Consider the following 72,089-nt stretch of genomic DNA (forward strand, 5'->3'; position numbering starts at 1 on the left):
ATCTGGAACAAGGAAGAATTGCCACAAGAGTGGAAAGAATCAATCATTGTTCCAATTCACAAGAAAGGCGACAAAACTGACTGTAATAATTATCGAGGCATTTCTCTTCTGTCAACATCCTATAAAATCCTTTCAAATATTCTGTTAGCAAGATTGACCCCATACGCTGATGAAATTATTGGAGATTATCAGTGCGGATTTAGACGAAATCGATCAACTATCGACCAAATATTTACCATTCGCCAAATACTCGAAAAGAAGTGGGAATACAATACCCCGGTACATCAACTATTTATTGATTTTAGAAAGGCTTACGACTCGGTTAGGAGAGAAACATTATACAACGTTCTTACAGAACTTGGAATACCGAGAAAGCTAATTAGATTAATTAAGATATGTTTAAGTGAATCCCAAAGTAAAGTCCGGGTAGGAAAATTTTTGTCCACGAGCTTCCACGTCGAAAATGGCCTGAAACAAGGAGATGCGTTGTCGCCATTATTATTTAACTTTGTGCTGGAATACGCCATAAGGAAAATCAAAGATAGCAACCATGGCCTAGAGTTGAACGGCATTCACCAGGTTATGGCATATGGTGATGATGTAAATTTAATAGGGGATGATAGGAGAACAGTAGAAATAAATGCAGAGATCTTATTAAACGCTTGCAGGGACATGGGTTTAGAAGTAAATGCAGAGAAAACTAAATACATGGAAGTGCGTCGGGACCGTAATACGGCAAATTGTGGAGGCGTTAAAATATTAAATAATGCTTTTGATAAAGTGGATACTTTCAAATATTTAGGATCAATATTAACAGACGAAAATCATATTCACGAAGAAATTAAATGTCGATTAAAAGCAGGGAATTCGTGTTACTATTCGGTTCAAAATCTCTTGTCGTCGCGAATTCTATCGAGGAATTTGAAGCTTAAAATATATAAAACGATAATCATGCCTGTTGTTCTGTATGGTTGTGAAACATGGTCGCTTACTCTGAGGGAAGAACATAGACTGAAAGTATTTGAGAACAGGATCCTGAGAAGAATATTCGGACCCAAGAGGAACGAGAATGGGGAATGGCGGAAGCTTCATAACGAGGAACTACATAGTTTATACGGTTTACCCAACATTGTTAGGGTCGTCAAGTCTAGGAGGCTTAGGTGGGCAGGTCATGTAGCTAGAATGGAAGAAAGTAGAAACGCTTTCAAAGTCTTGACTGGTAGACCCATAGGAAAACGACCATTAGGAAGACCTAGGCGCAGATGGGAGGACAATATTAAGAGGGATCTCGCAGAGATAGGAATACAAAGTAGAAACTGGATGCAATTAGCTAAGGATAGAAGTCAGTGGAGAGCTTTTGTGAACGCGGCACTGAACCTCCGGGTTCCATAGGCCATAGAGTTAGTTAGTTAGTTAAAATGTGAAAACCAATGTAATACATGTTGTACTGTAGTGTAAGTCAAGCATCATAAAACTATCATTTTTGTATGCAAAAATAGTTGTTCCTCCAAAATTCTCTGCCCGTCCTTTGCCCCCCTAAGAAATTAAACCTGGTGTCGTCGCTGAGGAGAAATTATTCTAAGTTGTTTGCAAAATAAGCCACAATGTGTTTAAACCCTATCCCCTAAAAGTATTATGAATGTGTTAATCGTAAACGGCGCACTCACTAGGTCAACGTTTAGAGTACTTGCACTTTTTCCTATATGCCTAGCAGCGTCCCAAATTCATTGTCTAATGCAACTTCTACCACTGAATGCGGTTCGCTTCATGATTTGTGCAATTCTGTCAGAATAATGATGTAGGACACTGTGAATACGTAGACCATGTTATGGTACAATTTTAGCAGTTCTGTATTTTTGTTTATATACCATTTACGTATTAGGCCGCCTTTATAAATAAGTCTCTTACACATTAATCTCCCTTTGTAATAGAAAGATTTAATCTTCAAAATGTTAATATCATGGTGCCTTTTCCGTTGTTTCAATGAAATGTTAAGTGTTATAACTTTATAAAGAGCTACGCCTACATATTTAAATCATATCAACTTGATAAGTGCTAATATCAAACTGCCTTTTTTCTTGTTCTTATAAAAATGCTAACTTTATAAAACGTTACATGTTTTATATCATATTAACTCATATCAACTCATCAAATCATAACTTTGATAACTAGACAATATGCATCATTATTCAATTTAATCAATCACGTGTTGTCTTAAGATGAATACACTGAAATAGGAAGTGCAATTTTATCGTCACATCACCTGATCAGCCAAGCAGTGTTTTCAGATGGCGGAAAACTTCCCGCAAAACTGGAAATTCCTAGCATTGAAGGGAATGTGGGAAATTCTGTTTCAAAATGGGAAATTTTGTCAACTTTTCTTCCTTTTCACGTCGTCTCTTTCTCACTCATTATCTTCATTTCTTTGTACATGGAATAATACATGGATTGGAATCTTCTTGAAGGTCGACAGAACCAGAACAACAAGAGAGGTTTGTAAGCTGAACCAAATAGAACTGATTGTTAATCGCGCTAATATTCATATTCTGGGAGAAGATAGAAGGGAGGGAGGGTTTATTTGGAGGGAGGCCCCTTGCTTACTATAGTTATGGCCAGTCATTCACTGAATGTTAGCGTTAAGTGAGGGGAAAGATGGAGAAATATAATACTTGGAAGTAGCACACAAATATGTATATTTATACCAAATAAATATAGATAAAAATAGAAGGAAGGCCCTATAATAGATTTCTCCTCCCGCAGGAAAGGATGCACTTCTGATTGATTGTTCAGAGTTATTTCATTTTAATTTGATGTTATAGATATAATGATTAATTAATTAATCATTAATGATTGCTTAATTAAGTGATGATTGATATTCTTTCTTGGTGGGAAATTTTGCAACAGACCGGGAAATTTCAGGTCATTGAGCGGGAAGTCTGTTACACTGAATCTGACAACACTGCAGCCAAGGAGAATTATAGGCTGGGGAAGGAAAACAAAATAAGCTTCAGGGATGTGTTTTTTGTGAATGTTTTAGGTACATTCGGAGCTAACAAGCTTAGCAACATTTAGCCAGTATGTGTTGGCGACAGTAGTTTGGCATGTTTTTGGAACTCCAGAGGGGAGGCCAAATATTTTGCTTAAATTTCGTGCTTTCTTACTATATTTTTCATAGCAAGCATTTTTCTTCCTTAACACGTACTTAATAAGTATTTTTCATTTCTACACCTAAGAAGTGTTTTTATTCCTAATATGAAATTGTGCCTTGCGGAGTGATACAACAGAAAATACTAAAAGATGTTGTTGCTTATTGAACCCAAAATGTGTAAATATGAGTATCTGTTTAAATTAATTGTTACAGAAATGGGTAAACTTTACACGGTGCAGTTCTACTATATGGATCCACAGATTTTAAAATGTACAGAAATGTTTGTGCAAACGTTTAACTTGCCAATTTTGTGTCTAAAACAGAATCCAACCAAACCTGCGGGGCTTCAAACCCGTTCCTATTACTACTGCCATTTGTAGGCTACTATGGATCCGAATAGCAAGCTTTACGAGACCCGTTCCAGTTGGTGTCCTTTCGGAAACACGAATAATTATATTCAAATATTTTTTATAAAATGGTGCAAAGTTTCTCAAAAGTAAGGTATCCCGACGTTGCTCTATCTGCTTATTTGTTTCTTTAATCTACTCTACCCTACTCCACTATAAAGCGGTCCTATTTATCAATATGCACCTGGAGCCTATCGCCTATTGCAAAGTTTGCCCAAGAACTTTGTCTTCCTTTAAGATTTATATTCAATTTTGTGTTGCTGTAATAAATGCTATTTCTTGTAAAGCAAACTACCTGTTCTCTTTGAAAATAGAAATCTTGCACTCCAAGTTTAGGCACACAAATCGAAATAATTGTTGAAAAAATTATAATTCTTTTGCTAATTTCCCCCTAACGATTTGAGCTGGGCGACATGACAATACCCTACTTAGCATGGATGAAATTTATGTAAACCACTGTTGAAAAATTATAATTTTGTCATGGTTTGCGTATGAATACAGCATCCGAATTGTGCTCTAAACATTAAAGTATAAGAGACAAACAAACCTGTGGTAGGTTGGTAATATAAAAGGAAAATGTATCCCGCGAGTCAGGGTAGTGCGAAGGTTGTGGGTGTGCTCAATAGCGCAGATTTGCACTCCAAGTGAGCTGGTGGGCCAGCGATGGTGGGTAAGCATGTAGCCAAAATCTCACTGATCACAGATTTTCACAATGATTCGAGTTTCTACAGCACTTGTAATGGTTTCTCGCTAGTAATGACATTGTTGTAAACATAAACTACAGCTTTTGTAACTGTGCAAAAATATTCCACCGTCGGAAAGCAATACAGTAATTCATACGCATTTCTTTATTTTAACCATTGAGAACTACGTGTAATGATTTTATTTTAATAAGCTTTAACTTGCACACATAAAATATAGTTGTATTCTTCACTGAATTCTTCTGCTTGCAGAAACTTAATCCCTTTAAGTAAGTCTCTGTGTGTAGAGTGATGTATTTTGCAAAATGTAGTACGCCAAAACGCGACCAACAAAGTAAAACTTACAACCAAACATTATGAATTGAAGCAGACTAACATTAGATAAGTAAAAATGGTTTTATTTCTGTGTTAAGAATTATCATTACTTTTATAATATGACGTACAGGTCAAGTTTAGGCATATTACTCAAAATAATTGTTGGAAAATTATAAGTATTACACTAACTTCCTTCTTGTGGTGTTCCAATATATTTGCAATGGGAGGTAAAACCATATGGAACTTAGCGTTGGTAGTAGGTAATTGCAACAGGACATGACCAATTAAAAACTCTATTACCGATTTTAACATTTCAAAATGGTTTTTCGTGGTAAATTGGAAGCTATCTGCGAAACAGGCTAGTCCGTCAATATAGTAAAAATATTAGTATGTAGTTTTGGTTGTAAAACCTTTTGTTACATATCGCCTTTTAATCTCATTGGCAAAGAAGGTAAAATATCTGATGTCAACTGATTCTACCAACTCGGAGTCAGTTCTTTTAAAGTTTTAAACTCCGATAATGGAACATCGTGTAGATAGTTATGTATCTTAACCCTTGTACATCCCTCGATTTTTGCAAGTTCCTCTGGGTCAAAATGGACCCATTCATTTTTTTATGTTTCAATTTGTAGTTTACACAACATTTGTATATGCAATAGTGTTGTGAATGGTTTGTGTCAAATATAACAAAAGATGGGTCAAATCTACTCTAGACAAGCGTCACTGGTGATGGTGATGTTCTCGGCTCCCTCAAATATTTTAGAAATAATTGTTCAGTTGTTTTATTATTCACCGAAATTTAACATGCCATTGATGCCCTTGCATCTAGAACACTAAAACATCTCTCTCTCACACACACACACACTATATATATACAGTGAAACCTCTCTAAAGCGGACAGCCGTGGGGAATCAAAAATTGTCCGCTATAGAGAGGTGTCCGCCTTAGAGAGGTTTCAATATTTTCTTACGTAAATTAATAAACAAGGTAATATGCAATTAGAAAAAAATATTTTTGCATGAATCACGTACTTATGAATATCACCAAAATGTTACTGTACCTGCATTATCTTGCGTCATCCAATTCCCTATGTTCGAGACAACATGGGAATAAGATGTTATAGTTCTCTGCACTTTACATTTATCGCTACTTACTACGTTTTCGGTGTGTTGCTTTAATTCGTGAGTTAATTGCAGTCCAGTAATGACTTTTTCAAAAGTATGTGTACTCGTGGTCAAAAATACCAAACTTGTCTTCTGCTTGGTTAGAGATTCCACCCACCAGGACAGTAGAATGATGTGTCATCCCAAACAGTGTGCAACTGTCAATCACTTTTGTTTCTGAAACAGGTAGGTGGAAGTAGAATTAAAGCAAAGGACATAAGGGTGTTGTGGAACAGAGACCCTTCCTCATGGTTGCTGAAGAGACGGTTGAGGAGGCAAAATGTTGTCACATCCTCATGTTCTGTGTATTTTTACTGTAATTTTCAATTTGTTTCTAGATAAAGTGTCCGTAAAAGGAGGTAAATAATACTTATAATAGACAAGAAAGACTGTCCGTGTCCGTACTAGAGAGTGTCCGCTTTAGAGAGGTTCGCCAATGTTTTTTTCCTATTACAGTGTTTGGGGATTACAAAATATGTCCGTTATGGGAGGTGTCCGCTTTATAGAGGTGTCCGTTAGTAGAGGTTTCACTGTATATATATATATGTTTTCACTTACAATGTTCTGCTACAAGCAGGTTTTATTTAGGTTACTTTCTGGGTAGGTTAGGTCATGCATTCCTGTTAACTTTTATCGAAAACCCCTGAGAACGAAATCCACGTAAGTGGTTGTTTTCTTTTATGCTACTTGAAACATGTGAACATCCATTTTACTGCTTTTGACATTGCTCACAAATCTGATTGAAATGTCTCTTACAGATAAATTTGTTTCACAAACTGTATTTGATCGTACTTTTGTGGTCTGTTCCCTTTCACATGTGGCAATACCTCTTTTCCTCGGAACATCAGAGCTACTCGTCGCTTGATGAACACACTCCCCCTGTGTCTCTCTACGGAGCGATCGTATGATTTCTTAGGCTGCATTTGTTCTTAGCACATTTTTGTTTGTTTGATGTAGTTTTCAGTTGAGTTGATTTTAGTTTAGCGTCCCTTTCAACAGCGAGGCTATAGAAGACGTGGACCTACTTATTAGCGTGAAATCTGAACCACATGAGCTCCCGCCAGGAATAGAACCCGGGTATCCCACGCCAAAGGCGCGTACGCTAACCGCTTAGCCACGAGAGAAGTCTTGATGTAGTTTTCAATCAGAGCTTTCCGAAGAATTTTCATCAGACAGGGAAGAGGAAGAAAAAGGATCCTGCACTGATAATTGATCCTCCGTTTCATATGTCACTTCTTCATCGTCAGAAAAAGTAAGAAAGTTTTGAATTCTTCTAGTGTCAAAACAGTCATTTTAGACACCAAAATAGACTGTAATTACTGTACAACGAGAAAACAAACAATACTACGAATAAAAACTAATCCAAAATGAACCTAAACAATGTTACCAGTACAAGATATCTGAAAAAAACTAAACAATTTTTCCAGTACAGTATACTGGAAGAAACTAAATTATTTTCGGACAGAGCAATAATAATAATAATAATAATTTTTGCATTATTTTTTGGAGGTACTATCATCAGAAATCCATTCAATAATCAGTTTTTAGTCACTTAAATATTCATTGAACTAATGGGTCTAAATGGACCCGAGGAACTTATGTGTTAGTTTTTCTACTGTGACGTAACAGGATGGAGTTTTGAATCAAACTTTTTACAAAACACATATTTGGTAAAATAACTAAAAGTCACGAAGTATGATAATCACAGCTCACGTAGTGTCCCAGATAATCAAGTTGAAAAATCGCTTTGGGTCAAAATGGACCCGAGGGACGTAAGAAGGTTAAGATCAATGCTCATAAACTCTACATGCAGTTAACCTAGGTAAATTGAAATGAAATGAAATCTGTAAGTTTTACGCCCCACGGTTATGCCGGTTAGGGTAAAGGAGACGGTGATGGTGAATAATGAATGAAATGGTGGAATGAAGAAAGTGGGAGGAAACGGGAGAACCCCGAGAAAACCCACGCACACGGTGTTTATCCACCACAAAGTTCACTTGGCGGGGGCTGGGATCGAACCCGGGACCCCAAGCACCAGAGGTGAACGCTCTACCACTGAGCCACCGCGGCCCCCCTAGGTAAATTGTTCACTTCAATGGCAACGGATTATATCAAAGCTTCATCAATTTCTTGAAAATTAATAAAATTATATTTACGTTCATTGAACTATACTAAGGTTAGACTATGCAATAAATGATGTTTTATTGTACATAACGCTTTATACGAAAGTTTCGGGATTCGTTCGATATTTTTCACTTTTCATACATAACAAGTAGTAAATGTGTCATTAGCTGAACTTGAATATATAGGTAGGCTTTGTAAATCTCTGAGATGTATTTCATCCCTTAATCAAAATCTTCTGGCATTTCTGCTATCCAATTTCGCGCACTTATCATGATTAAATTTATGTGCATAAGACGACTTAGTTTTATTTTACTTATGGTTATTCATGTATCCACTGTCATCAAAATAACTTGAATCTTGATCATAAAAGGCCATAATGAGTGCAAGTAAAGTACTATAATTCTGAGTACATGGGGAAATGATGTCTTTGAAATAACTAACTAACTAACTCTATGGCCTATGGAACCCGGAGGTTCAGTGCCGCGTTCACAAAAGCTCTCCACTGACTTCTATCTTTAGCTAATTGTATCCAGTTTCTACTTTGTATTCCTATTTCTGCGAGATCCATCTTAATATTATCCTCCCATCTGCGCCTAGGTCTTCCTAATGGTCGTTTTCCTATGGGTCTACCAGTCAAGACTTTGAAAGCAATTCTACTTTCTTCCATTCTAGCTACATGACCTGCCCACCTAAGCCTCCTAGACTTGACGACTCTAACAATGTTGGGTAAACCGTATAAACTATGTAGTTCCTCGTTATGAAGCTTCCGCCATTCCCCATTCTCGTTCCTCTTGGGTCCGAATATTCTTCTCAGGATCCTGTTCTCAAATACTTTCAGTCTATGTTCTTCCCTCAGAGTAAGCGACCATGTTTCACAACCATACAGAACAACAGGCATGATTATCGTTTTATATATTTTAAGCTTCAAATTCCTCGACAGAATTCGCGACGACAAGAGATTTTGAACCGAGTAGTAACATGAATTCCCTGCTTTTAGTCGACATTTAATTTCTTCGTGAATATGATTTTCGTCTGTTAATATTGATCCTAAATATTTGAAAGTATCCACTTTATCAAAAGCGTTATTTAATATTTTAACGCCTCCACAATTTGCCGTATTATGATCCCGACGCACTTCCACGTATTTAGTTTTCTCTGCATTTACTTCTAAACCCATGTCCCTGCAAGCGTTTAATAAGATCTCTGCATTTATTTCTACTGTTCTCCTATCCTCCCCTATTAAATTTACATCATCAGCATATGCCATAACCTGGTGAATGCCGTTCAACTCTAGGCCCTGGTTGCTATCTTTGATTTTCCTTATGGCGTATTCCAGCACAAAGTTAAATAATAATGGCGACAACGCATCTCCTTGTTTCAGGCCATTTTCGACGTGGAAGCTCGTGGACAAAAATTTTTCTACCCGGACTTTACTTTGGGATTCATTTAAACATATCTTAATTAATCTAATTAGCTTTCTCGGTATTCCAAGTTCTGTAAGAACGTTGTATAATGTTTCTCTCCTAACCGAGTCGTAAGCCTTTCTAAAATCAATAAATAGTTGATGTACCGGGGTATTGTATTCCCACTTCTTTTCGAGTACTTGGCGAATGGTAAATATTTGGTCGATAGTTGATCGATTTCGTCTAAATCCGCACTGATAATCTCCAATAATTTCATCAGCGTATGGGGTCAATCTTGCTAACAGAATATTTGAAAGGATTTTATAGGATGTTGACAGAAGAGAAATGCCTCGATAATTATTACAGTCAGTTTTGTCGCCTTTCTTGTGAATTGGAACAATGATTGATTCTGTCCACTCTTGTGGCAATTCTTCCTTGTTCCAGATAAGGAGGATGAGTTTGTGTATCTTGTTCCACAATTTTTCGCCTCCAGCTAAAATTAACTCAGCCGGAATTTCATCTACACCCGGAGATTTGTGTTTCTTTAATTTCTTTATAGCGGCTTCCACTTCTATTCGATTGGGTTCTGGAACATACGGTTCTGCGGTGTGTATCTCCTTTTCTCCACGCACATTAGTTTTTGGCTGCGTGTTCAGCAAATCGTCAAAGAAATCTTTCCATCTATTTAAGATGCTATCCGTATCAGTGAGAACTGTTCCGTCAGATTTCTTTAATATATAAGCACGAGGTTGATAGCCTTTCTTAAATTCGCTGATCCCCTTATACATGTCCCGAATATTTTTATTTTTTACTATTATCTTCAAGTTCCTTAATTTTAGCTATGTCTTTGAAATAATAATTTTAAAAATATCCTTTAGAACATTATTTCTTGTTTGGCATTAATTAACTTATCATTAACTCATTATGTTGACTTTCCTCATCTATTACTTGATTATTAGATGCATTTTATCTGTTTGGGTATAACAATGTAGAACTAAATTTTTATTAAGATTTACCTGCTCTCTCAGCTGTTCTATTTCCTCATCCAACTGTTCTTTATGCTGTCGTACTTTAACTTGTATTTCCCTATTTAGTGCGAGTCCTCGTCTTCCACTAGCTTCACATTAAGTGAAAATAGCTTCAATTTGATCGTGCGTTTGTAATACCTTTCACTAATTCCTGAATGTTTTCTTTCTTTTGCAGAATAAAATACGCGCTAACCTGCCGAGTTTCATCACACGTAAATTATTGATTAGGAGGTGAGGTATGACCATTATTTACTTTTCCCTTCGAATGAGAAATTTTCTGTAATTTCTTCATTACTTTTAACATATTCGTTTTGCACGGTTTGTACATTTCCTTCTTAATTTGTCTGCTTTCTCTTTTATCCTTAAACTCGGCCCGTACCTTCGCGAAATTTTCTTTGCATTCACGAAATTTGTTAGCTATAGCCTATTCTAAACCTGTATCTTTTTATTAACTTAATCAAAATTATTCTTATTTTCTTTCCTTCCTTGTTTCTTTTCTTCTCTTGCTTGTTTGTTTTCCTACTTGTTTAGCTGACACTATGTATTTTGAAGCGTTACACTACACAGATAACATGAAGTTGATTATTGTTTGAAAATAGCTAGACCACTATCTAAGCATGGCTGTATTAGAAATATAGTTATTTTAAGTACAGAACAACCATGGTATTCACAGAAAATCTTAACACCTTATCACATTTCCATTTTATTATGACTCACGTATAATAATTCACTATTTACTTCTCAAACTTTTCCTTACTATTTTCCGAAGGACGAAAAGGACAACAACCCGTACACAATTACTGTTTTTCTGGCGACGCTTTAAAAGTTGTCAATGAATGGGCTGTAGATAAGAATTTTGGCACAGTGCATAATATTCTTTGAGATTCTTTTTACTTCCGAGTTCACAGTATATAATAATTGAATAACCATTATCCTGTAATCCAATTCTATGATTAGATTTACGGCGCGCACATAATAATGTTCTGTAGGAAAGAAATAGATGGTTTCTTATTATATATATACATGCACTCGAAGCCAAGAAATTGATAGTGGCTGATCTGTTGTTCTTCCAACGGGTGAAGTCCAGAAAGGTTGGGAGTAAATTATTTAAATACTGTGTAAATATATTTTCGTATATACAGGCTATGTGAACTCTGCTTCAAGTAAATTATTTGGTTCTATCTACATTAATTTACTTATCGGGAAACTGCGATTCGTGAGACGACCGTTAGCCATGTTTTGTAAAACACGTTAAAAATTGCAAACTTATGATACAAAGTGTTCAATAGACCACTGAACAACATAAACAATTGTCATGTAAAAATATTTTAATTCAAATAAATTTCCATCAGCAAAATTGTTGTCTAGCGTCTATACATTTTTGCTCCATGTGGTGCAATAACTAGAATTTCAATGAAATGATGCATTGTTAGTGGCTATGACAACCAAATTGGATTTAGCTTCTCATCAATGTTCACGAAAACTTTTTTTTTTTTTGCTATCTATCTCTTTTTTGAGCATAGAAAATATTTAAGATAAATTTTCCTTTTAGTTGCCTTGTATATCCGGAACAGATGTAGATATGAAATCAAGAAGCGGCTACAAAATACTGTCATCATCCAAAATCATCAAAGGTATCTAGTACTAGGAGTACGTAATAAAGACTAACACTTAACAGTGTACACGGCCAGGACCAAAGCAAAAGAGGTTCATGCTCCATAACAACTATACCATGATATACCTAAAACAGAGAGAGTATCTTGAAATAAATGCACCTTTGTCAAAACTAGAAAACGGATTCATCAAAAATAGATATGTTGTTCTATGATAGACTCTTCTGATTTTTTTTTTTATAGATACCTTTAATTCTCAATGCTCGATTCTCACGGAGTTCGAGAATTTGCTATTGGATCCTTGTCAGATTTATTTTTCATATTAGATAGAACTCGAAAGTGGACTCATATACACCATTCACCAATCGACTGTTGTATCTTTGTCAAATTTTCAAGATATAAGCTTTCCCTATCTTCGAGGGAGTGTGTATCAGCTCTGTTTTGAGAATTTCACAACCAAAGACCTGGTGAAGACGCACCACCTACCAATTTTTGAAAATTTGGACTAAATCTTCCAATGTTTTTGGAGAGTGAGGCTATATCTCTTTCAGAATTGACAAATCTCGAAATTAGGAATGTCTAGTTTTGTTCCATGGCACTCCTTCACAAGTTTCAGCCAAGTGTTGCATTACTACTGCCGCTCAATATTACGACTCACCACTACACAAAGTAAAACTGTAGAATCGTTTATGCAGCTGTTCTTCCTTACAGATAATTATGTAAAATTATATGAAAAACTTGTTCCTCCTTGAGACAAGTAGTCATGAACCTCAAGAATATATGATTCTTTCAATGGAAACGATCAGTAATTACTTCTTATTGAAAGTTGAAAATTTTGTTTACATTCTAAACTTCCTACGTTGTTATAATTTTAAATAAAGCAGTTACTCTTAATACATTTCAAGTATCCATCAAACGTAAAGATAATTTTAAGTGTGGGCACTCGTAGATTCATCAGCCTTGTAAGCTTTTTTCTTTTTAACGTTTAATTAGCGGGGTCAAGTTTAACGCAAACATCTTACTATAATTGCAATTTTAAGGAAATATGCAATACAGTTACTTTCAAATGGCCGTAGGTCAGGCGTAATTGCGCGAGACGCGAAAAAGAAGCATTTTTATACCAGGAATAGACTAGACAGTTATATGGTGTGTGTACATCACTCACTTGTATTGTTCAAAACATAAACTATGAAATTTCAAATGCTTAAGTGTCGGGGTAACTGAAAATTCCGTCGTCAATTCGCTTTACCTGAAAGGTTGAAGTTCTGTCGTCAACTGATTGTTAATGCACTTGGTTATCAAGACAGTAGTAGTAATTCTATCTGTAGCACTTTCAAATGCAGTCCTTTGGTTGTGTTTATTGAAAGATGTTTAATCTCACATGTCAATCATATCAAAACGAATAAGTCAGATGTGTGTGAAAGAGTGCGACAAAGAAAACTTTCTTATTACCACTTGATATACATGAATTCCTTTTAAGATTAAAGAAATATTACTAATAAAGTGATATAGGTTTCGATCGTCCGTTGTACCGAAATTCGTAACTTATAATTGGGATAAAATAAACTTCTAAATTTATGAGAATAATGCCATAACTCCACTCAAAAAACGAAAAAGAAAAAAAAATGTGAGATATACATATTAACTTCATTTAGTTTTTATTATTGCGTCCCTTACAATGTTTCAAAAAATAACGCAGAAAGCACTATGTGGCAGTAATGGGCTTTAAACCGTATGTATATAAATGCTATGTTTCTCTTATGCTGGGAATAAAAATGTAAGCTTAAAAAGATGCTCGTATAGCCAAAAAAGAGAATGATAATATCAGGGTTTGCCCAAGTGGGCCCAGCCCGAAAAAACCCGGTGTTTTTTTTCGGATTGGACCCACCTAAAAAAAAACACTTTAAAACCCACCTGGGTTTTTGACCTATTTGTTACAACTAAGGTGATCACATTGTAAGTGATTTTTATCATAATTTAGACTTTCCTTGGACGAATTAGAGGCTTTCACGTTAAGATATACAACAACATTCAACATGAGACCTTTATAAAGCTCTGAATGCGCTAAATGAGGTAAAAAAAAAAAAAAAAAAAAAACTTGAGATTGTTATAGAACTAATTAATGTATGGATTATGCTTATAGCCTTTTGAAGTAAAAGAAGCAATTTTGTACTTTAGAAAATATTTTCCGTGAAGTGTGATCGTCGACTCAGCGACACCGAGGGACGTTATCACTCATACGTTTGACGGGTTTAAGGTCATAGGTGCCGGTACTAATAATACATATGTAAATACATTACTAAAACTACTAGTATCATTTCTTACTTTTGATATAAAACACAAGTTTTTTCAACTAAAATTTCGTTGAACCATAACAGTTCAGTCATTTGTTGCTAATCTTCAAATAAGCATTCTGTAGAATCAACACCAGCAATAGCATAAAAATTCTTGTCAAATTTAAGAAGGTTACTGCTCGGGGTTACAAAGACTATGTAACGCTTACTATTTCAAGTGCTGAGTTCAAATTTCCGTACTAGTGGAAGTTTTGATGTACACCCCGTAAAAGAAGTGCTCGAGAAATTCCCGAATTAAACGCAGAAGGATCGGAAATGAATACTTCAATAATAAAAATATTTATTTTACGCTTAAGCCTGGCATACGTCCCGTAAAAAACGGAACAGTCCCGTTTTTGGGCCCGAGTGTCCCGCGTCCCCGTAAATTTAGTCGGGAAAGAGAAATGTCCCGTATTTTAAGTCTGTTCCATTTCTGCTATCAATATCAGCTTATTCGAAAAGTAAAAAACAAAAAATTCTGACATTGGCTGGGAATCCTGTAATTGGTGAATGTACAGTACGCTGTTGCATGTAACAGTTTCGAGGAAGTTATTACACCACCCTGTTCGACTTGATAGCGAGCGACATTTGGAATGCTATTTTTTCCATTGAACTTGATAGAAACTCGGATACTCTCCGGATTTAAATAAATAAATAAATAAATAAAATGGGTTTGAGTGTTTCTACATTTACAAACACGGGGGAAGATGGCTGACTTTTTCTCCAGCAACACATTAGGTAAGTTAACAAGAATTATAATCTTTTTCAGGGGCTAGAGGCTCAGAATGGTGCTTTGGTCCAGGTCTTAGAAAAATGTAAATCTGGTCCTGACAATTTCACACGACACAGGGAGAAAAATCAGCTTTTCATCAGATTAAACTGACAATCGTAATTTTGGCAAATAAATCCATGTAAATAAATATTGCTAAACGCGCGAAAAATATTGAAGGTAGATTGTATCACTGATTTAAATAATTTGCATATTGTTTTCCTGTAAAACATTTTTGTAGCACATCTTAAGTTCTTAGACATCTTCAGTCTGTACAATTAATTGCAGGGTACGAAGAGAGAAAAACAGCTGCTGCTTAGTGAACTTTCGCCTATTATATTCTTGAAAAAAAATAAATAAAAATGAAATCTTTTACTTTTAGTCTCACGGTTATGTCTGCTATGCTCAAGGTGAGGGTGAGGATGAGAAATGAATGAAATGACGGAATGAAGAAAGTGGAAGGAAATGTGAGAATCCCGAGAAAACCCACGCACACAATGTTTGTCCACCACAAAGCTCACTTGGCGCGAGCTGGGATCGAACTAAGGACCCCATGCACCAGAGGTGAACGCTCTACCACTAAGCCACCGCGGCCTATTATACTTTTGTTCATAACCAGACTATAGTTCAATTCATTGTGTTGGAAAGTTGGGGGGGGGGATCTGATGTGTCCCGTGTTCTCATGGAGAAAATATGACAGGTTTATTTACGCTGGAAGATGTTAATTTCATATAAGATATTTTGAAACATTTATTTGTTTCATACAACATGAATTGTATCTTTGTTTTAAATTAATAGACCCCTTTTGTATTCATATTTGGCGAATGTCAGTCTCATCTTTCTTGGCGAGTTTCTTATATTTTGTATTCATATCTGGATGACTTGATCTACATTTGTTCGTTTGTTTGCCGAGCTCCTTCATGGCTAAGCGGTTAGTGTACGCGTCTTCGGCGTGGGTGACCCGGGTTTGCTTCCCGGAAGAAGATCGTGGTTCGGATTCCACTTTAATCAGTAGGTCACGTGTAATATAGCCTCGCTGCTAAAAGGGACGTTAAACACAAAATCAATTCGTTTGCCTCTACCACACACACTACAGGGTACAACTTTCGGCCTTTTAAGTTAAAATTTTTACAGTACAAGAAGAGACAATCTAAATTTCCTGTATAGATTTTGGCGCCATACCAACGAAAAATATCAAAATGGCGGCCATTTTTTCAAAACAGCGAGTATCTACGCTACGAAGCGCAATTTTCAGTCTTTTAAGTTGAAATTTTGACGGTGGAAGCACAAGATATTCTAAATTTGCTGTATAGATTTTCTCGGCGATCGAATGTAAAATTTCAAAATGGCGGCCATTTTTTCAAAACAGCAGTAAGTAGAAAATTATTGCAAGTTGTGACAATAACAATCTTGAAACATAAATCACCAATATAAATAACATTTTAACACTTTTACCCCAAAGACATTGAAATATTTCGAAAAAACCCGATTAAATGCAAAAAAATCCAATTAAACCCGAAAATACTCGAAAAAACCCATATGGGCCCAGGTGGGTTGGGCTTTTTCAAAAAAGCCCGGGTTTTTTCAAACCCTGGATAACATATAAATACATTAATTTATATTGTTAAAATATATTTTTTAAACAATTGTGGTAGTAACACTGCAAGAATTATAATGTTCATTTTTTGTCCTTACAAAATCCAGTAAAGGTGCTATGTTTCAATATTGACTAGATAAAATTAATTTATTAATCACTCAACATTAATGACGTGAACTATATTCTGTTTGTTTTAAGTTTGTTTTATATAGATAACCAAGAAAGTTCTGTCGCTTTTTTGTGGAAGTCTTGTTCAATTTGACCTCACACCGTGAGTTGAATGCGAATGGAGACAAGGCAAAGGACAGCTGTTGATGTAGGTATATCCAACATACTACTTGGTCGTGGCAGTTCAGTTACAGCATGAACTTGCGTAACGACAGATTGAACATGGACCTCCACAGAGCGTCATAAAAGCGTGTGTGCTGCGCGAGTTCAAACTGCGGTCAAACGCAACTGCAGCGGGGCAAAATATATGCGAGGTCTTTGGTGCAGGTGTCGTGACTACGTGAACAGTGCGGCGGTGATTTAATAAGCTTAAGGACGGTGATAAAACACTCGAAGACGCACGACGTGCTGGGGGATCAACACATGTGCAAAATGAATGTTTTCAGGCAGCAATTATGGCGAACAGTAACTAGACATGTGAGGAACTGTGACTACAATTCAGTGTGAGTGGAGAAACCATTCGACAGCACCTCTATTAATTTGGAAAGCACCACAAGTTGGGTCGATGGAACCCACATAATTTGTCTCTGGGCCAGAAGGGAGAGCGAACAGACACCTTTGTTACTTTGCTGTCTTGTCTCAGGAAGGAGCCATTTCTGGACAGAGTGTTGACATGTGATGAGAAGTTGGTCCTGTAGGAAGCTCCACTGTGCTGTCATCGGTTAGCATCCCATGAACTGGTTCCAAAACAGCCGAAACCAGCACTGCACCAGACGAAGGACATCTTGTGTGTTTTGTAGACTTCTTACGACATCGTGCATCGAAAAATGCTACCAGCAGGTCAGAGCATCAATCCAACTATGTACTGTTACTAGTTGAGTCTTGTTCAAAAAAACTCTGAACTCTGGAGTGAGCACTTGTGAATATTAAAGAATTCCTTCTGTTACAGGACAACGCTAAGCCCCACGTGACTATTACGACCCCAGACACCATTCGACGCCTTGGAAGGGAACACTTTTGCAGTTTCCTTACTCCCCGGACATTGCACCATCCGATTACACTAGTTAACAAATTTAAACTTTTTGTTTGTTACATGAGAAAAATCACCTGATCTTAAAGGAACTTTCTGCGCTGAATTCGAATATGCACTCGGTTTCTTTCCATCACGTACAGTTTTCCCGTAACAGAGGGATTTTCCTGAAATTCCCTCAAAAATGCCCCTTTTTCAGATATTTTATTCCCCTAGCTCCTGTCCCCTTACATATAGTAACATAGAAATTATACCTAAGTATACCTTGATTTATATTTAATAAACCGTAAAAGTTTCGTAAAAATCGCTTTGTTCTTTCTAGAGAAATAAATATATTTGTATGTATTCTGTGTGCACTGTTTATTGCACCTGATAGTAATGCTTTCAGATCTCCTGAGTTGGGGTAAAAACGATTTGCTTTATTACTACAAACACGGACATAAAAATGAATATTTACAATAGTCAACAACTCACTTGTATTGCTCTCTGTAAATTAGAAACGTGTATAAAAATAGAATGTACTTCCAACGTATATTTTTTTAAACGTACAGTATATGTATATTCCGCAATTAGACCTATTCCGCACGGGGATGAACTTCCACTTCCCGAGCCCCCTACCAACTGGGAAGAGATATGGCCAAAAGACTCTAATGATGATCATGACGTTGATGAACCATCGACATCAACATGTACATCCAAGGATCCAACGTTCATCCCTGACTGTGTTCGCGAGCCACATTTCATCCGGCAATGTGAACTTAATGACCTAGTCCGTGATTTGCACCTGACAAAACAAGAGGCGGAACTTCTGGGATCAAGGCTCCAGCAGTGGAACTTATTGGATGCAGAAACGAACATATCAGTGTACAGGAAAAGGCATGTTCAATTTTCAAGCTATTTCTCAATGCAAGATAATGTGTGCGTATGTACGGATATAAATGGGTTGATGGCGGAGCTAGGAATTCCTTACGTTCCAGAAGAATGGAGGTTATTTATCGACGCGTCAAAGGTCAGCCTTAAAGCTGTCCTTTTACATAATGGAAATAAAAAAACTATACCACTTGCGCACTCAGTGAAGATTAAGGAATCCTATGACACCATGTCAACTTTGCTAAATCTTATAAATTACAAGGACCATTGTTGGCAAATATGTTGTGATCTCAAGGTAGTTGGTATTTTATTAGGACTGCAGTGCGGTTACACGAAGTACCAATGTTTTTTTATGTTTATGGGATAGCCGAGCTGATGACAAACATTATGAAGTGAAGGAATGGGAACCTAGAGTGAATTACGTACCTGGAGAATGCAACGTCAAATACGCTCCTTTGGTAGATCCTAATAAGATATTACTACCGCCACTTCATATCAAGCTAGGACTTATGAAAAACTTTGTCAAAGCCATGGACACATCTGGTGAAGATTTCAAGTATTTGCGAGATAAGTTCCCTAACCTGAGTGATGCTAAGATTTCAGCGGGAGTGTTTATTGGTCCCCAAATTAGGAAATTAATGCTTGATGATAGCTTTGACAGCAAGTTAAACAGTGCTGAGCTAGCTGCCTGGACAGCATTTAAGTGTGTTGTGCGCAACTTTCTGGGCAATAACAAAGCTGAGAGTTACACAGAAATCGTACAGGACATGATACAGAAATACAAAGAGTTGGGTTGTAGGATGTCTTTAAAAATCCAATTTTTGCACTCCCACCTCAGTTCTTTCCTGCTAACCTAGGTGCTCTCAGCGACGAACAGGGGGAAAGATTCCACCAACGAATAATGGCAATGGAGAAAAGGTACCAGGGACGATGGGATCCTTCAATGATGGGGGACTATTGTTGGGGTCTAGTTAGAGAATGCAACATTTCTTACAAAAGAAGGAAGTAGTGTACGTTTTTGTAACCCAATGGAAGTTTCATATATTGTGATAGTTTTGATTGTCTTTTCATGACCTTTTGGTACATTTGTATTATTGTTTATTGTAAATTGTCACACTTGTAAATTATATTGTATTATATTTTATATATGTGTTTGTGGTAATAAAGCGAAACGTTTTACTTCAACTTAAGAGATCTGAAAGCATTACTATAAGGTGCAATAAACAGTACACACAGTATACATACAAACATACTTATTTCTCTAGAAAGAATAAAGCGATTATTACGAAAGTTGGAGGGTTTGTTAAATATGAATCAAAGTATACTTAGGTATTTCTATGTTAGTATATGCAAGGGGACAAGATCTTGGGGTGTAAAATAAACGAAAAGGGAAATTTTTTAGGGATTTTCCCGAAAATCCCTCTGTTACGGGAAAATCGTACGTGATGGAGAAAAACCGAGTGCATATTCGAATTCAGCGCAAAACGTTCCTTTAAGAACAGGTATTTCCTTTTATGTAACAAAACCTTTGTTAACTAGTGTTATCACCTGTTCCATTTCTTGGACAATCGCTTTAGAGGACGGCAGTTCAGATTTCTAGTAGAGGTGGAAAATGAACTTGATACTTCTTTTGCTTCACGGCCCACCAATTTGTACTGCGATGGAATCCACGGCCTTTCAGGACAGAAATTCGTCAATGCTGATGGGGACTACTTTTGATCAAGGTCCGTGTTAGGTCAAATATATATGTTCGAAAGTGGTGGGTGAAAAAGTGACGGAACTTGGTTGGTTACATTTCTAGTTGTTTGCTTGCACACAATATTTAGAAATTTATTGTGTATCATAAGATTAAAAATTAATGGTGCAGCTGAACAATTTACATTTAATGAATATATAGTGTGTTTTCCGTAATGAAAAATCTACTAACATCTTGAAAATTCTTTCTGTTGCTGTCTTCATTTGTACTAGATATGCTTGCACGAATTAATTTATGTCATTACAGACAGACCCTAATCTTAACAGCCAAGAGCCAATAATAGTACGATATCTTGTTTACAAAAAATAAGGTAGCACAAATATCGCTACTTGTAGTGCTTGTTTTACAGATTATTGCTTATATTTTGTATGTTACGTGTACGTAATTAACTTTAGTTAGGAACATTTCACCTATATGAATAAGCTTTCTATGCATTACTTTATTTTGTAATGTGAGAGCATATATTGTAAATTGCTTAAATTTTGGCCATAATGGTAATAAACCGCGTAGACTTCTATAGTATGTCTCCTAATTGTAAATAACACTAGAGATTTTTCTACAATACGATATTGAAGAATGAAGATCACGTGTCTACCTACAACGAGTTTAAAGCAGTATATAAGGCAGCTTATATTACCTTTTAATGAATTATTTATTATCAGCTCCAAGCGTATTACTTTGCTGTTAGATATAGATGATAGAAAATATTGAAAGCTCTTTGCACTTAGCTTTGAAAGCAAACAGGTTTTCAATTTAAGTTTCTTTTAATTTTGTTCTCGATCTCTTTTTTATTCGAGCCTCAGATATCAGAGTGCTAAATATTTTGAGATAATGCATATATAGCATACGTATTGTTTAAATTGTCTACTTGTTCGTTGGAGATATATATTGAATTTTACGAGTAGAGGCACATTACTGTTCTGCCTCGGATTAAGGAGTACTTTCAACTGAAAATTGCTATCTAATTTACATGTGTATCAAAAAGAAAGAATATATGTGCAAACGTGTGCTAGTGTGTATTGTATTATCAGACGTAGTAAATAAAGATAACTTATTTTTATACAGATCGAGAACAAAATTAAACTTAAATTGAAAACTTGTTTGTTCTCAAAGCGAAGTGCAAAGGGCTTTCAATATTTTCTATCATCTGTGTCTAATAGCAAAGTAATACGCTTGCAGCTGATAATAAATGATTCATTAAAAAGTAATATAAGCTGCGTAATATACTGCTTTAAACTCGTTGTAGGTAGACACGTGATCTTCATTCTTCAATATCGTATAATATATTTTTTATTCTCTAGTAGTTCGTTTCGAGGAGTAATAATTTACTCCACTAATCCATTCCACCCCAATTCGACCTTTGTTACAATTAAAATTTACTAAATTAGCATTTGTCAGTGTGATTCAAAATTTTGTCATAGATTTGAAAATATAGTAGCAGTAAGTTAATGACGTTTATTATAAATTAAATCACTCCTATTTTGTTGCTCACAATACAACTTCTTTAAGTTTTCTCAAAAATATAAAACAGTTTTAACCATATTTTCGAGTAAAGTAGAAGTTTGGCATACTTTAAATTTGGTTAGCTGATTATTATATTTTATAGTTATTCTCCATTATATCAGCTTTGCCTGATATATACTACAATTAAATAATTTTTAACAGTAACTGTCTCGTAGTATGTCTGCTGTCAATTCTCACGTAAGTCAAAGCGTCTGAAGACCCATGTGTTTAGTTGATGAAACTCAGGATATTAATTTTATAATAAAATTGATTCACTTTGCTCAGCAATTAGTTTTTTATTTATATAATTATGAATATTTTTTGTTGTTTCAGATTTGATCTTTGTTCTCTCTGAAGTCTCCTTCCTACATAGTCGTTACAATGGCTTCCAGTTTTCTCAACATTGTTTCGATTAAAACTGAAATGAAAACAGAAAAGGAATCTACTAAAAATTGCAGTTACAAGCTACATAATAATAGCGCTAATGAGTTGGAATATAAGGAACCTTTTTCGTCGTTATGTACATCTAATTTTGAAAATAAGGAACAAAAAACAGGTGACACAGAGAGAAATAAGAACTTTAAACAGTGTACGTTAACAGAAACTTTGGTGCCTAAATTGAAGGTTACTCCAATAGGTAATGAGAATGGTGGAACACCAGACTGCAAACTAGTTTCAAAGGAATTATTATTCATGAAGGGCTTATCAAAGTGTGATTTACCTGCAAGTGCAAAGCTTACTGATGCTAACGAGGGATGTCCCATTCCAATATTCAGGGAAACAGAAAAGGACTCTACTAAGGACTGCAGTTACGAGCTATATAATAATAGCACTAATGAGTTGGAATATAAGAAACCCTTTTCATCATCATGTACACCTAATTTTGAAAGTAAGGAACAAGAAACAAATGAAACAGAGAGAAATAAGAACTTTAAACAGTGTACCTTAAAAGACACTTTGGTGCCTAAGTTGAAGGTTACTTTAAAAGGTAATGAGGATGTTGGAACACCAGATTGCAAATTTATTTCAAAGGAATTATGTTACGTGAAGAGCTTATCACAGTGTGATTTATCTGCAGGTGCAAAGCTTTCTGATGCTAATGAGAGATCTCCCATTCCAAAATTCAGGGAAACAGAAAAGGACTCTAATAAGGACTGCAGTTATGAGCTATATAGTGATAGCACTAATGAGTTGGAATATAAGAAACCCTTTTCATCATCATGTACACCTAATTTTGAAAGTAAGGAACAAGAAACAAGTGAAACAGAGAGAAATAAGAACTTTAAACAGTGTACCTTAAAGGACACTTTGGTGCCTAAGTTGAAGGTTACTTTAAAAGGTAATGAGGATGTTGGAACACCAGATTGCAAATTTATTTCAAAAGAATTATGTTATGTGAAGGGCTTATCAAAGTGTGATTTATCTGCAAGTGCAAAGCTTTCTGATACCAACGAGAGATGTCCTAATCCAGACTTCAGTGATTTCACACGCCCTGCGGAGGAGTCAGATAGTTGCACGTCTAGTGTTATTGGGGATCAGAGCGAGCACAATGTTCAACTAAGTGATTTTCAAGAAATTGATAACCATGCTCGGGAACTCAGGTACGTACAAATGCTTATTTCTTCAGAGCTATATTTTAAATGCATATCTGCTTTTAGTGACTTCAATACTTTGTTAACTAGCCTCTCGTTGTTTACTTTAAGCTACGCTAATGTAATCGCATATAGTTAAGTAAATAAAGGTAGGACAACGGATTATTAAACTTTGTAGGAGGCGGAACAATTTGACACTGAAGTAAGGATTAATGTGTTGCTGGTAAGTTTATAGGAACCTTTCCTTATATCAAATCTCAAATGTTAGCAGTCGCTACCAATCACAGATACATAACTCTTCTTCTAAACAGGTGCTCGCAAGTTAAGCAATCACCTGCAAACACCATAATCAAGGTATAAGAAAAACACTATTAAATCACAAGCATATTTAATAGGGTGCTCTGAAGCACTAAGGCAAGAGAAAGAACATTTATTTATATTGAAAAAAATACGTGAATATATTTAATATTACAGAGGAATACTCATTGATTGCCTCATATATATACATCTGCCTCTTTAACACTTTAAATATAAAATAATCTATTTCTCTATTCATTTTCTTAGGCGCGGTAAACCCGTAATTTTATATTATATAACGACAAGAGAATGAGGAAATCTGATATGTATATTTGCTGCAATTTTACAGGTTGGCAAACTAAAGTATTTTAAATTAAATTGAAAATATTTTCAGTTTATTCGTAACAACGAACTGAGACGGACTTTTTTATGTGATACTACCGTGTAGCTTCTAAACTGATAAATAAAAACGCTGATTTGTTACACAATGTTATCGACAGGGTTAATGGTTTGACATATTCCGCAATATTATCAACTTCTGTTCTCAAGTTCATATATGTTTTTTTTAAATGAACCTGCATCAAGTTGTTATATATATTTTGAATCTATATGTTGAACGAGACCATTTAATAATCAGTTTTGCAAATTAATAATAATTTTTTTTAAGTGTGTAGTATTAAAACATTCCAAATTTGAAAGCCCCTAACAGAGTGACAACACAACTGAGACGAACGGGCGATATATATCTAAATTCCTTGCTGTTGACTGATAATGATATGACTTTCCAATAAGTAGGAACAAAGTTTCAGGGTTTCAAAAATTTTATTTTTTTCGAAGTCTTTTATTTCGGGACAGTTGTTAGATAAGTGTCACATCTAGTACTTATATGGTTTTCAATAGACAAGAGTATCATTTTGCCGTTCGCAGCAACTTGATGTTTCAAACCGTTCCAGAGTTTGCAATACTGCTTAAAAAGGCATATTTGTTGATAATGTTTAAGATGTGTGTTGATTTCTTTTTCCTATATAACATTACAGCAATAGATTTTCGTAACTGTAATGACATGATGCTCTCGCAATTATAGAATCTTAATAGAGTTGAAGAATTCGGATATCGTTGCTGATGCCAAAGTACTTGGTTAGTTAACAAATGTCGAGGTACTATTGTCCGGTGCTAGTTCTTCGAATTAGCCGTAAGTAATTCACCAAAGTAACTTCACTATCATACACAAATAAATCATATCCGGAAGAATTGTTGATGGTGGGTAAGGAAGGGTAGAATGAACCCCGGCCAACAGCTTGAAAGCTTTCTGTTGACGTGTCATTATTGATAGTTTGTCACTTTTGTATAGTTTGATAACTGTCCAAGTACAGATGGAACGTACAGCGCAACTTTCTATTTCAAGAGAATATACGATTACATTTACCACTCGTCGAGGTTACAGCTACTTTCCATAAATGTGTGGAACATAAGACGAATATTTATTTCATGTTACATATATGCGCTCACAATTTCCTTTATTGCAAAGCATCATTTTCATTGGTTGAGTATAGCTACTACAGCATGCTAACCACATTTAAAAAAAGAAAAAAGCTAAATTACCTAGAAACTTGTTTTGTTCCTTTTTTCTGTAAAGTAGCAAAAATATGTAATACCGTTGATACTTATGCACAACGCATGTTCAGAGGTCTAGAATAATAAAATCCTGTAGGGTAAACTAATAGTTTGGTACTAGATACTACGTGGAGAGATTTGCTACAGTTATGTTATAGATAGTTTATAGGTATCTTGAATATTTGCATTTTAATTCCGTATATAAATATATGTACATAAAGGGAAACTTGTCTATACTGTCCATCAGTATTTCCACTGAAAACTGGACAAGTTACACAGTGGCCAATTTATATATATATATATATATATATATATATATATATATATATAAAGTGCTTTTAAGGCAAGAACTACACTAAATCGTATTATTCACATTTCTAACGCAATAACTGTTCATAACCTGTGTACCAATTGGTATATTATAAGTAATATGTATATCAGAGTTTGCCTGAAACAAGGAGATTCGTTGTCGCCATTATTATTCAACTTTGTTCTCGTATGCGCTATAAGGAATATCAAAGATAGTAACCAGGGCCTTTAGCTTAATGGTTTTCAGCAGGTAATGGCTTACGTTGATGATGTAAATTCAATAGAGGATGATACGACAACAATAGAAAGAAATACAGAAGCTTTGTTAAACGTTTGCAGTAGACATTGATTTATAAGTAAATGCATAGAAAACTAAATACATGGAAGTTTACCGAGATTGTAATACTGCAAATTATGAGTGTATCAATATATCAAATAATACTTTCGACAAGATGGATACTTTCAAATATCTAGGATCCATATTAACAGATCAGAATAGTATTCACCAAAAACCTAAATATCAACTAAAAGCAAGGAATTCGTGTTATTGTTCAGTTCAAAATATTTTGTCGTCGCAAATTCCGTCGAGAAATGTTAAGCTTAAACTAAATAAAACGATAGCCATGTCTGTTGTCCTGTACGGTTGTGAAACATGTTCGCTTATTTTGAGTAAAGAACGCAGATTGAAGGTATTTGAGAGAAAAAGCCTGAAATGAATATTCGGACCCAAGAGGAACGGAAATAGGGGAAGTTGGATACTTCATAATGAGGAACTCCATAACTTATGCGGTTTCCTAAACATTGTTAAGGTCATCAAGTCGAGGAGGTTCAGCAGGGCAATTCACGTAGCAAGAATGGAGAAAAGTAGGAACGCTCAACATTTTGACTGGAAATCCTATCGGGAAACGTCCATTACGAAGACATAGGCACAGATAGGAAGAGAATAGTAAGATACATCTCGGTGAAACAGGAATACATAGAAGAAACTGGATCCAGTTGGCTAAGCGCACAAGTTAGTGGAGGGCTTTTGTGAACGCAGCATTGACCATACGGGTTCCATAAGTCAGAGTTATTTAATTGATTAATATCAGAGTTCTCTTTTGAATAGCTTGCACTGGCGCGAGAGTCTCAGTGTTGAATCTGTGTGAGAGTTCCTGTTTTTTAGATTCCACGTCAAGGTGTACAGAAAACGGTAAAAAAATATGGAAACACCTGGTATAAAATAGGTAGTGATTTCAAACACGTTTTGGGGGCCGCGGTGGCTCAGTGGTAGAGCGTTCAACTCTGGTGCTTGGGGTCCCGGGTTCGATCCCAGCCCCCGCCAAGTGAACTTTGTGGTGGACAAACACCGTGTGCGTGGGTTTTCTCGGGGTTCTCCCGTTTCCTTCCACTTTCTTCATTCCACCATTTCATTCATCCCTCATCATCACCGTCTCCTTTAGCCTAACCGGCATAAACGTGGGACGTAAAACAAAGATTTCATTTCATTTCTTTTCAAACACGTTTTGTGTTTAAATTTAATGTGACGCTGTCGTTACCACCACATCCTGTGAGATATATAGCTTGGCCAACCGAACAGTTACAGTTCAGCGGCTGGTCCATGCAGGTTGTCATGTATCATATCTGAGCTGACGGTTTCAAAGGGGGCAAATTGTGTGCGTGGGTGTGCTGGGAGTTTCCGTAACGAAAGTAGCGGAAATGTTTGGTGTATGAAGAGTGACAGTCTGAAAGATCATGACTGCCTACGAATATTCCGGAAAAACGGTATCCGCGAAGCACCAGCGTAGATGCAAATCTGTGTGGCGTGACTGAGATAGACGCACATTGGTTACGATTGTGACCAAGCAGATCACCACGGCGCCAAAAGTTACACAGCTGAATACAATACTTACAAAACCTATGAATGTTAAAACGGTCAAAAGAGATCTTCAGAAGCAGGGTATTTGGAACAGATCTGCCATTTCCAAAACACTCGGTAATTGTTGACCATGCTCCTATACAAAGACAGTGGTGCAACGCCCATAGAAACTGGACAACAGAGCAATGAAAGACTGTCATCTGGTCGGATGAGTCTTCCTTTACATTGGTTCCAACTACTGGCCGAGTTTGCATGTCTATAACGTTAGCGCAAACGTACGATAGAGACTGTTACCGAGTGCAAAGCGTGGCGGTGGTTGAGTGATGTTTCAGGCAGCTATATCGTGTTATTTTGCCGGACCCATCGTCACCCTGCACGGACGTGTTACTGCCAAGAGCTACGTAACATTTTTGAGTGACTAACTGAATCCTATGTTGCAAATTTTGTTCCCAGATGGTAATACCGAGTTTGAGGATGACTGAGCACCTCTTCGTACAGCTCGCATCGTCCAGGACTGGTTTAATGAGCACGAAGATAAAGCGTCACACGTAACATGGCCTCTTCAATCGCCAGACCTTAGTATCATTGAGTCCTTGTGGTCAGTTTCGGAGACCGAGGTGCGAGCCCACAACCCACCACCTTTGTCTCTACAATAACTTGCAGTTGTTTTGGTGAAAAAATGGTACAACATCCATGTGGCAACCATACGCGACTTGACTTTCTATATTCTTCGTCAACTGCAGGCCGTTCTACGTGCCGAATTTGAGTGGATATCACAGCTCCTTGTCCGCTCCATAAATTATTTTGGAACTTGAGCAGAATATTTTAAGCTTTTCGAGTACGAATTAAAGTTCTCCTGTTCTCCAGTCTAAAATTCATAAAGCTGAATTAGAGAAATATATTTAATAATAACTAATAAAATTCCAATGTAAACACCTCACTTTTATTTTCTAGATGTAAAAATTAATGCGGAAAATTTTGTACAGGAAATTAGGAAACTTATAGAAGAAATCAGCCGAGGAGCAATATAGGAGGCTGTACTTGCAGAAGTTTTGAGGAAATTTACTCTCCCCAAGTTTTCGGAAGATTTATTCGAAAATATCTTCGACTTTCTCGAAAATTGATAGAACTACGCTAAAAGTAAGAGCTTTTCGACGGACGAGTGCTAGAGAAAGTAATTTCAGATCTCCTTACAAGGTCGCTAAGAAATGGTATAGTTTCAAAGCTAGTTTCGCAGATTTCGCCTCGTTTCATAACTGTTTATTATAAGAACATTTTAGTTTTAATGACGAAAATAAGATAGAGAAAAAATCAGCAAGTCTAAGTTTATAAGGGAAATGGTATTTCTTTTCTCTGCTTTGAGAAGATCCCTCGAAAGTAGAGCAGATAGCAAAGACAGTAAGACTCATCCTCATCCGAAGTATCAACAGTATCTTCATGAAGTAGAATTTCTCAATTTGAGAGAATTACAAAAATACCAGTTGTAAATCCAAGCGCTTTTGTTGATAAATTATAGTTATGTAAAAACAGCATAACACCGGAAAGGCAGAAAATTTCCAAGTATTAGCAGTAAACAAGAGGAAATTGGTCTCTGAGTTAGAACTACCGATAAACCACAAGACTTACGCAACTCCCATAAAATTTTCGAGGAAACTGACTAAAGGAAATAACTTTCCACCATATCTTTTTGGGCACATCTATGGGGAGGTAAATATTTTTATGCTTGGTCGATGAAAAGACAATGAATAGATAAATTAAAAAGGGCGCACAAGCTGAGATAATAAGGACGTATTAGTGACAGAACCAACGATTCCAAAACTTACTATTTTTCCTTTCATTTAATAAAGAAGAAGAAATTTACACATAGGTTCTATGTTTCGAGTGACTAGTCTGTAGATACCGTATTAGGCGCAGATTTTCTAGCTGAGACGGAAATTAATACATTTTTATCAGGGTTCCTGCTGTTTTAAGAATGAAAAACTTTTGACTCATTTTGCACTTCCTGTATCTAGAAATAAAAGAAAAACAGCCCATGGGCATGCTATTTTGGAAGACCTAACGGTTTTCTTCGTAAAAAGAAACCAATAGGGTTTCCACTTATAAAATAGAAGGAAAAAACAAAGGACAGATAGGCAGACAACTCCCTTTTCTTCGCAGCAAGAAGAAATTGGTTTTCAAGGCTGGAAGACAGAGCTACCAGCAAAAGCATATATACTGAGAAGTTTATTTATTCTACGACACTGGCAGCCAATTTATTTTCATTGATAATGAAAGCCACAAGTGTGAAAATTCGGGGCAAAATTTAAAGAGGGCCCTTTGTACCTCAGTTTAGCTAGCGAATTTACAGTGTCCGAAGAAAGTGTTTCTGTAGAAGTTGTTTTATGGGCATAAATCTCGCCGGAGAATTCATGTTGTAGGGGGCCTTTGGCAACCTCTTTTCATTGAAAGAGAGTCTTTTAGTTACATCGAAAATTGTCTTCTGAAGACGCAAGTGAATAGAAAAGAGTATCATAGTCATTTGCGAGTTTGACAAACCTCGAGAGGAAGAAAGGGGAGGCAAGCCCATAGTGCGTTGTGGTAGGGAACCTCAGTCAATAGATGATTGCTGAATAAAGTAATTATTCATTCACAGCGAAAAGAAACAGCGCTCAATTCTGTTTCATCATAATAAAGCTTTCACAGAGAAACCTCGATTTACACATCTAATAAAATATAGTAAAGTGAAGATTCTAAACCTTTTGCTTTTCGTCTCAGATCATTAGCATAGAAAAGAAAAGGATAATGGGGGAGTATAAGATGAAATGGGGATGGAAAATATTAGCAAAAGAGCAAATGCCCCGTATTTTTCCTATTTTACATAAAAAAAAGGATTAGTGTTATAAGGTCATTCTAGACTCGCGTAAAATTAAGAGTATGTTTTAGAAGCAATAGTATATTGCCGAGTTTAATGAAAGCGCTTTCATATTTAGAAAAAAATATAATTTTTCTTCTGCATGCACAAATATTGATTGATAAGTCCATAGTTCTGGAAAATAATAATTAGTATTTTCTCTTTGTCTCAGAAAAGTAACGTCTGAAAATTCGTCTGTACGCCAATTTACTGAGCGTAGGGTGGCTATTTTAAATTTACCATAATACACTCGAACCTTAACAACATCTGAGTTTTTCCTTTTCTCTAAGCTCAAGACAAAGTTCATGAGAGGATACTTACTCTCCATAAATGCAAGTGTGCTTCAAGGATATGCACAGATGTCGCAAATCATGCAATGCATCCCTGGTTATTATTTTAAATGAGATTACTTCATCTTGTAAACACTTGAATTCTTTCAAAAGTAAAATATTCGGTTTCTTTATTACCGCAATTTCTACAACAGATTTTAAGTTACTAATTTCAGCAGAAGAAATACCAATGCTTATTGAAGAAGTTCACAAGGTTAAGTATGATCGCTCGCTTGTAACTTGCGTATGTTTGCACTTTGCAGTTGTCCGATGTATCTAATTTTCATTTCAGGTTGAACCAGAATAGTCAATATGCAGCTGAGGATACTTTTATTTCACAAAATAAAATATTTTCCTGTGAAAGTGAGGGCTTAAGTGCCAATTCAAGCTTAACTGAACACAATTTCATGCACACAAGTGAAAAATTTCATACTTGCACCGAGTGCGGAATGGGATTTTCTCTAACATCAACTTTAGCAAACCACATGTTGATACACACAGGTGGGAAAGCCCATGTATGCCAAGAGTGCGGCAAGAAGTATATTCTAAAATCTAGTTTGGTTAATCACATGTTAATACATGCAGTAGGTAAACCTTATAGTTGTGTAACGTGTGGAAAAGGATTCACTCACAAATCAAGTATGGCGAAACACATGTCTGTACATAGAGGTATTAAACCTTATAGTTGTGAGGAGTGTGGAAACGAATTCAGTCTTAAATCGACCTTAGAAACTCACATATTAATACATACAGGTGAAAAACCCCATTCTTGTAAGGAGTGTGGTAACCGATTCAGAGTAAGATCACATTTAGTTCAGCACGTACTAATACATACAGGTGAAAGATCATACATTTGTCAGGAGTGTGGGAAAAACTTCAGAACTAAATCACATTTAGTAAGTCATATAACGAGTCACAACCGTTCGAAAGCTTACACATGCGAGAAGTGTGGAAAGACATTCAAACAAAAATCAGTTGTAGCGACCAATAAAAATGGACAAGATGTTCTAAAGGGACATACTTGTCAGTCGTGTCAAAAAAGATTGAATAAAAAGTCAATATTAGAACCTGATGTCTTAATACACACTCATCAAGTAATTCACAATTGTATGGAATGTGGAAAGCGGTTCCGTAGTAAGTCTACCTTAGCAAACCACATGTTACGACATACAGTACTAGAATCTCACGCCTGTCAGTACTGTCCGAAGATTTATTTTCAGAAAGCAAGTTTAGTGAAGCACATGTTTTTACATAGACAAGATAAAACTTATACCTGTGCGGAATGTGGGTCTGCATTCAAACTAAAATCAACTTTACAAACGCACTTATTAATACATACAGGGGAAAAGTCTCATGAATGCAAGGACTGTGGTATGCGTTTCAAACTAAAAAAAACCTTAACTCAGCATGTAATTACACATACAAACAAGAAACCATATGTATGCGACATATGTGGTGGAAATTTTAGAAGAAAAACTAGTTTGAGGAGTCACATGTTCATTCACACGTATAGTAAAGAGTTTTCCTGCGATGAGTGTGGAAAGGCATTCAGTCAAAAGTCAACTCTAAAAACCCACCAAATAACACATACTGTTCAAAAACGTTATAATTGTGAGTATTGTGGAAAGGCATTTTGTACCAAAGCTGACATAGCAGCTCATATTTCAACACATACTGGTGAGAAGTTTAATATTTGCAGGGAATGTGGTAAAGGATTCAGCACTAAATCGAGCTTAATGAAACATATATTAACGCATACTTATGTTGAAAAATCATATGTTTGTAATGAGTGTCAAAAAAGGTTTTCTGAGAAATCTCATTTAGCAAATCATATGTTGATGCATAAATGTGATAGATATCATACATGCCAAGAATGTGGGAATAAATTCACACTAAAGTCAAGCTTACTTAAGCACATGCTTAAACACACAGGAGAAAATGCCCATACTTGCCACCAATGTGGAAATGCTTTTAGCGAATCATCAATTTTAGCAAAGCACATTTTAACACACTCTGGTGAAAAACATTATATTTGTCACCACTGTGAAAAAAAATTCACCATTAAATCAAATTTAGTAAAACATATTTTTGTGCATACAGGTGAGAAACCTCATATCTGCTCGACGTGTGGTAAAGGATTCACTCAAAAGTCATCTTTAGCTAACCATACTATCACGCACAGCGATGAAAAACCGCATAAATGCAAATACTGTGGTAAGGGATTCTCTGTAAGGTCAAACCTGGCAATTCATGTGTTAATCCATACTGGTGAAAGGCCTCATGCTTGTAAGAAATGTGGAAAAGCTTTCAGTCAAAAATCAAGTTTAGCAAACCACATGTTAATCCACACTGGTTTGAAACCTCATTGTTGCAAAATATGTGGAAAAGGGTTTACTTTAAAGTATTATCTAACATGCCACATGTTGACACATGCTGCTGTGAAACCTTATACCTGCAATGAGTGTGGAAAGGGATTTACTCAAAAGCACCCTTTGTTAAACCACCTTAACTCATGCCAGCAAAGAAAGAATTAGTAGTTTGTAATGTAAATTTCTTCCGCAATGTATTTTAGTAAAGCAGACGACAAATCCCCGAATTACAAGGTCTGCTTAAGTAAAAAAGTATGTGGCAAAATGATGGAAGTACAAATATTTCTGTATGTCTAGTGTTAGAAATATGTTACTTACCAAGAATGGTTAGGAAAAAAAATTATATATGACGTTATTTTTACTTTTATAAGCAGTTCGTGTTCGTTTTTAAATTTCATATTCTTAATTTATGTATTTTCTCAATTTTAAATTACGCTCAAACGAAGACAGGGGGTGGTTCTAAAGTATTCAAATAAATTATCGTCTATTTTTCTGTCTGAAATTTTTTATATAAGTTCAGCATATGCTCGTTAAACCACTGATGGAACTAATTATATGGGTATTGTACACTTTTAAGTATGTTAAACTATTGGATATTTCCTCATTTCGTGTATCGTTTCTACGTAAGAAGTTGATCCTATTCAAATATGTTCTTTTCTGCTAAATGTTTTCTCAATTCTTGAAAGGATTTCTGCTCTAAGTTCTAAAACCCTAGTAATAGATTTTTTAATTTTCTCCTAAAATGCGTACAAGCAATGGAGGATCGTCCAGTAAATATGTACTTATATGTATTGTTTAAGATTCGGTTTTTTTTTTTTTTTTTAGTTTTCTATGATAACAGGTAAGATTCTCTTACGAATATTTCGTATTGACCTCCAAGGATGTTATGATTTTCATATAGTCCTTTAATTTACGGTATAATCGTGTTAGCCAATAAATCGAAACTAGAGTTTCTCTTATGGCCTAATCTTTTGTTTTTTGTAAGACTTATTTTCTGGACTACCCTTTTCCATATTTAATAGTGTACTCTACTTCTTAACCCGTCAATGTCCAGTGTCACCTACAAGTGACACTACTTTAATGCCGTCCTCTTCCTTGTACAGCGGTGGACACTTCTAAATGGTACACCTTAGCCGTAAATCTCCATATGGCTGTACCATTTAGAAGTGTCCACCGCTGTACAATACGTCGACTTCGAAATCTTGTGTGTGGTGATGCAACATACATAGGTAAGTAGCTAGTGCTACTGTGGTTCCCTAAGATCCTCTGGTGGACCATTGGTGAACAACAAGATGCCTTAAAATAGTGTCACCTGTAAGTGACACTGGGCGTTGACGGGTTAAGAGAAGCAATAAACTGCCCAATCCTCGTTAAAAATTGAGATTCATTTCACCTTTTCATACAGCATTTTCATTTCCTAGTTTAGAACCTAATGTATTTTAGTTTTTCGTTTATTTTATATTTTCCATGTGAACTGGAAATAGCAGTAGTTATTCACTAAGTTTACTTCCATTAGCTGATTCAAACCAATTTGAACTGAATTGATTACAGACCTATGGATCAATTTTTGAATTCGTAGTATATTTCTTAGTGGTATCATTACTGGTATAACGATTCTAGTTTTCTCCAATTTAATAACAACCCACCACTATCAGCCTCTTCTAACTATTTGATAACTTTGATGCGAGATTAACATACACTTGTTGACCAGTGCCTTCTAAAACACATTTTCCTTCTTGTTCTCTTTGACAACTGAAGATCTGGTAAACTAAAAGTTTCTCTTTCGATTGAAAAGAAGTACATCTTCCTATGAAGGAATTGATTTCTTTCAAAATAGGTCTGGCAGCAATATCTCGCTAAGTTATTCAGATGTTATCATGAGTATCAATTCTTCAGTTACATCTATCTTTAATCTTTTTAATAAGGATAATAATTGGACGTCACGTAAGTATAGATATTTGCATTAACGACTTCATATTACACAAAAGCCGAATAAGGATGGGGTATGCTTAATATTAAGCAGTAAATTATTACGGGTATTAAACATACGGTCATGCTCCTTCTAATCAAATTTTCTGGGGTATATAAAATTTTGCTCAAAATTGTGCCTTATAATTGCTAAAAATCAAAAGAATAGTTTGTAATAACACAACGCTTCCATATTCAGTAGAAAGTAAGACTCACACAGAATTTTCAAATATGAATGTATGCCTGTATGTAGTATAAGAACCCGAATTGTAGAACGTTCAATGTTAATAAGTCAGTAAGATTTACCATTGTCCAAAGAAAGAGTTTCTAACAATAGCAAGCATTACTTTCTGATTAGGTGTTATTATTAATATTAACATTATTATTGTTATTCTTACCTTCGTCGAGAATGAAACGTTTGATTTACATGCTCATCATTAATTTAGATACTTATCATTTCAACAACAAAAAGCATAAACGTACGTTTAGTACAGCAGATTTCGGTAAATAAATGCAAGAATTGTGCTTTCAGTGATGAAAACATGAAATTAGGTGGAAACATAGCTTACATAAAACTAAGTACTAATATGACAAGGAGCAAAAAATATATGCCAAGTAACGACTTCTGGCAGCCATTTTAAAATGTGCCATGCATATAAATTTTAAAAAAACCGACAGTAACTTTACTTTTGGTTTTAGTATTATGGCTTCTATTATAAAAATGTACTAGGATACTCTGATGATTACAAGGATGTGCATTTGTAGTTCCTCGATTATTAGTTTTTGAGATATTGTCGGATAACTTTGAAACAATATCGGAAATAAATCTGAAAAAGATGCAAATTCAACAATAGCTTCTTTTCTGGTGGTTTTAGTGTAACGACTTTCACTACATAAAAAAGCATTTTATTGATTGCAGGGATGTATATTTTATTCCTGTACGACGAGTGGTTCTCGAGATATTGTCAGAAATTAGAAACCTACTAGAAAAATACTGTTCTTACTGAACTTACTATTCCATTGTCAAGTGATATACTTGCTATAAATGAACTGAAGAAAAAGAATAGGTCTTCCTTGTTGTGAGATGGCTGTAGAAATCCGCCCCACTTTCTAGGTAAAGGAATATTTGGTAACTCTTGTACGAATGCCAACACCCTTTCGTTGGCTTGTAACTATTTTTAACGAATACATTTAGCAGCAGTCCCAAATAATACCTACCCTGCCAGCTGTACGAAAATATGTCTTATCATATGGAATTACACATCTATCCGGATAATCTTGAAAGTTTTACGTTCCTTCCGTTGGTGTATGAAGTGAACAATGACAGCTCCATGAAGTAATTCTATATTTATTTCATCGTTCATACTATGCTCTGAAACAAGTTGCTCCACACATGCTACTATGTCACTCTTTCTTGTGTAACGATATTCACCATACTCTCCAAGAGAAGAGGGCCAGGTATGGTTTTCATGTCGAAAGAACTCGTTCAAATCACCGCCTCGAGCTTCGCATCCTATATACAGACGTGAAAATAATTTCGCCTCATAGCGTATTCAAGATAAAGTACTCTTCAGTTTTGATGACTTTGTTGGTGGTGTGCTCATTAAAGAGAGTTTGAGCTTTTTCAACGGCTGTAGAACTGGCTCTTTTATCTATTATTTATATACTGTTGCAAGTGATCTAGAGGAACATCAATTGAGATAACATTCTTCTTTATTTGATCATCGGCAATTTGCTTCGTGACAGTGTTCACCAAATCTGATTCATCGCTGTAAGGGTTTCACAGGTCCTGAAACATATTTAGAACCTTTTTCATGTGTTCCATGAAATGCTGCTGAACACCAAAACACCAAAATGTTTATCGTGGTGAAGGTGGGAACTGGACGATGAATGAATAATCATTTCCTGGAACTCTGGTACAAGTTGTGCAACCTCTGGTCCACATATAGACCATTGGCGGAATGCAGACGGATTTTCTGTAAGTCCTATTGCGCCATTGTCTCCTTTAACAATTGCATTGTATTGCTTATGTGCTTGATCAATTGCAATAGTAGAAAAGCGATGTCTCGTCTTATAGGTGACAAAATTACCCTTGCTGAATCGGGTAACAAGCGCTGGGTGCGTGTACTTTAATGTAGCCATATCTCTCAAATGAACGGGAAGCCATCTTGCATAATAAATCCGGTCCATTGCAAAGAAAAAAAATACGGACACATCTGAGTCAAACAGTCACAATACAACAGAAAATCACCTGAACGTAGTGATCACAAACATATTGAGAAGTAACTGAAGGTGCAGTGTTGTGTACTAGTACTGAAATAATGGACTTTGTTTTCTGTGGATGTTGCACCACTCGGATAGAGTAATCTCGATGCCACTGATTTCAGTACCTTCAGTGTATGCTTCATGTAGCAGTACATTCAAAACACAAGCAGTGATCTGATGAACCTTTCTTGTTTTCGTAATATGAGATGCATCTAGGAACGTTTCGGATGTTCCAGATGTTGCCAACTGATCATCAAGCTCCCTACCCTTCAAGCTATTCAATAAGTTCCAAGAATGCTTGTTCAATGTGTAGGTCTCCAAGAATTATCACAAATTTTGCCCAGAACAAAAAGAGGTTGATCAAATGTTATGACAGGTGCTTGATCAGGGCAGAGAATAGAGAATTACTTTGAAACAATTGTTAGAACATCTTAAATAACTGCAGCAGAATTAGGTGGTTATTTCAGAAGTGGTAGGAGAGCACCTATACAAGACACTTTAATAAGGTTGTTCTTCGCATATGCAAACCAGGAAACAGGCTCATTATTGGTACTTTCGTCTCTAACCAGCTCATTAACGTTATTTATCCATTCCTCTTCTTCCTTCTTCGCTGTTACTAAATTTGAGAGATCGCTCGCTTGAAAACCTTATACTATTGGGACTGTTAATTGCTGTCGGGATATTAGCCAGGGCTGCTCTCTTGTATAGAAGTCCAGAAGACTTAGAATTTCCTTCATTGTGGGTAATATATTTGTTCCATGGAATGACGATTTGGCTGTTGAAGCAGAAAAGTTACTGCCTATGTTGTCTAGTGTAGCTACCGTGAACACTCCCTTCACTAAATTTGGGGAACACACAATATTATTGTTTTCAAACTGCTGGCAAAGATACTCTGCAATACAGCTGGACAGCTCAATAACACGGTCGTATGAAACACCAAGTACCAAATCAAACATCATACTGACTATTTGACGCTTACGTATATGACTGTGTGGACACAGTTCAAGCCCTACTGGCAAAGGAGGTTCACGCGAAGGCTTGTGATAAATAGTCTCAGGTTTATCACGTTGTTCTGCAGTTAAAAACCAGCATCAGAGAAATTGTTAAAGGATTAGTATTAGGAATTAGATTTCTGGGCTTTCGGCATCTGTGGCCATTTTATCCGTCACGTTTGAGAGATGAAGTGCCTCGGTGAGCACACTATCCAGGAAAAGGGGAGGAAGGAAGCGGCCTGGGACCTATATGTTACGTACCACCTCGGCATTTGCTTAGTGTGAATGAGGAAAACTCAAGAAAACCTCATTCTACGATGACTGGCCTCAAAAAGTTTCTACATTTTTACGACCGAGTGTCCGGACCAGGAATCGAACATAGGACCGCTCGCACCGAAGTCGAAAGCGTTAGCAACTACGCTACGCGTGGAGAAATTGTTAAAATTGATTGTGTTCAAACATAAATGTAACTACGATCCTTAATGTGTAGCCCACATAGAAACATTCCAAATTATGTCACTTACAACTCCTGACATCTATGAATTTTCTTTTTTCTCAGTTGCTTAGCTTTCAAGTACGTTTCTAATTTTTAACAATATCTCGGGAATCACTCATCGCACAGCAATAAAATATACATCCCTGTAATCATTTCAATGTTCTTGTTTTTTTATATAATGAAAGTCAACGCGCTGAAACCACCAGAAAAGAAGCTATTGTTGAATTTGTATCTTCTTTCAGGTTGATTTCCCATATTGTTTCAAAGGTTTCGAACACTATCTTGGAAACTAACAACCGAAGAACAACAAAATGCACAACCTTGTAAACATCAGAATATCATAGTACATTTTTAAAATCGAAACCATAATGCTAAAACTGAATAGAAGAAAGTTACTGTCGGTGGCACATTTTAAGATGGCCGCAAGAGGTCGTTACTGGGCATATATTTTTCGCTCCCTATCATATTTAGTTTTATGTAAACTACGTCTCCGCCAAGTTTTATGCTTTCATCGCTAAAGGCACAATCGCTGCTGAAATCTGCTACACTAATCTGATTTTCACGAAGCTTTGCACCCCTTGTAAACAATGCAGACTGCAGTGCACAAATGTTGCCAACTAATTAAACAAAAAATGACATATGCAATTTTGTGCTAAGAAATAAATAAACAAACTGAAGGGGGAAAAACAATGAGATTAAAAATAAAATGGCAAGGGCTTGTGATAAGAGAATCAGGAACCATTTTCTCTCTTTTGCAGTGGCGTACGCACTGCTCTCCTGAATCTTTGAACTACTATATAAACGCATACACGCATCAGAACGTTGAATTTCTTCTACCAGTGTAAATTACAACTAAAACTTACTATCCCCACTCCTAACGTTTCCTCTAGCTGAGACTCTACCTAAAATGTTAGGATTCAGAGCCACTATTACATGATGACTTAGTGTTCCTACTAGCAGATCTATGGTTGGGTGGATGGATTAAAGTTTATAGTCCCCTTCAACAACAAGGTTCTATAAGATTTGGACCTACAGCCGAACGAGTGATCCGAACTACAAGAACTTCCTCCGGAAATCGAACACGGGTCTCCCGCCTGACGACGAGTACGCGGATCATATACCCACAAAGGAGTTAATTATCAGATCTAGGAACATGTGCAGTTGTACTCACGACTTCTATTTAAAATTGAGCTCTTGGGAGGCCGCGGTAGCTCAGTGGTAGAGCGTTCACCTCTGGCACATGGGGTCCCTGGTTCGATCCCAGTTCGCGCCAAGTGAACCTTGTGGTAGACAAACACCGTGTGCGAGGGTTTCCTCTGGGTCATTCTGTTTCCTCCCACTTTCTTCATTCCAACATTTCATGAAGAGTTTGAGGAATCGATTGTCGATACTTTAATCGATTGTCTACTAATATACTAGTACAAGACGAGAAAGTCTTATGTCAGTGGCGCTCTTGCCCCCCTCAAGCGAAATCTAAATGACGCTCCTGCTAGCCTGCATAATCGTGGGACGTAAAACTCGAAAAATTTCATTTCATTTCATTTCAAAATTGAGCTCCTTGTACGTTTTCATTATAGGCGAGCAAGTGTTTGGAACAAGCAATTGTTCATTCTGCAAGAACTTGAAAACTACAGAGTTTACTTATTTACTGAATAGAGAATTTGTAATAAAATACCTATAAAAGATATTTTGAATCCTCATGACTTATCCTTTCATTTGATATCTAACAGAAAAGTTACTCCATAAACTAATATCAGTCATGAGAGTATGAAGACTCTTTTGACATCTTATTCAACAAATTCCAAGAAACTTTTTAGATTCTACATAGGAACAAAGACATATTATTTAACATGCACATAGTACCTCCTCTTAATTTCACTGCAGACAGAAAAAAATAAGACTCAAAAGTTATGAACATTCCTATCCAATATTATAAAAATTCTTAAATGTTGAAGATTCCTTTGTACATTATTTCATTTCTGGCACCGAATATTCGGTTTGTGTATCTTTTAAATGATCATTCATTCTGATCGCATTTTTAAAAGGCGATATACAAATTATAACTGAAAAAATTAGCCTCTTATTACTTCGTAATGAATCACTAAAACAGGTCTTATCCTCTTTAACTTCTCTCTATCCCCCTCACACACACTCTCTCCCCCCTCTCTCTTTTTTAATTGACTATTTCCTCATCTCTAATGAAAGGTCAAACAAAGATCTGAAATACTATAAGGAAACTATTATCTTCAATAAAAACCGCAAGTTCACTTGATTTCTCCTTTTCATTTTCTTAGCCCATTTTCATGAAATGACAACTGTTTGACCACCATTCTTTGTGAAAAACTGAAAAATAACTATGAGTTAGCAACATTGAAAATGAGACTAATAACAGTTTATTCTTCCATGAGCAAATAGTACCAAACAAATGCAATGTATTATGGTAATTCATGTGTTGTTAAGGCACAGTAAGAACATTTAAGTTTCGACTCAAAGTATGTACCTATATGGTATCGAAATCTTGAACCAAAATCGAATTTGTAAGAAAAAAACTGTTACAACAAATGACAAAACACAAGAAGTGCGCGCCACAATTTAAAGATGTCGCCCAAGGAAGCCAGCAGTTTACTTGCTGCTCCGAGTTATTCAGTTAAGCATAAACAAGGCATACCCGTAAGTGCAGAAGAAAAGCAAATACTTTATCAAACGATATCAACGTTGTTCAATTCACTTGAAAACAATTAAGACCTATAATAGCTAATTTCCATGTTCTCATAGAATATTTATTTACTTACTTTGTAGTACTGAAGTTAGTATTTGTACATTCGCATGTTAACAAAGCACATCAATAAATTGAACTAAAGTGGGAAAAGTTCCATCTGTTTTTCATGGATATGCTTAATGAGTTAGGTAATAGATGAAAAATAAATAATCTCCCATAATGATAAATATGCTTGCTGTTACATACCAGCGCCATCTCCTTATCGTTCAGTTGATAATTTGACATAAATCATTGTAAATTCATCTATAATTACAATTTGGAGAAAAATAACAATGTTCAGTTGCTCTTAAAGGAGGGGTGATTATATAGTATTGGGTATTTTGCCCTATATCACGGCAATGGTGTGAGAGTGAGACGAGTAAGGCACATTGCAGTAGCAGAAATACATGCACGTGCTGCAGCAGAAATATTGCGGGAAACAGACGAAACAATTTCCTCTCCACCAATCAGCAAATAGTCGTGCGCGCAGTGATACAACATCAAGTTACGCGGTTTGTTTTTGAAAGGTGCAAAGGACTGTGAAAAACGCTTTAGTTAGGTTTCACTGCAAGATAGCGGTTTTCAAATGTAAGACAGGCATTGAAACGTTTAATTCCTACATTGCAATCCATAGAGAATTTAAAGATAGTATAAAATATGTAATATCACTGACAAAAACCCAAATGTGTTTATTATTTGTGTAAAGAAATCTTTATTACTGATAATACAGTTCTTAATGTTAGTATTACTCTTTGTAATCTCACTTAACGTAATTAATAAAGCAAGTAGAAAGTAATGTTTTTAATCTGAAATTTCAATTTCCATGTCATTTTGATTAATGAAACATAACGCAATATAATGTATTACATTATGTTACAAACGTTTTTGATAGTCTTCGGGTCAGGCATCTTCTCAAAATACAGATCCTGGACCTCAGATGAATGGAAGGAAGGAGAAGGTTGGAAGACGAAAGCAAAATTTCTATCAGGTTCCGATTTTTAATGTAATTTCTCTCAGCCGAAGTGTGCTTCAGACCACTTGCAGTTCTCATACTACCGACCACAGAGCAATGGAAACTTAAACGAAACAATAATTGTAAGACCAATATAGAAGATATTACTCATGCTACAAAAAAAAGTAGCGAAAAGAAAATTGTTTCTATTAATGAAATTCCAATTCATAGATGCAGGAACCAGCCAAGTAAAAGCCAAACACAACTCTACTGAAGCCGGTACTGATGACGTCAGAGTGACGTAGCACTGGGGGAGAAGGAAAACAGCAGTCTCTCCCCCACCTCCGAGCTAGTGCGTGGGACGCAGGTTTTTTTTTTATGAAAGAAGCGAGTTGGTGGAGTTCAACTTGATTCATGTGGAGTTGGTTCGAGATGACTGACTACATTAGCTAGTGAGTTCCGGGATGAAGCTAGCTAGTCGACGTCTTGAAATAGAAACAGTTCTTGACTTCTATTCATTAGATAAAGTTGAAGGAATAAGTTACTTTCCGCGTGCAGCATGATACTTAAGGGAAAGGTTGGTACTGAAAGATTGGTGATCCAAAACATTACTTGAAATTCTAAGCCCGTTTTAGCTTCAGTCATCTTTCGGTTACAAACTTAAAACTATAATTGCTTGAATTTATTAATTTTGAGTTTTCCTTCACGACTTCTTTATTCTCGGTATTGAGAAGAATGAGCATTACACACCTGCTGTTCGTCTACTGATTTCAGTTTCCCTTATGGCTACTAGTAGATAGATAATTTCAAGTTAATAATTGTCTATAAAATTATTGCAGTGCTTTAAAGATATGTGCTGTAAGTTGCACAGTAATGTTATTCTATCACCTGTTAAACAATTACAATATCATTCTGCATGCCTGTAGCTGAATCTTCTTGTTTCCCAATAAATTCCTATTAACATTAAGTACCTTCATTTTTAAGCCAATTTATTAGTAAGAAGATAATAACTTATTTACTAGTGAAATTCCAGACAAAAGAATCTGACCATTTAATAGGAACGTGGTATCTTCCAAAGAAACATCAATTATTAGTTTATCAGTGAGTTTCATTTTCTACTGATATGTTCTGCAATGCTTTTCCGCTCGCGGCACAGCATTAATCATCCATGACCTGACAGAGCACATAAAACGATTATTTCCCTTTAAAACGTATTATACGATTACAGAATACTATTGGTAGAAATGGTATTGTAATCAATCTATAGTAATAATATTAATAATAATAATAATTATTATTATTATTAAGAAATGTTCGTAGCACAGACATTTTCGAGACAACACTAGAAATTTCTCGAGATTCGAGACGACTAGAGAAACGGACCTTCAAAAATCGAGACAAGACTTCTAAACATTTACGAGAGAAGAAAAGTTGTGTCTCGATTCGTCTCGTGTTCAACACTAATTACAATTATTCATTAATATTTTATCAGTATGTCTCGTCTCTAAAAGCCTTGGCGCAAAGGAAATTTCAACCCGATTAATCAATAGGTTTACTTCTTATTCAGTTTCCGCGATTATTTTTTTAAAGGTATAAACGTATAGAAGCTTTAAGAACGTAAAATAAGAAGCATATTTTTGTACGGAATAGGGTATAGGTCTAGATATTGTAGATGCCACTCTATGCCTCCCCTTGTCAAACTCAGCAGATGGGAAAATAGAAACCACAATGTGCTGGTAGTTTAATTCAAACATAATACCTGTCGTTAATAAAGTGAATTCTGATAGTTCACTTAAACTCATTTTTCCAAAATCTATTTTAAAATAATGACCTGTCTACTGTTGCGAGCCGGTGTTGGTATTCGGCTTGGCTTATTTTAGTATTCAAGTACAGAGGATACATGAGACATAGACCTAAAGATTTATCTATAATTCGAACTACCGCAATGCGTTCAAATTTCAAAGCTGTCGTGCAAGGAGTTAAACCCATAACCTAGCACAACAAAGACGCGTGTCTAACCTACTGTACCAGTGGGAACGACTGACAGATTGTATCAGGGTGAGAATTACGGCCAGGGAGGGAGGAAATCCCTCTCTGGAAAACTTTTATCTCTGGCTGGAAGACAGAAAAAAATCCCAGGGGGATGCTATTTTCCTCTCCTATCCTCAATTATATTTCTTATATCATTCAAATTCTTCAATTTAATTTGCTACACGTGAATCCGCACTATTAATAGAAAATTTATTCTGAAAAGTAATTTTAACTCATTGCCACACACTTAGTTCTAATAGCTTGTATGGCAATGTATGAGATTGGTAAGATATGGCAATACTACATGACAACTGACTGTGTATCAGCGTGAGAGAATGTGAACATCTAACGCGTGGTGTATGGATCTTCTGAATAAAACGGAGTCTTGCCCTGCTCACTTTGCTCATGAGTAAGGCGAGCAAGCTCTGTTTCATAAGCACACTCTCAACTTTCGTATAAATAAAAACCATTGAAGAGCTTCTCTGTAGTAACGCGGGGGGGGGGTGCATGAAGATATTTTGATCCACTCCAACTTTCTGAAAAATTGTCCCCTTATGGTGTATTTTTAGAGAATTATACACGAAAATGCTGAAAAACCGAATGAGGAGATTAATAATTTTCTGCAGGAAAACTCCCTTTCTCTCGCTCGACTGGAGGTGTTCGAAACACCCGGAAGGTCCGCTCCCACAGCAGACAACTCCTAAACCTGCCCATCCTCAAAACACGGCATTTATATGCATTACGGCAAGAAGATACATACATACATACCAAAGAAAAAATTCAATATGGCATATCGGAATATAAATTAGGTGACTTCTTTGAAGGCATCTAATTTTAAAAACAATAAGTAGGGTAGATGTCGGAGTTGTTAACTTTTCAACATAAGTAATAAAACCTTTTACGTGCAAAGCTACTCTTCAACTACTGTGTATAAAATGGATTTATTAAAGGTATCTAGCATCTACTTTAAAGTGACTGTATGTTTTAATCATTGGAAAACCAAAGACGGTACGCCTTTATCACTGAAAACCAGAGGCGGTATGGCATACCACCGCATACCGTCTCGCTTCGACCAAAGCAAGGCTTCTGATCTGTTTCCTGCTATGACCATGCGAACAATTTAATTCATCCATATTCGCGAATCGTGCATAGAACCTGGCCAAGAAACATCCACACTCGTGAATTCCTCGTCATAATTACAAGTGGCTTGAACATTCCAAGTGTAACGCTCTCTACGATTTACGTACTCATCCCCGTGTTCATGAGGCCGTTTAATTTCCACATACTTGCAATCGATGACTCCTAAAGCAAACGAAAAATTGTAGTGCTGGCGCTATTTATGTATTGTTGTCTGCTGCTTAGCACGAGTTGATGGGAATTTTATCCACGAAGATATTCTCTAATATTTTCCTTTGAACTTTTGAAAATGTAATAGACACAGTACTCTAGTCCACAAGTATGTCCTGCCCTACTCCGCTTTGATAACCTGGATCACTTAAGTATCACAAAAGAAATTTGCGTTTTCTGTTCTTTAGTAAGTACCCGCCTCTAGTTTCGTTTGATTTATGCAGAAACAGAAATGCAGAAACAAAAATGTGTTGAAAATAGCAGTGGCGGCTGGTACTATATGTTGCATGGTTGTGCAACCGGATATTTTTTTAAATACTAAAAATATTTTTAAGTGTTAAAGTAGTGTATCAGTAAAAAATAAACCTTTGCTCTTGAGCGCAAAACAGTATTGATGCATTTCTGAAAAAAGTCAATTAAAAAACGAAAAGAAAGAGAGAGATTTACCTTTCCAGTGGCAGCGAACGTTGCCACTGGAAGCAGTAACATTGAGCATATGGCAGCGAGCTCCTATCTCTTAACATGGGGAAGTGGATTTATTCTTGCAACGCTCCTATCTTCCCGTATTGGTCCCTTACGGTTGCATTTTTTCCGCAACTGGTCAGCTTCTGTAATAGTTACGAATTCCTCCGCTTAGCAGCGCTTGACTCAGTTGATAGGGTGAGGAAGATACAGACGCGTGGAAGAAAGAAGTTATTCACAAAACATAAACTCGCAAAGAACAAATATAAGTCTGGTGGTAGCAGGGACGGATCCAGGCTGAAAGTTTGGGGGCCGGTCGTTCGAAGTCAATAGATTTTATTTAACATTTATAATACAAAGGTGAAAATTCTTGGGATAAGATTTATTTTTTAAAAAAATCCTATTCTGGGGAGGAAGGGGGGTCAATCGAGTCTCCAAGAAGAAAATGTCTTACTACGGGTCTAATTCCTAGCTCTGTGTCCTTCGTGCACATGATTCCGTGTTGGATTTCCGGCGGAGAGCATAAATTAATATAAAATCATTCACTTCCAATACTCATCTGTCTTCTTTAGCCTAATTTGCTGGAATGTTAAACTACTTTATTATTATTTTTTTTTCCATTTTCGAAGGAAAACATCTTAGATTTCATGCTTCTTTACAGACAAAAATACGTGGTTTCTGAAAATGGACTTTTTATACCGTATATTTATACAAAGAAATGCTAACAAAATGCATATTGTCGGAGGAGAGAGGTGTTTCTGGACCCTAAAGAAAATAAAGCGGAAAATATTTGCGGTAGCGATGCTTTCTATTCAGAGAAACTTGGCGAGCAGCACTTCAGATTTCAATAAAGTCATAGAAAAATTTGAAGCCCGAAAGATCGAAGAAAGACCTTCCATTCTAAAATAATGCATAGTTTATATAATTAAATAATTTTGTTTAACTGCGTGCATGCAATTTTCTTGCTTTTTTTCTTCTTTTCGGATTAACGCCATCATTCATGGCTTACAGCACATACTATATATTCGATTTATCTCGTGTCCAATAACATGAGTGTAGAGGTTTTGTATATAAATAGTGTATAAACGTACATTGATAGTGGTTGTTTGAAAAAAAAGGAAATAGCTTATATATTAAATTAATATTCGAGAAATAATTTAATCAATAATATACAAATAGAGCTTAAAAGACTTTCCTCTTCATATTTCCTGAATATTTCTTGGATAGGACTCAAGAATGCTGGGGGAGGGGAACACTTGCGCGTACCTACATACCTTTGATATTGCAACATTGCAACCGGTGCTTGTACAGACTACGAGCCGCTACTGGAAAATAGTATTCTCAACATCACTCAGCTGTGGCAGGAAGTGAATGCGAAAAACATGTGTCACACAACTTGTAATGCGAACACTATATCTGGTGTATGTGAAAAAACTGTCTTTTAAAAAGTTTCCCAAACTACTTCAGCTGCAAAATTTGAATGGGTTAGATGTATGTTATATTACGTTATATTACGATCATGCATGTAAAAACATTCTTGAATTTGTAGCCAATAAAATGAGAGCAAAGTTAGTTGATAGTACCATAACAGGATTTTTACTTTTTACTATCGTGATAGATGGGAGCACAACAGTGTCAAACAAATCTTGTTTAATTATATATGTTCGGATGCAATATAATGAAACTCCATGTAATTATCTTTTCAAGTTTCGCCCCAGGGTCCCCCGCAGGGTCCCAAACGGGGTCCAACTCAAAATTGTCAAGTGGAAAGAAGGGTCAAATGGTATATCGCTTGAAAGCTCTTGTAAAAAGGAAGAAGCTACAACAAGTCCCGATTCTCTACGATCACCCTATGCAAAATGGCGGCGGGTCAAAATATCATCAAAATTTGCATTGAAAACAATATGGCAACCCCTATAAATCTAAAACGGGCAGCCAGACGGAAAAACAAGTGTCATATGATGTTCAAAGGACAACAGATCGAAGTAAAAAGTTTCGCCCCAGGGTCCCATACGAGGTCCAACTCAAAATTGTCAAATGGAAAGAGGGGTCAAGTGGTATATCGCTTGAAAGCTCTTGTAAAAAGAAATAAGCTACAACCAATCCCGATTCTCTACGACCACCCTATGCAACATGGCGGCGGGTCAAAATGTCATCAAAAGTTGCATTGAAATGAATTTGAAAGACACATATTCCAGTGGAATTGGCGGTAAAATTGCTGGACTGTGCCCGGTAGCCCTGGAGAGTTGTGGTGTTCATCATAAAAACACATCAGCGAGTGGTGCACACAGCCGAAATATTGAGTCAATGACACTAGTCGGTCGGGAGAAAACAACTGTTTTCACTTTGCTTGCACAGAATTCCTCGAGAAGTGGAACGAGGCAAGCATGCTCTACCAATGTTTCCTGCATCTGTTTTGTAAGAGGTCTGGGGCTCTTCCCAGATCTTGACCTTGGTGTCCGCACAGGATATGTGTTTGAAAGTCCTTTGTCGGTAGTTGTGATGTTGCTTCTTATGGTGGCCTCTCCCCTCCCAGACCTCCGACACTATGGGATCAAGGAAATTGAACACTGTATCCTCCCGACTGGCTAGTGCAACGGACGAAATATTTCGGCTGTGTGCACTACGCGATGATTTGTTTACATGATGCACACCATAACTCTCCAGGGTACAGCAATTATACGAAACATTCTCCTGGGACAAGTTGTTTTGCACCATTTGCCCGCATTCAACCCAGAACCCAAAACGGCGGTATAAACAGATCTGTATCCTGGATCTGCCGTGTGCTATCCAATGACGTATAAATCTTGCCAATCCCCGAGTGTCACGTATGCGACCCTCTCCGCATTATTGTGTTATTTCCGTTCGAGAATGCATTTCCCCCCAATTCCCGACCTAGGTTTGAATGATGTCACAGCCTGGTTCGTCTGTATACCTATTTTAAGCTCAGTGTTCCTCAGTAACAACAGGCGAATAATGGAATTGAAGCAAGGTTCCAGCCCTGTCCTTACCTGCCCTTTTCTTTCCTATGCGTCGTGTAAAAATGAAAATCATGAGACATGAATGTCGTGAAACGTATAACTTCAAATGAAATACCGAAATGAATAAACATACGCATCTTTGATAACGATTACTGTAACTGGATTGTGCTGTTTGCTGGTTTATGTTTGTTGTACAAAACATACGCCTTTCGAGAGAAACAGTCGTAGACAACCTTGCATTGAAAGGCACGAACATGAGGTACGCTGGAACACAGTTTGTTCCACAGTAAGTTGAGCAGGCTTTGCTGAAGGGTCGTTAGTACGAATTGTAGTGAAGTACTTGTGCTGTGCAAAAGTAATACACGCTACAAATTGAGTTGTGTGTGTGTGTGTGTGTGTGTGTGTGTGTGTGTGTGTGTGTGTGTGTGTGTGTGTGTGTGTGTGTGTGTGTGTCAGAAGGATTCCATTTCATTGTAGAAGGTGGCACGTACTACCCTAATATCGTGTGTTAGTGCAGTGTCGGCTAAAGATAGTATTGTATTGGAACAATGCCATATACGAACGGGTAGGCATTTGACATGTTAATGGTTGTTAGGGGAATGTAGGCAAAACTATAGAGCTGCAGCCCGAATTTATAACGCAAGGTTCCCACAGCGACAATCAATTTCCCATAATGTACTTCGACGGTTAGCAAATCGTCTGAAACAAAAAGGGCGCATACCTCCTCAATATGGGGGTCACAAACATGCTCCAATTGTAGACGACAACGATGTCGTTATTGACGTTTTGGCTACTGTCGAAGTACGTCCTAATGCATCTTCAAGAGATATTGCCCGGGATCGCGGAATTAGTCAAACAAGTGTACTGCGTATACTGTGGAAGAATAAACGTCACCCGTATCATATCTCCTTGTGCAAGGTGCTAACAGATGCCGACCGTAATAAGCACTCCCAGTTTTGTAATTGGGCCCGTCAGAAATTGAGGACAAACCCAACTTTTTTCAGTATGTACGTGCTGTGGACAGACGAAGCAATATTTACAATGATGGTCATGTCAACCTACACAATGCGCATTATTGGGCTTGGACACTACAGATCGACCGACGAAGACGTTGGAGTATCAATGTGTGGGGTGGTATCATTGGAGCACATATAATTGGGCCCTGGCTTATTGATGGAAATTTAACGTCGGCTCTGTTCCATCAATTCTTGACAGAACATCTACCGCAACTGCTGGAAAACATCCCACTGCACGTGCGGCGTAATATGTGGATGCAATTGGATGGTTGTCCATTAGCAGAGGTGCATTAAATACTTTATTTCCGCACCGTTGGTTAGGAAGAGGGTCCAATACTCCTTTCCCTCCTCGCTCTCCAGACCTTACGTGCATGGACTATTATTTCTGGGCTTGACTCAAGGAGCTTGTTTACACGAATAGACCAACTACACCAGAAGATATGAGGCAACGTATAATGACTGCATTTCGAAGCATAGGAGGGGCAGAGATTGAAGCTGTGGGCTATAATTATTATCGCCGTCTGGACCGTTGTCTTGCTGTACATGGACGACAATTTCGGTAAACCGTGATGTAAAACGTGCTGTGTGAAGTGCACATGTGTTACATAACGGACAGCAGCCGTCTCCAAGGTAAGTATGATATATCCTTTGTACGTTATGCAATGGTAAATTAATTCTTAGAACAACGTTAGACGTTTCAATATAATATGCTTACCTGTCCACCATAACGCTTCCATTTCCATACTGTGTATGTTACCAGTGTTGCCTACGAGACGAGACAAGACAACACTTTTCAGTAGTCTCACGAAAGAGGACTGAACAGTCTCTCTAGTATTGTACCCGGAAAACATGTTACCAAGCAAATATAGCTGTTCAAAATGTCCAGGGTCTTCCCTCCAGCACAATCAAACAACTGCTAATTTGGAGGTGGATCCTGCCTGGATATCTAGAACTGGTTACCGTGATATGTTGTAGTTTTGAAATAATGAGACACTTGTTTTTCAGTTTTTACGTCTGGCTGCCCGTTTCAGATTTATAGGAGTGGCCATATTGTTTTCAATGCAATTTTTGATGACATTTTGACCCGCCGCCATGTTGCATAGGGTGATCGTAGAGAATCGGGATTTGTTGTAGCTTCTTCCTCTTTACAAGAGCTTTCAAGCGATATACCATTTGGCCCCTCTTTCCATTTGACAATTTTGAGTTGGACCCCGTCTGGCACCCTGGAGGAAACTTTTTAATTCGATCTGCTGTCCTTTGCAACTAATGGGATACGTGTTTTTCAGCTTGTACATATCTCGGACCGTTTTCGATTTAAAGGCCTGGTACTGACCATATATATATATATATATATATATATATATATATATATATATATATATATATTCAACCTCTGTTGAACCACTGATGGATGAAGGTCTTTCCATAAATGAAATGAAATGAAATCTTTGATTTTTACGTCCCACGCTTATGCTGGTTAGGGTAAAGGAGACGGTGATGATGAGAAATGAAGAAAATGAGAGGAAACAAGAGAAACCCGAGAAAACCCACGAGCACGGTGTTTGTCCACCACAAAGTCCACACGGCGCAAGCTGGGATCGAACCAAGGACCCCAAGCACCGGATGTGAACGCTCTAGCACTGAGCCCCCGCGCCCCCGAAGGTCTCTCCAATTCTTTTTCATGTATCTATTTTCGGCAGTTCGCTTCCACGTTACTCCACACCAGAGATGGAGTGGGTCAGTGGGTCAAGTGGGTCAGTGGATCGTGGATCAACAGCATGTGACCCACTGTGACTCACCACCCACCGTGACCCACTGCGACCCACCACCCACCATGACCCACCGTGACCCACGACCCACTGCGACCCCCGACTCAGTATGATCTACGACCCTCTCTGCTCACTGCATTGTAGACAGTATCTTCTGAAGACTTGTAAATTTGTCTTCGTTTTACTTTCAAGACCTTCATTTCCCTTCCTTTTCCACTTGCTTCTGTCTACTTACCTGAAGTGAGTATATCTAACCAAGTGAATAAAGAACTTCAGGAACTTTTGGATATTGATATTTTTAATTGTAATAATAGCAATAGGACTTACACTACAACTTGACTTTCGAGACCTGTGAAAAAATACATTTTTGAATCACTGTAATATATAAAAAATTGAATGTAACTATGTGTGCCTGATCATCACGGTCAAATTGCAAAGTCAAATGAAATTACTTTTGGTATATAGTTCGCCCTTAATCCAAATTGGGATGTTATATTGCTTTTAATATAATGCATAATATCCTAAGGAGGTAGTGAGGATCCGAATTTTTGCGAAAAAAAAATGAGTCTCTATCAAGCTGTTAAACTTATGGAGCTGAAATTCAGTGTATTAACTCTTTATTGAAAATAAACAGAATGTGTCCTAGCATTTTTTTAAATTCTCCTTTATGTGGGGGAGGGGCACTTTCTATATATGGAAAATTGGTAGTGAGTTGGTTTGTAAAAATTAGGGATGGGCACGAGCGAGTTTTCTTTGAAACTCGACTCGACTCGAAACAGACATGTTTGAACTCGGCTCGAAAATTTCCTACAACTCGACTCGAATTTGGTTCGAGTTTCGAGACGAGTCGAGCCTAATCGTGTGTGTAGTTCAAGTACTCTCTTCAAGTATTATACATACACAATACAATTATCAATGACACTACTACTACTACTTATTATTATTATTATTATTACTATTATTATAAGGACCACCGTGGCTCATTGGTAGAGCGTTCACCTCTGGTGCATGGGGTCCCGGGTTTCATCTCTGCTCCCGCCAAGTGAACCTTGTGGTGGACGAACACCGTGTGCATGGGTTTTCTCGGGGCCCGCCCATTTCCTTCCACTTTCTTCATTCCACCATTTCATTCATTTCTCATCACCCCCATCTCCTTTAGCCTAGCCTACATAAGAATGGGACGTAAAACTCAAAGATTTATTATTATTACAGCGTTTTTGCTTCGCAATCGGAAGGTCCCATGCTCGAATTCAGAGTTCAGTATCTTGACTGAGGTTTTCCTCAGTTACACCAGGTCAATGTTGAGATGGTACCTTAAAATACAGACCCTGGCCGCCATCCTTCCACTTTATTTCCCAATGTTGTTATTATTGTTTATTTGAGTGCTCCAGTGTAAAATGGCCTCTGAGATTGTATCTGGTAGCTTAGTAATAAATAAATAAATATATATATCTCGTTCACTTAATTCTGCAAAAGATGGCTGATGGTGGGCATGAAGTTATACGTTTCCAGGTACATATACAGTTCCTAAGAGACCACCACTTTTACAATACTTTTTCGAAATGAGACAGACACAAACTTTGTCTCCTACACTATTGTCGTGGTCTGTATATGAGTAACTTTAAAACAAAATCTATGCTACATTCGCGAAGTGTTCTCTCGGTATTCATGTAAAATTGATTCAAATGCGAAGTTCTCCGCGGCCCAATGCATATTGCACTAATTTTAACGCCCCATATGTAATTTGCATATTTTTGGGCCTGCATATATCCGAAATTCAATCATACACTACTATAACTCGGGAACAAAATTGTTTTTACACTAGTTTCTTTAGATGGAACTGGACATGAATGTGGGTATATACAACAAAAAATTGGATCAAGTATTGGATCAAAGAATTGTTTTGAATGAATATTAGTCTAGTAGTACTTTACTGAGTAAATAAGCAGAACGATATGGAGGAGAGATTTGGATCGGATAAGCATAACAGTGGCTTGTGATTAAAGAAGACAAAATTATGTATGTAACACTGCTGTCAGAAATAAGATAAAGTATGAATAATGATAATATATTGTAAATATTCACTATTATTATTATTATTATTAATTTCAGCACGCAAAGTGTCACACATGTAATTATTTCGTGAAAGCAGAGAAATGAACTTGTTTTTCCGATTGCCTTTGTAAATAGCTGTGGGATTCTTCCTGTTATTTGAGGAGTGTCTGCAAATTTTGACTACCATAGCTTTGCTCAAATAAATGACACACTGCCGCAGAAAAGTAATATTGTTCTTCTCCTATTTTTATTGCCTACTATAAAAAAGAAAAGAGCTTAAAACTATTCAGTAAAGAAAAGTCTGAACCTCTGTAGGGAGGGACGTCTGATTACAGATTCCGTTTGGTGGTAACTTGTTTACTTGCAGAGTTGCAGGGCTGTTGAACAATAAACCACACGTGTTCAGTTGCAGTCCAGTCTAAATCTGTAAGAACGTTTGCCTCTAATGAATAAGATAAAAGAGAATTTCCGGCCATACAAAATATGAAGAAGCGAAGTCAGCACTTTATTTACCATGATATGTGGGGGGCGCGGTAGCTCAGTAGTAGAGCGTTCACCTTCGGTGCTTGGGGTCCCTGGTTCGATCCCAGCTCGCGCCGTGTGGACTTTGTGGTGGACAAACACCGTGCTCGTGGGTTTTCTCGGGATTGTCCCGTTTCCTCCCACTTTCTTCATTTCACTCATCTCTCATCATCACCGTCTCCTTTAGCCTAACCGGCAAAATCGTGGGACATAAAACTTAAAGATTTCATTTTGTTTTTACCATGATACGAGAGGATTTAGCGAACATCATGATAATTGTCACTTCTAGTAAAATTAAGTTATTAGGTGGACCGGATTGGTATTAAACCACAAGGGAAACTTGTTTGGTATGTGTCATTGTATCGAATTGCATAGGAATAATGAACTTTCTTTTCATACTTACTCGAAAGTCAGAAAATGTGGCATACAATTATGTTTCCACGAACTGCCCATATTATACAAATAACAACATTGTTATCCGGAATAGGCTTTTTATAATATTGGTAATAATAATAATAATAATAATATGTAGAAACTAGATGACGATTTTTCTTCTCGCAAGAAATTCTAAATATGAGGAATTTAAAAATACAATAGGAAAATTATAAAGCTAAAGACAATATAGGAATATTACGAAAGAGTATTATGAAGATAATTTAAAGTTAAGTATGATTTCTTTTGTCACTAGAATTCTTTATAATGATTGATACTGACAGAAAAACAGACTAATAAAGCAATATGTTAATACTAAAAAATTAGTAATTTCTCCATATAGCCTATCATAAGATATTCAGAAAAGTGATCAATTTTGAATTATCCCTTTTATTAATCATTCATAATGGGAGCCATTTCAACACAGCTATACACAGTCACATATATAAAGACAATGAGATTTAATGTTGATAATTATGGTTGGAGGGGTTATTCGAGATATACAGATGATGATCAGAAAAATGGAAACACCTGAACGAAATTGCAACTTACCAGATTAATATGGTGTCGGGCCACCTTTCGCCTTCAGAATAGCCTTGTTGCGACGTGGGATGGAGGCATAGAGGTCGTGAATGGTAGCAAGTGGAATTTTACACCATTCCTCGTGCAGAGCATCGGCCAGTACTGTGAGAGAAGATGGAGGTGAAAATCGTCGCCGGAGTTGTGTTTCCAAGACGGACCACAGATGTTCAATTATGTTGAGATCTGGGGATTGGGCGGGCCAGGGGAGGTGTTGAACTTCATCCCGATGTTCCTCAAACCACGCTGCAACAACGCCAGCTGTGTGAATGGGTGCATTATCATCCTGGAAGATGGCGTCATTGTCCGGGAATAACATCCGGACCATAGGATGCAAGTGATCTCCTAAAATTGTGACATAATTGTTGGCAGTGATTCGTCCGCTAAGTGTGACCACAGGACCTAATGAAAACCATGATATGGCGGCCCACAGCATCACCGAACCGCCGCCATGTTTCACAGTTGGGCGGAGACACTGCAGATCATAAGCTACTTTGGGCGTTCTCCACACATAAACACGGCTCGAGGTTGGGAATAGGGTGAAGCAGTGTGCGAATTGAAAAATTTTCCCAGGGGGGGATGAATTTCACCCATACGCGCACCCAGTCCTCCCACACACACACACACATATTCACACACACACACACACACACACACACACACACACATATATATATATATATATATATATATATATATATATATATATATATATATATATATATATATATTTCTATATATATACACTAACAAGTACAAAACAGTTGAGATGTGAGATCTTTCATAAATTTTCACTCAAGTAATATTTAGGTTAGCTACGCAAAGTAAGAATTGTTCCCTTTTTCTATCTTATCTTTGTGTCCATTTAAAAATACTCCAGAGGGGGAAAGAGTTATCCCTGCCAGGGATAAAATTTTTCTTCTCCAGGGTGGGAAAGATATTTGTCAGGGGGGGAAATCCCTGGCATCCCCCCCGCCAATTCGCACCCTGGGGTGAAGGATGACTTATCCGACCATTTCACACGTTTCCAGTCCTCAACGGTCCAAGTTGCATGGTCGCGGCACCATTTGCGGCGTGCAAAAGCGTTATGGTCCCTGATGAGCGATTTGGCCCGTGCAACACGACCCCATAAGTTCATGTCATGTAATACGCAGCGGACTGTGATTGTCGAAACAGGGTGGGGGAGGTACTGATTGTGTTCCTCCGTCACTTGCTCCACAGTGGCACGACGGTTCTGGGTGACAATGCGCTTTAATACCCGGCGTGACCTGTCACTCATGATTTTCTTCCGCCCATTGTTCCGCTTCCCCAATGTGGTTTTCCCGTGAGTTGTGTAGGCTGTCATCACCTTTGACACTATCCCACGCGACACACCTAACTTATTAGCCACTGCCGTCACACTCACTCCACATAACCGCGCACCAACAATTTGCCCTCTTTGAAAATCTGAGAGGTTTCCCATTTTACACTACGTCCGTCTGCTGCAGCCACTGGACACTGCTGTTGCACTGCGTCTGACGTAGTATGGAGACCGACCTAACACACCACCATCAGCGGTCTGGCGCTGCAGGCGCAACGACACCACTGCCAACCCATAATTCTGACGTGTTGCCAACTACAGGTGTTTCCATTTTTCTGATCACCATCTGTATATATATGATAAAATATTGGAAAATATGGTAAATTTTACGTATTAATTAATTACGAGTATTCATAACGTGAGAGCTGCTTCAACACGACTATAGCATAAAGGTGTATACCAGGAGATAAATTGATACCCACATCAATTTGATTAAAGAGGGGTTACATTCATCGTAACTTGGCACATGGAGAACAGCAGTGTGGTAATTGAAGGGGAAGAAGGAGGGAAATTCCCATTCACCTCTGAACACTTTCCAGGAACCTCGTTCCCTTTCGATTTGTAGACGGGGAGTAAACTTGGTAATGGTATCAAACCTTCATGTGTAATTACAAAAATTAAATTTATAAACAAATAAGAAATCATCAGTTTATCAGGCTTTAATTGATAATTTATTCACAAGATTCCCTATCAAAGGCGTGGTAGATGAAATTTCTGTTCTACATGGGTCGACATTGCCAACTGACATGGTCGATATGGAAAAGATGTTGTATGGTGATAGAGAGATGATACTTCTTGCTGAGTATTTCAAACCTGACCAAGAAAAATCGTTAGCAGACTTAAGTCTAACAAGTAGATTGTCGATGAGAAGTTGCAGAAATCAGGTAGAAGTATTATCAATTTCCACGATAGAGTGCGAACAGGGATTTCCCTTTATGAATTTACAGATGACTGATATTAGAAATAGACTAAGTGCTCAAACATTGTCTAACTTGTTGCTCATCAATGTTAATGGCCCACCGCTAGACAAGCTCGAAATAGACGAGCTAGTTATTTCTTGGCTGAAGGATGAACATCATTCCGATGCGGACGATTTACCACGAAAAAGTTACCAACAGGAAATAAATCCGATTTCAGATTTGTTTTAAGGTGGAAAATTACGAGTTATGGAAAATGTATACTTGTATTACTAATGGCTTATTTGTGTTATTCAACTTTGTATCTAATTTTTAGTAAGTCTCTTCTTTGCTTTAGGTAAACTACTTTGAATAAATATTCATAACAATTGCAATTATGCATATTTTGTAACTTAAATTTAACGTGGTGTTTTAGTGATTAGGCAAATTACAATTATGAGCATACTTTATGGAAATACTCTCACATAGGGTAACCGAGCACCTTTATACCCTATGAACAACCGATTTTTCAAGTCTTTTGTGAGAAAAATATTGTGAACTGAGAAACCGTAACCTTTTCCATATTGTACAGGGATCTTTTCCTGCGAATAGAAGTTTCTTGTGGAATGCGTTCAGAAATTAACACTTGCAACAATACTCTCTTAATACATGTATATTTTAGGCACACTAATTTCCCTCCACCTCGAACTGTTTCAATTTCCTCACTGACAAACACTTTACCATTTTATATCGTAAAGGTCAGATCCACCGTTATTGTAACAGAGTGGTGCTTCAGCGATTGACTAGAAATTCAAACTCCGATTAGTGACAATTTCACAGTCTTGTTTTATTACAAGTGTAAACTCTTTAGTCAGTACAGAAGAGGCCGTGGATCATGTTCAGAGTTGAGGACGATGGATTTTGGTGAGTCAAAGTAGGTCAAAGTGGATGAGAGTGGTTCATGGTGAGTGGTGGATCACGGTGGATGGCGGGTCACCGTGGGTGGTGAGTCAAGTTTTCATTGACCCACGCCAACTCTGCTCCACACTGCTTCCTTATTTCGTCACACCATATTGTATTACAACGTTTTCTGGGTCGTTTTCGTTCCCTTATGATCCAGTCAAGGATTGCTTTTGTCCACCTATCGTCAGTTCTTCTTGCAATATGCCCTAGCTCCCTAAATTATCAGTTTTTGAAATCAACCATATATTTGCTTCTAATGTTTTAACCAAATATTTAGCACCGTAGTTTCGAGAAAACCTCTCTGATTTTGGATTACCATTGTATAATTGGAGTGTGGGAATGATATAAATACAACTCAGGCAGATATCCAGCCTAACTTTACGTCAGTTTTTGCAGATGAGACCTAAAATTAAACCTTTCCCTCCGTGCTAAAAATTGTTTTAGTCAATAGCTGACACGCCTTCCCCTAGAATTATTTGGTGGAAGACAATGATTCAGAACGAAAAGTTCTAGATTAGTTCTAATATCGTGCTTTAATACGATATTAATCTTCTTAAAATATGATGATAATAAACTGAAAAGACTATAAATTTGGAGCGAGACAAATACAACACAGGAACTGAATTCGTACATCACACTGAGTTACTGGAACTCAAAACTGGTACGTTCAGACCCATTTTAAGCCCCACTTAGCCAATCTTTACCTGATCTTTGCCCAATCCCTCATATTGACCTAAGCCTTAAATGTTGTTAAGGAATTACCTGGAACAACCTATCAGCACAATATCCACATATTCGTTTACCCAAGCTCATTAATAGTGTTTCTTTCAGAAAAAATCTCCAAAGAGTATTTTAAAAGTAAAGAGGGGTATTATAGTTAAACATATGTTCCTTGATATCCTGATTTTTTCTGAAAATTTGCCGGAAGGATATTTTGAACTTGAATGTGTGTATTTGGGAGAGGGAGAAGCCCCGGATCACCCTCTGAAAGAAATACTGCTTATGAATAATACAATGGAATCACAATATTAGGAAATCCAAATATTAGCCAGCAAATATCACAATTTTAATTTTGATATAAATATTTCCAGATTATGTAAGTTAATATTTCACTTACCGACGAAATATAATGATATGGAAACTGGAGTTAACTCTTAATGGAGCTGAAGGTTATATATATAGGAAAAAACTTCAAAGGAACTGCTCACTGCAAACACAAACTTCAGAATAAGTCAAGTGTATTATTTTTGGTTTTGGTGCTAGGGTGGCTATTAGTAACAATAACTCGTTGTTTTAACCCTACAGTTCTCCCTTTCCACTTTACAACAATACCAGATGTTGCTATTTTTGTGACTTATAGGGAAAGCAATAAAATTTCTTTGTATTTAGGACCACAAGAATTCCGACAAAGAGCCGAGTTCTGTATGTCTCTGCTTATCCTTATAAAACTCATCCTGTATTCCAGACAACAAACCGACCTGTACTTCTTTTGACCATCAACGCATCCCCTTTCTCCAGCACGCTATATTAAGATGGATGCAGCAAAATATTTATTGCAAGACATTACCAGATGTGGTTAAAATCAGAGTTCCATTCCCGTTATTATTCTAGAACTTTTTCAGACTTAAAGACAGTTTATAGTCGAACATTTTATAATAATATCAGCATAGATAAGACAATTATTTTAAAATAACTGTCCATTCCCTAAGAAACAGCCGGAATCAGTAATGGAGAAGGTAATATGAACATCTCTGAACATGAGCAAATTATTTTTAGATATAGTTCAATCACAATTATACATTGGATCTGTGACCTTCCTCCCCCCCCCAAAAAAACATGTTCAGAATAAGTTCTACCTTTATTCAAATTACAAGCATTTCTGATGTAACAGAAAACTTAAGAAATCCTGAATATGACACTACAGTTTATAAATTAATATTACCGTCGTAAAGGAACATATAATGTCTAAAAACGAAAAAAGCAATTAAGTGAGGTGTGAACACATGCATTCAGATCACATGCTTCAAAAATTAGTGACAATTACCCAGCTAATAGCAGAGAGGCAGTGTCAGAGCTTAAAGTGAGCCGGAACGCGCCGGCAGTCCGTTCCGGCAAACCAGCCGACAGTCGGAATTTAGTTCGTGTGCAGCAATTGTCACTTGACATACTTTGTGCATTAATTTTTAATTAATATTTTGGTTCCGTCTATGAAACGACTATTCATATGATTTATCAAACCAAATCAAGAACATGAATCAAGGTTACTTTCATTATTGACTATGTGCTGGAAAATCACTGTGAATAAGCATTCTGGCGAGGCGGCTATTCACTAAGCCACTTTAAGCCCTGGGTAGTGTGTATGCCTAACGCTCAGCATTGGAAAGGTGGAGCATGGGCACGAACTCTGTTCCGACCTGATTGAGGTTTTACCTAGTACCTTTTGTCAGGCCAGGGTCGCTGTCTTTTCACATCCTTGCCCTCCCTTCTCTTGGTCTGGTTCGTCCCCTAAAGGCATTAATACAGTGAAACAAAAACATAAAATTAAGCAAAACGATGTCGTATTCGCTTCAGCTCGGTTCACAGATAACACTGGATGACTATCCTAATAAACTTCATACATTTTGGGAAGGCAGTTGCCCTCCTTGCCCCCTTAAGTTACGCTTATGCCTAATAACAGCAGAAAGTGAAGTACGCACATGTGTTCAGACCTTGAAAACTCTCAAAGAGACGGGCCTAATGATCAGTTAGCCAAAACTGAATTCGCAGAAACAATGTTTTTTAAATGAATAAAATTGGAATCACCAAGTGAAAGATATGGGCACAGAATTAGCAGTTTCTATGGTCAGTTCTATCAAGGGTTAATTGATAACAGTGAGTATCGATTTGGAAAATACTCCGCACTGAGTGATGCCGCAGTTCTTTGTATGTCATCTTGGCCAAAAGGTAAACTGGTAAGCTTTGTATACTGACATTGAAATTAGCAGATTGTGCAAAGTACTGAAAATGACTGATGCTGCTTCTGTCGTTCATGATTTCAGAAAACTGAAGAACAACTGTATAAAAGGAAGCATGTTTTAAGATACTGCACAGAGTAAGTATTATCCCAGTAGTAACTGCAGAATGCGAACGTGGGTTCAGCTGCATGAATTGTACGTGTACTGATGAGAGAAAAAGAATGAATGTAATCACAATGTCTACTGTTCTGTTTATCAACGTGAATGGGCCAGACGTTGATAAACTTTCAGAAGGAAATATGCTGAACTCTGGTTAAAAGAAGGACGTCATAGTGCTCTTTATAATCCGAGCGGACGTAAAAGGATTACTGCGAATGAAGATGAGAGAGCAAAATTGTTTCACTGAGGAACTGTTTCAATTTCATTAAGAATTGTTTCTTATGCTTCATTAACCAAATTTTGTACAAATACTTGTACGTAGTGTAACTGTTGTAGGAAATGAGGAGAAAAGACTAAGATTGGTTCACCAAGAAACTGTTCATCTTCATTGGACATTGACCTATACTGAGGATTGTGGAACAAGGGTGAGCAAAGGATTTATTTTTAATAGTTAACATGTATCTATGTTATATGACATATGGTGTTTTAAATATATATGAGAACTCTGTACAGGACCTTTCCTTTTATTTTACCTGCCATATTGTGTACATATCAGGAGATTGGTTAAATAGGTTAATCATATGCTTGTGTACAGGCTAGCAGAAGGGAAGCTTAGGGTAGGTGTGTTGGGAACTATGTGTGCGTGTGTTTATTTTATTTTATTTTATTTTTTTTTGGGAGAAACAAATGTTAATATTTTTAAATTTTATTTTTTAATAGTGAGATTTGCAGCTACTGTCGGTTAGGATAAAAATGGTAATAATACTTGTGTACTTCCCTTAACCCCAAGCCAAGTGAATTAACTTTAATCGTTGTCAGCAGGATTGCCACGATTATATCAAGTTGGTTTAACGGAGTGATTTTTTACTTTATCTACTCTGGAGAAATCGCCTAATATGCACCCTGGATTATTTAATAACGTCGCACGATTATAAGCGCTCAACAAGTGACTTTTCTACATAAAAGTACTTATTATGTCTCCCTTCATGTAGACAAAATCTCTCTCTCTCTCTCTCTCTCTCTCTCTCTATATATATATATATATATATATATATATATATATATATATATATATATATATATATATATATATATATATATATTGTTACACTTGTGTGTGTATAAACTTGTATTCGTGTATTTGTGACTATTGCTTTCCCCTTCACCCAGTATGTCAAAGCAGGTACTGTAGGGGTAGCGTGCCTGCCTGGCACAAGGCATTTGGGTAGGACAAACGTGGGCACGACCTGCTTCTACCGAACACCCTGACCTTTTTTTCAGATTTCCTCAGTGCCTCCGAGTGCAACCCGGGATGGTTCTTTCTCTCAGGTAAGGCTGCTTTCTGCTCTAGTCCTACACTCACCTAAACAGCCGATGTGACCTTGGAATAGAAACTCTATCTCTTCTTGTGGCATTTTCTTGAACAAACAATAAATAAAGATTTTCGGCTGGTGAGTATCATAATTCATTTACAGGTCTCGTTTCGGTTCGTAAACTTGTTGCCTCATCTCATTTCGTTGAAGGATTGTCTAGTGTCGTATATGAGTTTTCGAAATGAGACGATATACGAGAATTTTGTGGTCTCGTGTGCAATACATCTTATGTCATTGCAAATACATTTAAAAATTTAGAAAACAGCTAATTGCTGTCCAACCGCAGCATTCGTCTGATGGGCGGCAATGGTATACCATCCTTGTTTCTTTGACAAATGAATGATATGAGGAGAAAGGAGTGCGACACTCACACAAGGCATACCGCACCTAACCTAATCCATTCAGTTCAAGTCATCTACCTGTAGGAAGATCCTGAAACAGGTAAAACAATGCTGCAACTGTGCTCAGCGTAGATGTTCGAAGTGATGTTCACCTTGTTGTGCACAAACTGATATACCATGTCGTAAACTGGCCCTAACCCGTTGCAGTGTGTCAGTGGTAATAGGAGCGCAGGCCTCGGGAATAATGTGTTATGGGGCAGCAATTGTGCGCGAGCGGTCCCTGTAAACAACAGATTTTAAGTGGCCCCGCAGAAAAAATCAAGTAGTTATAAATCAGGCGATCTCGGTGGCCACTCCTACAGATTTCGACGCCCGCCCCGATGTCCACGAACTGCTGCGTCCAACCATTGTCGAACATTGACACTGAAGTGTGGTGGCGTACAATCCTATTTGTAGTAAAAGTGCTGACAATTTGAGAGAGGTAAGTTGTCCAAATAAGATTCCATTATCGACTTATGTTTTGATAGGTTTCACCTGTTAATCTTCTTCCTTCTAGGAACACAGGTCCCACCAGAACATTACTATGAATTGCGCACCACACATTTGCGTATACGAGGGTGAACTTGATTATGGGAAATTCTGCAACATGAGGGTTTCTGTCTGTTCAATACACGTATTTATGCCTGTAAACAGTTCCATTAAGATGAAATGTGGCCCCGTGAAAACACGATGTTAGCCTCAAGGTTGGGTTGTTTATGTTGTGTGCTTGTAAACCATTCACAGAATTCACGTCGTCGGTCGGTATGATGTCCATGAAACTCCTGCACAAAATGGGCCTTAAAGGAATGAAAATTATGCTATTCATGCGGTCATGGTTCAAACCTTGGTCAGGACATTGATTCATTTTAAGCACACTCGTTTTCTGGCGGCCCTGAGGTAAATCCGGCCTCCTATTAAATTGCGTAACAGTGTTTTTCTAAGCCAGTATCATTTTATGTTATTTCATTTATTTAACAAGTAGATGACGAGCACTGGTACCCCCTGCATGACTTGCATTCTCTTGATGTCATTCATTTGTCGAAGGAAAAAGGATGGTATGCCATTGTCGTCCATCAGACGAATGCTGGATGGTACAGCAAATAGCTGTCTTCTACATTTTTTTAATTCCTTTGCAATGACCTAAGTACAGGTGAGGCAAGAGTCTGAATACACCTCTATGAAGCTCGGACGGTGTGAGGAATCATAATAACGTTTGGTATCTTGAAATCCGCCATCTTGGATTTGGGTTACGTATCTCAAATGGGAAGGGGTCATGTCGCATATGATATTACACTACCTTTTTTCTGGGAAATACACATCTGTAATTCTTTTTGCGATAATTTTATTTGTATAGGAGTTATGACTTGTTAAAGTTTAAAATTGCAAGGAGATGAACATCTTTTTATCGTTGCAGGTGACCCACAATAGCACTTACACAAGAGGAACGCATTGAAATTGTGTTGAGTGGTGGACGAAGTACCAAAGTGATTGATGATGACTTGAATGCACGGCATCCTGAGAAAAATGATATTTTATATATGACACTTTCCAAGTTATTGGACAAATTTCGTGCAATAGGTTCTGAGGCGGAAAAGCCATGCAGTGGATGTCCAATAACAGCCACCGACGAGAAGAGTGCAACAGTAATTGTGGAATCGGTTGTGAAAAGTCCACATCACAGTACGCGCCAGTTATCAGCAATATCAGTGTCAGTCAGCATTCAATCCTGCTTGTGTTGCACACACACCAATGGCACCCGTTCAAGTTACAGTTGCAACATCGTCTCTCAGAGGATGACCCTGATCGGCGGGTACTACGGATTGGCCATTTCGGTCCCCTGATCTCACACCTCTTGACTTATCTGTTGGGTCATTTGAAATCAATTGTGTATGAGGTATAAATCAACAATGTAGCCCATCTCAGACGACGTATTGACGAGGGTGTGCCTCTGTTGACCAAAAGACCTTGCGACGTGTACAGTAGGACTGACAAAAAAGACACTGATTGTGTATCCAGCGCAATGAAGGTCATAGTGAGCATATGCTGTAATGCCTACTCTGACAAGTGTCCCAAATTTTAACAGGTCATAACTCATACACAAACAACGATATCACAAAATGGATATGCACATTTATATTCCGCAGAGAAAGGTAGTGTAAAATAATATGTGACATGACCCCGTTCCCATTTGAAAAACATAATTTAAATCCAAGATGGTAGATTTTAGGCTGGCCACCGCTGTAGGTATAGCTCCTACAAGTTGTGCCTCCACTTATAGACATCCCATACCAAACGACATTATGATTCCTCACACTGTTCTACTTTTATAGGGGTGTATCCAGAGTTTCGCCTCACCCTGTAGTATTGCTCACGAGACCAGAACATTCTCGTGTCTCGTCTCGTTTTGAAAGCTCACATACAACACTAGACAATTATTCAACGAAATGAGATTAGGCTACAAGTTAAGGAGCCGAGACCAGTGTTCGTAGTTTGAGGGAAATTTCCCTGATCTAGGGAAATATCGTAAGTAAATTTAGCAAAAAGGAAATATTTCAATAAAACATGAAAATTCAGGGAAATTCTCGCGCTGACTGGTTGACTAATATAAAATAAACTTAAAATTTTTCTTTGTTCTTCAGAAATGAACCAATACACTAGTGATTGATTGTGTGTAAGTGTATCTGTTCAAAGTAGCAAAATTTGCACCCATTGTTGACTGTATTTGTATTTTATTTGTGAAAGAAAGTAAAAGTAAAGTAAAAGAAATAAATGGAAAACGAGTGAATACAACAAATGTTCTTGACACTTTCTTTAATGCAGCTAAATTAATCTTATGACATAACTTCTGTCATAGTAATTGGAACTCAAAAACACTAGGGAAAAATTTTGTGATAATCGAGGAACATTTTCTTAAGGAAACCTATGAACACTGCCCGACACAAGATCTGTAAATGAATAATGATGCTCACCAGCCGAAAATCTTTATTTATTGTTTGTTCAAGAAAATGCCACAAGAAGAGATCGAGTCTCTACTCCAACATCACATCGACTCTTTAGCAGACCCTTGCTGGGACAGTAATGAGGGCGGTGGACGAGTCTCCCAAAAGGGCGCCCATACAAAAGTGAATATGTAAAAGCAGCCATGCTCGAGAACAAAACTTCGGATCGAAATCGGGTGAAAGGGAATGTCTTTATTTTTAGTCGTAGATTCCATTAGTGTACATTCGAAGATAGCGAAGTACCTGTAGAAGGGTGATTCCCAAAGAAACTAGAGTATTCCTTTGAGTATTTTATCAAATGTTGAATGAGGGAAATGAATAACAATCAAGTACAAGATTTCAACAATGAAAAATAACAGAATATCGTTCAAGTTAGAAAAATACTTAGAATTCGCAAGAAAGAGGGATACACGTGTGTGACTGATCTATTTTGTCTGGATACTGAATAAACTCTAGAAAGAAGAATTTAAATGAAACAAAGTATTTAACGTATCACAGTTATATCTTCTAGGCTAATGGTGATGGATGATAAATGAACAGCTTCCTGTCAAAATTAAGAGTGTGTGAAAATCGAAAAAATAACGTTGATCCAGATTAAGTTTATAACGACTGAGCATAAGAGAGTCAGGTGTGAGGCGACAAAGATCATGTATGATGAACGAGAGTACAAGGCATTCTTCACATGGCAAATTATGTGAATACAATTTGGGCAAAAGTAAGCTATGTTAAAAGAGTTCCTCCTCGTAATATGTAATTCCGTGGAAGATAATTATTGCGAGTACAGAAGCAATGAAGCTCGACGAAACACAAGCTGTTGGGCATGTTGCACAATCATACTAAGAAATACAGTTTCAAACTGCCTATTTGTTCTGTTTTGTACAAATTAGGATAACTGTGAAATACTCAGAGCTACCTTGTACAGTATTTGTGCAATGCAGTATGTATACACGAGACAGCCGTGAAGAATAACAGTTCACAGTCTGATATTGTCGACCGTTGACCGCATTGCAAAGATGCCATCGGGAAAGCATTTTTTTTCGCGTGCGGTTAACAAGCACACTTGAAACTTCGGAGATGACTACCGCAGCTTTAATAACTCGAGCAACAAGTTCTGCGGCTATCGAGGCTGGTGTTGTATTAAAAAGGTGTTTTATACCCCTCCACACAAAAAGAAGAAATCAAGGGGGTGAGGTAGGGTGAACGAGGTGGTCACAACTCAGTCCTTCTCTTCCAATCCAATGATCTGGGAATGTTTCGTTTAGGCAAGTCTGCATATTCTTGTCAAAATGTGCGGGTGTACTGTCATGCTGGGATCACATCTGCTGTTTTATGTTCAAGTTTACGCGTACTAACAATTTTTGGAGAACATTACGTGAGATATGAACTCCCGCACGGGCAGGCCAGTAATAAATAAGGTCCTACCACAGTATTATCCATCATACCACACCGCACGCTCACACTAAATCTCTGCTGCTGATCGTTTACTAGAGTTGCATGTGGATTTTTACGCCCTACACGTGGCTACTGCTAGTTCCAGGACGGTCTCTGATCATTTCCAGTGCGCTGTTTTCAAATTTAACAGTCTACATGATGCAATTTTTATCGATTTCACGTAGCGAATATCGAAGAGATCCTATCTGTCGAAAGCTAATATGAAGGCGTGGAAAAAATAAAGGCGAAAGTTACTCTCCTTTGAGGGCGACGTTCACGATATAAATGTCTTGCCTCTGGATTATTTCCCATTGCGTCTCCACAAATGAGGTGCATATCTGCCAGCTCATGGACAGGGTAATCTGCCACTGCACAGGCATGTACAGATTAACACAATTAATTTTACTTAATCCAAAGTCTGCACTTTCACACGACCGTGAATACCTGGACACAACCCCAACCGTTGAACCCAACACTTCCTATCCTGTTATACAGCACTTCTACACGTGCATCGGACTATGTATATCACTAACAAATTGCATAGATGCCAACTACAACACAGCTACTCTAATTGATGCCATTCCACAACAAAACGGAAAGACAGCCTTCTGAAAGCCACTCGTAATTGGCACACAAGGACAATAGTTCCGTAGTGTGCCACCAAAGCATCCTGCCCTTAGTGAAAGTACTATGAGTTACGTACATGGTGCTACGTGTACGCAAAACTGCCACATTTTCTTTCCTCTGTGTAAGAATTCCTTCCAGCTCCAAAGTACATTAGAACGTCCAAAAAAGATTTTCTCCCATTTTCTCCCATGTAATTCCAACGAGCTTTCTTATAGAAAATTTCTCCAGCAGTGACAAAATCAAAATGTGTTCTACACTAGCAAGCTATTTTGGTATATTTACAATAATCTTTCGTAGCTCAGGGGTAAGGGGTGGTTCGCAAACTCCAAGGGAGTGAAAAAGCCCCTCGAAAATATCCCAGGAAGAAGATTCACCTAACGGGTAAATCAAGTACACTGTCCAAGCGCATTTCTTTGTGTCGTTATGTTAAGTGTACAACATCTCGTGTTTCGTCCATTTTTGTTGGTTCTGTGCACAGAAGTATCAAATTTCACTGAATTACATACTACGAGGAGGAAACCCTTCAATTCAGCTTGCTTTTGCCCAATATGTATTCACGCAATATTTGGATATTCCTGTGTCATGTGGAGAATCCCTTGTACACTCGTTCGTCACATATCATCTTTGCACTTTTAATACTACATATTATGTTTCTTTACATGGTGCCTGACTGCACCGTGCACAATCATTTTAAACCTAATCTGGTTCAAAGTTATGTGTCCCATTTTCATACACTCATAACTTGGACAGGAAGCTGTTCATTTATCATCCGTCACCATTAACCTAGAAGATATAACTGTGATACGTTAAAGACTTCGTTTCATTTAAAATTCTTCTTCCGAGAGTTTATTCTGTACCCACACAAAATAGATCAGTCACACACGTGTATCTCTCCTTCTTTCGAATTCTAAGTGTTCTTCTAACTTGAAAGATGCACTATTATTTTTGATTGTTGAAATCTTGTACTTGATTGTTATTCATTTCACTCATTCAACGTTTGATAAAATATTCAAAAGGAATGCTCCAGTTTCTTAGGGGTCACCCTTCCACAGCCACTTCATTATATTCGCTTGTGCACTAATGGAATCTACGACTAAAAATAGACATTTCCTTTTACCCGATTTCAATCCGACGTTTTGTTTTCGTTTTTACTTTCGGTCGTTTTTACTTTTGTCCGAAAATTTTCGGATGGTCATAGCTCCGAGACATTTCTACGATTACATAAGCTTTGTTACATACGATAATTGTTTTGTAGTCGCATACCTCCAGATCTTTTCAATGCAACTTTTCTTCGCTTTTGTGTGTGTAATTAACCAAATGCACTGTTGCGAAAATATTATTCACTAGTTTAAATACCCATTCTTCGCATCGGTCACACAAAATATCTGTGTAAACAAACTGAAAAACGAAATGTATCCCGATAAACGCCCCTGGTTCGAATTTTAAAAAAAAAGCCGCACATGAATGTTAAACAGCGCGTTTGGTGAGATTAGAAGAACATTGAGCATCACGAGCTGCTGCTGCTGGGTAGAACAATAAGGTCGACCTGTACTGTCGACAATTAACGCAATTATACCTAACAATTTACAAGAAACTGCTGCAACTGGTCAACAAATAGTGTACCTATACAACGCTGACAACGACAGTGCATACATCATTAACAAAATCGAGACAACTTGGCTGTGAGGCTTTAATACCTCCACCATATAGGCAGAACTAGGAACATTCAGATTATTATTTATTTTGATTTCTGCGGAACACTCTGAATGATGCCAAGTTAGCTTTGAAAGGGGCTTCGGAAAACCACGTGTAACAATTTTATGACCAGAAATAGAATTTACACAAAGATAAAATTATGATGAGAAAAGACCGGACATGGAAATATTATATATATATATATATATATATATATATATATATATATATATATATATATATATATATATATATATATATATATATATATATATATTGATAGATAGATGTAGATATGCATATGTGGTTTCATAAATCACAATAAATATCTTCTCAATTGTGACTTCCAAAAGCTCAATACTGATAACCAGATAAATTTAATGTTCTGTCTTATTCGGCTTCTTTAAATTAATCAGAGCCCAAATAAACACAGAAAGGTATTTATGATTGTATAGTTATGTACGTACCTGTTACCAAAATAACTTATGGCACAGAATAAAGCTGAAAACTATGCAGTGTCGTTTAAAAACACGTTCTGCTCACCAACCTGTTTAAAAATCTTGTTCTTACTCACAAGCGGAAGTAAAACAAATAAATTTGAAACTTGTTTAGTTGTTCTAAAACCTTTGTCCTAATTCTAAAATTTCTGTGCAGAAAATTACAGAAAAAATGACTTTACAAAACTGTACACGTCATAGTTCATATATTTTCTAAATTTACAAAAAAAAAATCATTACTGAAAACTACTACATTTGCACTGTATCTTTAATAAAAATGTAAATTAAAACCGTTAACGTCTTCTTTAAATGAAGGTCCAGCGGATGACCCTGGCTCAATTCCTAGCGGGATCTCAAGTGTTTCGAATCCCACGTTAAGCTTAAGTAAGTTTGTGTTGGACAACATCGTCTTCGTTGGTTCTCTCGGAGCACTTGTGTTTCCTTCCACATCTCATTGCACCAACTTCTGCATCATCATTCACTTGCTTAACTCAACTGCCTTAGCTTAAATAGTATAATCGTGGGAGTTAAACTAATAACAAATCTTTTTTCCCCACTTTAAGCTGTAGGTCCAAATGTCTTATATAGTCTCACTGCTGAACGGAACCAATTCAACGCAACTAAATTAGAACGTACATTTGACTACACTTTCCGGGAAATATTTAGTTTAAAAGAATATTGCAATGTGTTAGAAATTGTACTTCGGGAAACAGAATTTTCGTAAATAGTCAAGAACTTTCTTGTAGCTCATATTACAATCCAATACATCCATATTGGTCTCCAAAAATACAAACAAAATAAAAGAAATAACACTAGAAATTAACCACATACGATCCACTAGATTATAGGGTAGCAACAAAGCAAAGCATTCAATTGGCTGTAGTATAATAATTAAAATTTATCTTTTCATAATGAATCAGTATATAGCAGTATATTCGTTATGT

General features: G+C 37.0%; 1 protein-coding gene across 10 annotated transcripts; it reads left to right on the plus strand.

Annotated features, from left to right (window-relative positions):
- Positions 1 to 2,969: 2,969 nt before the first annotated feature.
- LOC145681275 (uncharacterized) lies at positions 2,970 to 34,297 on the plus strand. Of its 10 annotated transcripts, none has more exons than XM_081752867.1 (4): positions 2,970 to 3,037; positions 10,465 to 10,525; positions 22,262 to 23,529; positions 31,110 to 34,297. In XM_081752867.1, exons 3-4 carry the CDS (start codon positions 22,310 to 22,312, stop codon positions 33,349 to 33,351), a joined length of 3,462 nt encoding a protein of 1,153 aa, XP_081608993.1. In that variant the 5' UTR covers positions 2,970 to 3,037; positions 10,465 to 10,525; positions 22,262 to 22,309; the 3' UTR covers positions 33,352 to 34,297. The 10 variants fall into 10 exon arrangements, with proteins under 10 accessions (XP_081608993.1, XP_081608996.1, XP_081608997.1 ...); XM_081752872.1 differs by having other exon boundaries at positions 2,971 to 3,037; positions 10,465 to 10,520; XM_081752873.1 differs by having other exon boundaries at positions 2,990 to 3,075; positions 10,465 to 10,520.
- The last annotated feature ends 37,792 nt before the right edge of the window (positions 34,298 to 72,089 follow it).

Source organism: Thermobia domestica, chromosome 3 (genome assembly GCF_964235325.1).
Source record: "Thermobia domestica chromosome 3, izTheDome1.hap1.1, whole genome shotgun sequence".
NCBI lineage: Eukaryota > Metazoa > Arthropoda > Insecta > Zygentoma > Lepismatidae > Thermobia > Thermobia domestica.

Excerpts from the sequence above, each read along its gene's own strand:
- LOC145681275 (XM_081752870.1), top strand. The coding sequence starts at position 22,310 with ATGGCTTCCAGTTTTCTCAACATTGTTTCGATTAAAACTGAAATGAAA. Across the intron at positions 23,530-31,109 it reads AACCATGCTCGGGAACTCAG|GTTGAACCAGAATAGTCAAT; the intron begins GTACGTACAAAT and ends TTTTCATTTCAG.